The sequence below is a fragment of the Eublepharis macularius genome, chromosome 2 (genome assembly GCF_028583425.1).
Source record: "Eublepharis macularius isolate TG4126 chromosome 2, MPM_Emac_v1.0, whole genome shotgun sequence".
NCBI classification, from domain to species: Eukaryota; Metazoa; Chordata; class Lepidosauria; order Squamata; family Eublepharidae; genus Eublepharis; species Eublepharis macularius.
The window spans coordinates 235,604,327-235,658,071 of record NC_072791.1 but is presented as its reverse complement, the minus strand read 5'-3'; the positions used below and the strand labels follow the sequence as shown (position 1 = coordinate 235,658,071).

The 53,745-nt window shown below is 48.7% G+C and overlaps 2 protein-coding genes across 2 annotated transcripts; one reads left to right on the top strand and one right to left on the bottom strand.

The window, feature by feature from the left end:
- Positions 1 to 15,817: 15,817 nt before the first annotated feature.
- LOC129323630 (CWF19-like protein 1) lies at positions 15,818 to 41,803 on the bottom strand. The gene is given in 15 exon segments (XM_054970152.1): positions 15,818 to 16,446; positions 16,871 to 16,968; positions 17,922 to 18,041; positions 19,189 to 19,398; positions 19,962 to 20,041; positions 22,016 to 22,133; positions 22,955 to 23,095; positions 23,151 to 23,234; positions 27,023 to 27,142; positions 27,882 to 28,096; positions 29,457 to 29,558; positions 29,852 to 29,864; positions 29,866 to 30,221; positions 40,961 to 41,095; positions 41,461 to 41,803. Coding segments are annotated over 15 exon segments (2,280 nt in total). The 3' UTR covers positions 15,818 to 16,301.
- Positions 41,804 to 42,636: 833 nt separating this feature from the next.
- On the top strand, positions 42,637 to 51,994 carry LOC129323629 (uncharacterized). Its single transcript, XM_054970151.1, has 4 exons — positions 42,637 to 42,889; positions 42,998 to 43,072; positions 43,887 to 43,973; positions 51,531 to 51,994. Exons 1-4 carry the CDS (start codon positions 42,637 to 42,639, stop codon positions 51,992 to 51,994), a joined length of 879 nt encoding a protein of 292 aa, XP_054826126.1.
- The last annotated feature ends 1,751 nt before the right edge of the window (positions 51,995 to 53,745 follow it).

Genomic DNA, 53,745 nt, shown 5'->3' with positions numbered 1-53,745 from the left:
GCGTCTGTGCGTGTCACTATGTGGCCAGTGTGGTGTAGTGGTTAGAGACTCAGACTAGGATTTGAGAGGCACAGGTTCGAATCTCCACTCTGCTGTGGAAGCCTGCTGGATGATCTTGGGCCAGTCACACACTCTCAGCCTACTTACCTCACAGGGTTGTTGTGGGGATAAAGTGGAGGGGAGTAGAACAACGTAAGCTGTTTTAGGTTCCCCTCTGGGAAGATAAAGTGGGGTATATACGTCATCTGTCCAGGGTGATCTGTATCCGCTGTAAGGCACTCGGGGGATCCTGGGCCCCTCTTCCGACACACGCGCTTTCATTCTCAGCTCTCGGGCTGGAGCCTAGGAAGCTCTTCCGCTGAGAGTGCAGCCTTCATCCCATGAAAGGCCTCTCCCTCAGGCCGAAGATCTGCAGGCACGCTCCGCCCGAGGCGTCACCTTTTTACACCCCTTTCCGTGAAGGATCTCGGAGCAACATAACAGAGTTCCGGCCTCCTGTACGGAGTACGTGGGCACATAAACCACTCTCATTCTGTATGTGTGCGCCAATCCCCACCACCACCCTTACACAATCACAAGACATACTACAAACAGCTGTTGTCTACAGGGAGTGTTTGCTATCTGCATGCACATTGCCCAACCATGTGCAGAAGACGTCTCCTGTTACAACTGGCAAGAACTAGCACAAGAGGTCAAGGGGCCAAAGAGAAACTGCCAAAGGACAATGAAACAGTATTAGTATCAACAGAGCCACCGTCTGTTTTCTGTAGTCGTTTTGGAAAGGGGCAGTGCCAGTGGCGGCGGCGGCGGCAGCAGGGGGTCCCCAATAAGAAGGACTCCACACACCACGCAAAACTACCAGTGTCAGGTTGTGCCAGGACAGCTCTTACAAAGGAAAACAGATGAAGAAGAGGGTTAAAGGTATCTAAAGTGTATGGAAAAGCTAGAAAACTTTAGTGTTGCGGCCTCTTGAGGTGCCCTTTTGACACCAGGGACCAGATTCTAGTTTTAGGCATGGAAATCAGAGGGGGGGGTTGTGCAAGGCTGCCGAGCAGCTCTCAAGCCACTTCGCTTCAGGAGTAGTTCTTTATTGAGAAGCTGCCAGTATTCTACACCCTTGCGCCATGTTTGCCAGGCGTGACGGTTCCATGCAAACATCAGAAAGATACAGGCTCAAAAGCGCGGGTCACTCCCAAGAGCCCCCTCCCTCCCCCCCCACAGTCAGACATCACCTAGTGGTCAAGTGGGAATGTGCCCAGGCAGGAAAGCAGCAGGAAGGCTGGGTGGGGGGGGTGTTCGAGGCCGGGCCAGTGTCCCTCCCAGGCTACGGAGAAAAGTGCAATGGAGAATGCAGATAACAGCGAGAGCAAACGTTCCCTTGCCTGCTTTCCCACCATTGCGGGTCCGAGATGCAAGGCTAACGGCTTTGGCCATCCAAGCAAAATAGACCTTTAGCATTTAGTCATATCATGAAGCACAGCTGTCACAACTGCAGTCGGGACTGAGCCTGGGCATGACAGGTGACGCCAGGCACCTGACAAATAGACACCACCACCACCACCACCCCGCCGCCAGCATTACAGGAATACCATACTGTGTTTGCAACATTTATTGGCTACCTTTGCTCCATCACAATTTCGATATAATTATCACCTAACCCAGACAACATGCACGTAAGCAACCAGTTTTTCAAGCAGAGGCCATCACTCAGTCCCTGGACGGGGCTTCTTTGCTCTGGCCTGTGACCTGTCCCCAGGCAGTGACCGGCTTAGTGCAGAAATGTAAACAACTCTGGGGAAAGTGGGCTGAGAATGCGGCACTGCTACAGGAACAGGCAGGGAACCTAGGCTTCGAATGGCCTGCAGTCCAGTGACAGACCCCCAATTTGATCTGCTGCCATGAGACCCCAACCCTAATGCCCCCTGAATACCACTCCCCCCAGGCTGTTTCTTAAAAGTCAGAACTGCCAGGGGCAGCCACTGCATCAACCCTAGGGGTGTCCTGGAAGCAGGGAAAGGGGGTTGCTGGTCTCCCACTCGTTCTCTCTGCTGTGTGCACAGCCAGCCCCCTTTCTGTACAGAGTGACGGAGAAGTCATAAACGTGACGACAGCCTGACAGGGTGGGGGGAATCAAGTACCAGGTGCTGTTTATTTATGGAGCTTATTTATAGCTCGTCTTTCACAGTGAGGCTCAAGGTGGATTATAGAGTACAGAGAGAAAAAATTGTAACTGTACAGTACAATGAGTGAATAATGCAATAGGACTAGGACTCCAAAACTGAATGTGATCATACAGGAGAGATAGTGAGTGTGCTGTTAGCCACAGCTTAGAAGCTTGTATTAGCTCTAATAGAAATATGTGTTGCCTCTTTAAGACTTTGAATGATGGGAATTGTAGTTTACACTGCCACCAACAAGACGAGGGATATTTGAATCCTTAATGACCTTGTTCCTGTTTTTAGTGTAATGTTTTACAACCGCTCTTCCTCCCTTTGTCTGTACTGATATTCTCCCATGAGGAAAGGGAAAAGATGACTGCTTTTAACGCGCATCTTAAATAAACTACTGCTATAACACAGGAAGCATCCGTCTCTTGGCTGAACTGTAACTTGGTTCTGGGTCATTTGGAATGGAATCCCTTGGGCCAGCAGGTAGCTAAAGAGGAGTGGTAACCTGGAACTCCAGGATAGTGAATTTATTGCAATTAGCCATTGGCTGCAGCAAATAAAATATATGGTTGATATATACTCCATAAACTCCAAGGACTACAAAGTACAAGTACAGCAATATCCTAAGACCATAAGATGTAGAAATATTTATCCAGATTCCCCTCGTTACCACAGATGCTCTTATCTTTCTTGCTGCAACTGCAAATAGAGAGACTTTATGAGACACTTCCGCATCTATATCAGATAGCAATGTAGAAATTCTCAACCTCTGAGTATTGCTGTATCTCAAATGGCTGCCAGGAAATTGACTCTAAGGGTACAGTACAGTGGACAGGCAAAGATATAGGGGGGCAGATCCTCTATTTCTCTAGCGCTGCATATGCAAACATGCTGCGTGTCAGATAGGCTGTCAGCATATCTGCCATGCTTCATATGTATTTTGAATGTATGTGTTCCTTCAGTGCCTCTGTGTGCAGGCAGAGTAGAGCCAAAGTTGTGTAGGCCTGTTGCTAACTGCTTATCTTCCAGGCAAGGTGTTTTGGTTACAAGTTCCTGCCAGAGCCTGAGAAGATGACCTTGGAGTTACTACAGAGACTGAACTGACCTTTAACCACAGGTGGGTGCAGTCAATGGAATCAAACACAGCAGCCAAATCAATAAATGCAGCATGCAATGTCTTCATAGGTCCGTACACCCCTGCGTAGGCCAGTTGAAAGAGTGTCTGGCAGTTTTCGATATTCCTTTTCTAAATCCTGCCTGGCGGGGGGATAAGATTTGCTTCTCAGCAACCCACTGTTTTGGCTGCAGCATCCAGTAAAGTTATTGACCAATAATTTTGTGGGATTGCTTTGTCTCCTTTTTTGTGTATAGAGACTATAATACTTCCATCCAAGAGGTACTGATCCCGCGTTATTGATTTGTGTGAATAGTCTAGCCAGAACTGGGGACTGTCAGACTGTGGCTAGATAAGGCACTCTCTGCAAGGTTCCCTTTAGAAGCAAGAATAAGTCCAGTGTCTGGCAAAGGAAGCTTTATTGCAGAAAAGGTCCATTATAGTCCACTGTCCTGAATAGGAGACTCAGGATGGTACATGATCATTGTTACCAATGAAGAGCAAGCATAGGACACAGAGTAACAATACCCATCTGGATCAGCCTCCCCCCACAGTTCTCAAAACAACATCTCTCAGTCCTGGGAAGCTGCTCTCCTTCAAGGCCAATGCTTGGTGGAACGGTGTTAGACAAAACAGTCTCCTCCGGTGGGAATGCTGCCTGGGAACTGGTGCACCTGGGAAGAAAGCACTTAAACACTAGAAGCATTAGAAAATGGAGTCAGTACAGTTTAGATATACACTGCCCCCCTTAAAACAGATCCCCCCCTGGCTTATATGGGTAGCGAGTATGAAAAGCTTTGGTTAATCTAGGAGCATGAACATGTGCAGAGTCCACCCATTCATCGTAACCAGAATCAAAGTCCTTCCATCTAATGAGGTAAAAAAGCTGATTTCGCTTGAGTTTAGAGTCCAAAATTTGTTGCACCTCATAGTGTATTTGGTCGTCAATTAAAGTTGGAATGGGTGGAGCTTTGATGTGCCATTTGTTGTCGGTGGGGGCTCTCTTTAAAAGGCTGACATGGAACGTATCATGCACATGGCGCAGGTTCTTGGGCAAAGTTACAGCAACAGTCACTTTATTTATTATCTTGCGCACAGGAAAAGGTCCCAGGAATTTCAGAGCGAGTTTGCGGCTTGTCTGAGCTAGTTTCAGGTTTTTTGTGGAAATATACACATGATCTCCGGGCTGTAATTCCCATTCGGCCACACGATGGCGATCTGCGTATTTTTTATAATCCAGTTTGGCTTTTTCAAGGTGTTTCTTAATAAGAGTCCACTGCTGCGCCGCCTCCCCCCACCATGAAGATACATCTGGCAATTTAGAGGAATGGAGAGGGGGTGCGTCCAACGGGAAGGGATTGAAGTGAGTCCCGTAGACAATTTTGAATGGGGCCTCTCCCGTTGAAGCGTGTACACTGTTGTTATAGGAGAATTCGGCTAGAGGGAGAAGGTCCACCCAATTATCTTGTTGAAAATTGATGTAGCAACGAAGGAACTGTTCCAATATTTGGTTTGTTTTTTCGGATTGCCCGTCGGTTTGTGGGTGGTGGCTTGAACTGATGCCTTGCTCAATATTCAACATTTTCAAAAGCTCCCGCCAGAAGTTGGCAACGAACTGTCCGCCGCGATCCGAAATCACCTTGGACGGAAAAGAATGTAATTTTACGATGTGTTTTAGAAACAGATCCGCTAGTTTTCGAGCGGAGGGTATAGCAGTACAGGGGATAAAATGAGCTTGTTTGGAGAACAGATCTACCACAACTAAAATACAATTATGTCCTTTTGAAATAGGTAGATCAGTGATAAAGTCCATAGATATTATTTCCCAGGGTCTGTTCGGCGTTTCCAATGGTTGCAGGAGACCCGGAGGTTTCCCTTTCCTGGTTTTTGCGCTGAGGCAAACAGGGCAGGAACTAACGTATTGGGAAATGTCTTTGCGCATGCCCGGCCACCAGAATTGCCTTTGAATTAGGTGCAAAGTTTTCAAGTACCCATAATGTCCAGCAGTGGGAGCATCATGACAGCGCTGCAAGACCTCCAGCTTGAGGCTGTCTGGGACATAAAACTTGCTCCCAGCTAGCCAATCCCCGTGTGGGGATTGGGTTAGTTTGTTTCGCGGAGCTTTATCCCCCTCCTTCTCCACTTCAGTTTTAAGTTTCGATTTCCACTCTTGGTTGGCCGGGAGGGGCTGCTTGGCACGGCTGCGAGTAGTCACCACGCCCCCAAGTTGTGTAGGCGAGAAGACCGTGTCGACAGTCTCCTCCCGTTTGCTCTTATGTTGGGGCATGCGCGACAGGGCGTCCGCCAAAAAGTTAGTTTTGCCCGGGAGATAATTTAGAGAGAAGTTGAATTTGGAAAAGAATTCCGCCCATCGCAATTGCTTGGCATTCAGTCTGCGTGGGCTTCGGAGGGCCTCCAAATTTTTATGATCTGTCCAGACCTCGAAAGGGTATCGCGCCCCCTCCAGCCAATGTCTCCAGTTAGTAAGGGCTGCTTTTACTGCAAAGGCCTCCTTCTCCCACACATTCCAATTCCTTTCCGCCTCCGAAAATTTTCTAGACAAGAAAGCACAAGGCCGCAATTTCCCATCCTCCCCCTTCTGTAGCAAACCCCCCCCTATCGCCGTATCGCTGGCGTCGACCTGTACTATGAAGGGGGATTGTTCGTTGGGGTGGGAGAGGATGGGTTCCGTTACAAATTGCTTTTTTAGGCATTCGAAGGCTGTTTGGCAATCGGGGGTCCATTGTAGTTTGGAAGAGGGTCTTTTAGCCTGGTCCCCTTTATCTTTGGTTTTCAGCAACTCTGTTAAGGGGAGTGTGATTTGGGCGAAATTTGCTATGAAGTCTCTATAGAAGTTGGCAAAACCCAGGAAGGATTGTAGTTCTTTACGGGTGGTGGGTGTCTGCCAGTCTTGGATCGCCTGTATTTTGGCTGGATCCATTTTCAGACCCTCTTGGGAGATACAATACCCGAGGTAAGTGAGTTCGGTTTTATGGAATTCGAATTTGGACAACTTGATGGGCAGTTTATTCTTCATCAAGGTGGCTAGGACTTTTTGTACTATTTGAATATGTTCTTCCTCGGTGTCCGAATAAATTAAAACATCATCAAGGTACACCACCACCCCTTTGTACAGAAATTCGTGTAGAACTTCGTTTATCATGGACATGAATACAGACGGGGCTCCCGTCAATCCAAAAGGCATAACTAAGTATTCATATTGTCCGAGGGGCGTATTAAACGCGGTTTTCCACTCATCCCCTGCCTTGATACGAACGTGGAAGTAAGCATCTTTTAGATCTAATTTCGTAAAGATCTTACCTTGGGCCACGACGTTGAGAAGGTCTCGGATGAGCGGTATAGGATAGGCGTTGTTGGTGGATACTGCATTCAGTCCTCGGAAATCCGTGCACAGTCGGAGTCCCCCATCCTTCTTTTTCACGAAGAGGACTGGAGCGGCGTGGGGGCTAGAGGCTGGGCGGATGAACCCTCGTTGGAGGTTGGTGTCGATGAATTTCCGGAGCTCTTCGCGTTCATGGAGACTCATGGGATAGAGTCGTCCTTTGGGCAGTGAGGCTCCGGGTAAAATTTCCACCGCACAGTCCGTTCGTCGGTGTGGGGGTAGAGTATCAGCTTCCTCCTCAGAGAAAGCATTTAGAAAAGGCCAGTACGGTTCGGGTATTTGGTTGACTTCTTCTTGGGTGAGAAGGGCTTTTTCCTTATGAGTTGGATCTTCGCCCCAGTTTTGATTCCAACGGTGATTTTTACAGTTGGCATGACTGAAGGTAATACATCCTTGTGCCCAGTCTATGTAGGGATTGTGATCACATAGCCATTTGCTGCCTAGAATTAATGGGTACTTGGCAGTAGAGCTGATGACAAAGGACCTCTTCTCCCAATGTTGTCCCATGCCTGTGATCACCGGGATGGTTTCAGTTGTGACAGGATTCATGTTGGTACCATCCATTTGTTCAAAGATTACTGGATTTTGTAAATCCCGAGTTGGTAAGACCAGTCCATTGACTAGAGCTGGGGCTATGATGTCTCTCGAGCAGCCCGAGTCAATAAGAGCTTGCACCCGAATGTGCATTTTCCTCTCTGGGTTGATTAGAGTCACTGGCATGAATAAGATGGACCCAGGTGGCCGGTTCCGAGCAGGGACGGGCTTGGGGCGGATCTGTCGTTTGGGCCCTTTTACGACAGATCCATCTCGTTTCCCGACTGGGGACTTTCTGGATTGACTTCTGAAGTTGGGGAAGCGGGATCGTATTCCATAACTTCTTCCGCTTCCAGCCCTCTCTCTGAGGCTGGCCTTTGGGAAGCGCCGCGGCCTCTATTCGCTCGTGGAGCGGGAGTCGGGCGTTGGAGCGTAGGAAACGGAGCAAGGGTTGGACGCCGTAATTGAAGCGGAGGTCTTTGCACAGGCCGGTAGGGGCATTGTGCTGCAAAGTGACCAGCCTGTCCGCATTGCAAACACAGCCCTTGTTGCCATCTAGCATCTCTTGCTCCACGGGTGGCGTAGCCAGCTCCCCGTGCTCCCCTCTGTAAGGTCAATGGTCTTCTTTGTCCCGTTTGTTGTTGTTGTTCAACCAAACGGACTTCCAAAATGCGATTCTCCACTTCGCAAACAAGTTGGATCCAACCTAACAGTGTAGGGGGATTGTCTTGCATGAGGGCTCTGTCCAAAAGTCTCGGGTTAAGTCCTTGTTTGAACAGAATAATCTTGGTGGACTCCTCACACCTAGGGCACTTGGCTGCTAATTGCCGGAATTTTGTGACATAGTCTCTTGCTGACATGCTGCCCTGTTTGATGGCTTGCAATTCTGTTCGGGCCCGGGTTTCTTCTAAGGGGTCTTCATATTGTGCTCGGATAGCATCCACTAACCCCTGGAGAGTATCGAGTTCCGGGGCCCCAACATTGTATAGTCCTACATACCAATCTGCTGCCTTGCCCTGTAAACGAGATCCAAGATGTTCAATTTGGCTAGCCTCACTGCCGAAAAGGTGCCCCCACCGGTTGAAAAACTGTACCACTTGCACCAAGAAAAACCCCAGTTTGGAGGGATCCCCATCGAAAGTGGCTTCCAGCTTCACCCAGCCCATCGGGAATTCTTGTCTCAGAGCAGGCGCTGGGTAGAAGTCCATCGGCAGTCTTAATTGCGCCTGGGGCGCGGGAGGAGGTAACTGGAGCCTCGGTCGGGGCAACGGTGGCGGCTGTACTGGCGGCGGTTGAACCGGCAGTGCCGGCGGAGGTTGGGCCGGCGGTGCGGGCGGAGGTTGCCGTGGTTGAGCTGCCGGGGGTGGTCTCGGTTGGGCCGGAGGCTGCAGTGGCGGGCGAGTAGGTGGCGGCAGTCTTGGCCTGGCTGGTAACACGGGAGGCGTTGGCGGCAGCTGTCGAGGTGGAGGAGGCTGGGGTGGTTGAGTGGAGATCGGCCGCTGAGGAGGGGGTTGGAGGTGCCGTAGTGGTGCAGGCCTTCCCGGTTGATTCGGAGGTGGTAAGGCGGGCTGGTCCTGGGGCTGCTGCAACGGTATGAGCTGCGGTCGAGGTGAGAGGGGCCGCAGCGGCGAGGGTCGAATGGGCGGAAGGCCGCGCGGGCTTGCCCCTCCAGGCGTTGTTATTCTGGGAAGCAACGGCTGGCCTCGTGGCGCTGGTAGACCATCTCCCGAAGGTTGCCCGACGGGCACAATTTCTCGCGGTTGACCAGGGGCTCCCCCCTCGGATGGAGCCGCGTGTGCTCCCGCTTGGTCCGGCCGGACCGTTATAGGAGAAGTATGGGGGGGTATCACCGGTGTATCACTTGGCTTTTCCTCCCCTTCCGTAGGCCTCTCAACGGGAGTCTCGTCTGGCGGCACATCCCCTCCCGCGTTAGGAGGTTCGGTGGGAGTCTCTCCGGGTGGCTCAACCGGGTTATCCCTTCTCGGTGGAACTTCCTGCTGTGTGGGAAGTTCCTTGGGTTGTTCTCCCGATTCGCCAGGATAGGTGCCCCCCTCGCCTGTAGGTGACGACCGCTGCTGAACTTCCTCCACTGGATAGGAGATGACACTTTGGAGGGTAGCTATCTGTATCGCCATCTCTTCAGGAGACAGTCTTTCTCCTGCTCCCATTGAGGAAATTAAATGAATGGCATGAGCCAAACTTTCTTCCATATCCATCAGCTTAGCTTCTAACTGTTGCATTCGACTTGGCCCCGGTTGTTCACTCATGGAACCTTCATTCGTTGTACTCACCGGGGAGAAAGGGCCCCAAGGAGGAGGGTCCCCTTGGACGACTCGCGACCTCGCGGCTAGAATTCCCTTGGCCATACCTGTCACGGCCGAGATGCTGGTATCTACCGCATAGGTGCGACCTTGTATCTGCTCCCAACTTTGTTCAGGGACTTCCGTTGGCTCTTTCCACGGAGCAAGTTCGGAATAATCCCAACTCAGGGCGCCGCGGCGAGACGTGTCCCCCTCCGTCTGCTCAAACGTCCTGTTCCAATATCGCCATGGTTGGCTGCTATCTAGCTCCGGGACGGTTTCTAGGCTTCGGCGCCCGTCCATCGAAACTCGTGGATGGAGTCCACCTGCCCGGCGCTCTCTCGTTTCTCGGGGTCTGGCTCCCCACTCCGACGGGGTGGGTACCGAGATCAAGGGGAGAGCGGTTGCTTTCGGCCTTGCCCCGAGGTCGCCTTTGGTCTCGTCCCGAGTACTGAGGTCGATGAGAGGCGGGGTGGAAGTGGAAGCTCCGGTTCCGTTCCCGGTTGCTCCCAGCTCCTGGGAGTCTTGGGCTTGCACAGGTTGATTGTCGGGAGACGCATACGGATCAAACAAAGGATCCCTGTCCGGGACAACCTTGGATTCCGCTGGGCCCGACTCAGACATGATTGGTAACAAAATGTCAGACTGTGGCTAGATAAGGCACTCTCTGCAAGGTTCCCTTTAGAAGCAAGAATAAGTCCAGTGTCTGGCAAAGGAAGCTTTATTGCAGAAAAGGTCCATTATAGTCCACTGTCCTGAATAGGAGACTCAGGATGGTACATGATCATTGTTACCAATGAAGAGCAAGCATAGGACACAGAGTAACAATACCCATCTGGATCAGCCTCCCCCCACAGTTCTCAAAACAACATCTCTCAGTCCTGGGAAGCTGCTCTCCTTCAAGGCCAATGCTTGGTGGAACGGTGTTAGACAAAACAGTCTCCTCCGGTGGGAATGCTGCCTGGGAACTGGTGCACCTGGGAAGAAAGCACTTAAACACTAGAAGCATTAGAAAATGGAGTCAGTACAGTTTAGATATACACTGGACCTGACAGGGACCACTATTCTGGAAAAGCTTTATATGCCTCTGAAGGGACCAGATCTTCCCCAGGAGATTTCCCCTGAGTTAAGGAGGCTATTAGGCCTTGTATCTCAGAGTCCGAAACGGGAGCCCACTCAGGAAGACTGGAGGCAGTAATAAGAGGAGTAGGAGGATGCGACCCAAATACTGCACTAAAATACGTGGTCCGCTCTTTGCCAGGGCTGAATGCATCAAACTGGAACCTTTTAGTGGAGAGCACGGAGAGAGTGATCATACAGTATATTCACCATCAATGCAATAGGACTAGAACTATCAAATTGAGAACATGAGCGGCAAACTGCCCAGGCCAGGCCATAGGGCAAGCAATGCAGAACAGGGGGGTTTCAAAGGAACAGGGGTGACGCAGTCTTCCTTCCCATGCAAAGGCACCTTTCGGACCGTTCTGTCCCACTGCCATTCTAATTGCATTGAAAGAATGCCCTCCTGAACACTTCTGCTTTGCACCTTCTGCAGATGGATTAGGGGGGAGGGAGCCTTCCTGGCCTCAGCACATCAGGGAATGCACGTGAGCAGGCGGCAGGCTTGGAACAGCTTTTGTTTGGCACGCGGAAGCAACCCTTGCACAAGTGAGTGCTGCTTTTATCCATGCATCCATACGGGGTACTCTAGAAGAACAAGCTATTATTTTAAAAAGTTTTGCGCTGGAGATTGGGCCACCAGAGATATTCCGTATGCCCAAGTGAACTCCTGTCCTCCTGGCCTTGCAAGCAGCTTCCGTAACACGAATTCCAGAGCGGGATTGTTGCAGCAAGAACCACCTCGGGGGCAGCCTAAGGGCCGTCCCACAGACTGCGACAGGAATGTGGCCGGACCAGAGGCCCTGCATCAGCCCTGCACACAGAGAAGCGGCCTTGAGCTCATGGCGGTTTCTGCTCCACTTCTGAGAAGCCTCGAGAGGCCTCAGGGCTCCTTTAGGGGTTCGACCGCCGAGTTCCTCTCCAAAAAGTTCCTGGTTTGCTTACCCAACATGGGCCAACGTCTGGGCCGTTTCCAGCACCACCCCAGAACAAATACTTCCAAGGAGGCGAAAGAGTAATTTGGGCAAGACTTTTTCAAATTGTGATGAAAGATTACTTACATTTTCTTACTGGAAAGGGTTTCACCTTGAGAGCGGAAGAGGAACCCTAGTTTCACACACTTCCTGACACAGCGTACATCTTTCAACACTGCGGGTGTGTTCTGAGTATCTAAGAAAAGCATTATCTGCTCAGGAGTTCCTCAACATCAAGGTTGCAAGAGCCATGCAGGCTGGTGGTCAAAGACCCCCATGGTCCAGTGAGGAATCCTGGACGCTGGCACTGGTGGTTGCAGATGGCGGCAGGCCTCGTTGGCCAGACGGCCACGATGGCCGTTACTGGAAAATGTGCGGCGGGGGCTGGAGATTCTCTCTCCCCCTCTTAAAATATTTATATTTGCCTTTCCCAAGTGTCTCAAAGCAGCTTACAAAATGAACCTGGAAATGTATACCCACACGGCTCACACGTGCGTACCCTCTGGCACAAGGGACATCCCTCTGAGCATGTTTGTAAACCAGCGCAAGAGAGTTAAGTTTCTTGTTGGGATCTATTAATATGTATACAGGGATCCTCGATTTGGGGTGGCAAACATCAGAAATGGGAAATTAGCACATTTTAACTTTAACTTTAATTGAATTTTTATACCGCCCATCTCCCGAAGGACTCAGGGCGGTGTACAGCCAAAATAAAACATACAAATATAAAACAGTAAGGATATAAAATATAAACATATTGGATAATTTAACTCAGAACAGGACAACTCAATTAAAACACATTTAGGCCAGCTCCGCTTGTTGGAATAATAACGTCTTAAGGGCACGGCGAAAGGTGTGTAGGTCAGGGACAGTAGTAGGGGTAGTAGGGACAAAAATCATACTCTAATGAGATTTCATTACTACCAGATAGACAAATGGGAATGGCTACGGCCACACACACCAGAAAATAAATGACAACAAATGTGTGGCCCCTTCTTATGCACCCAGGGTAATGCTGATCATCACTTTCGGGTCCGGAAGGAATCTTCCTCTGGGCCAGGCTGGCCGGGGGACCTGGAGATTTTTTGCCTTCCTCTAGGCATAGAGCCGGGGTGGGGGCGGGGGGCACTGAATGAGCAGCTGTCAACTCCCTGCACTGTGCGTGGGTTTGGGCTGAATGATCCTTCGGATCTCTCCCAGCTCTTACATTTCCGTGTAAAAGAGGGGAGCACTGCCAGACACACAACTGACGGTGGAGTAATGCAGGCCCAGAGAACAGACACAGCGAACATGTACTGTCCTGGATTTGCTGCCATAATCCTGCAGGGTGCGCGTTGAGAGTACAGCCCCCTGTCCCGAAGAGCGCTTTCCTGGGCTGATGCAGGAGGAACGGAGCAGTGGTGGGAAATAACCTCAGAGCGCCTGAACTGATGCTTCTTGAATTGATGCGCAGGGTGACCGCCCACACTCTTGAGGCCTCCAAAAGGCTATACACTAAAGTACGTAGAATGTATGTAAAAGAGGTGGATTACTGGGGGCGCTGTGTTTCAGTCCAGATTGGATTGTTCTGTGTAACCCCCGAGCAGACTGGTAATTTGGCTTACTAGAGATTGGGTGGAAAAGGTTAGGGGGTATAAGACTGGGAGGTCCAGAGGGAGACGGAAATATGAGTAGGGAGAGATTAACGGGAGGCATGGTTCCGTGACGAAGGGGCTGATCCGAAAGGGACAGAACTTGTATAACACCGTTGGTTTGGTGCGGTACCGTAACGAAGAAGGCATTAGAGACAAACTGTTAGCTTTCCCTTAAACTCACCCTTGAGTTTCTCTTAACTCACTGCCTCGCCACTGTGGGGATCCGTGCGACAGCCCTGCAATGGTTGAGCTCCTTTCTCCATGGTCGGGGACAGAGGGTGGCGCTAGGGGAACAGATGTCCGCCCACCATCCTTTGGTGTGCAGCATCCCTCAAGGCGCGATTCTTTCCCCAATGCAATTTAACATCTATATGCGCCCCCTTGCCCAGAGGGGGTCCATAGCTTTGGGCTGGGTTGTCACCAGTATGCTGACGACACCCAGCTCTACCTGTTAATGGGCAACCAGTTAGATGCTGCCCTGGACTCTTTGGCCCGGTGTTTGGACGCTGTGGCGGAGTGGTTGTGTCAGAGTCGGCTGAAGTTGAATCCCCAGAAGACGGAGGTTCTGTATCTGGGTCATGGGGTGACAGAATTGGGAATCCGGCTCCCAGCCCTTGAGAGAGTGCAGTTACAGCCTTTGTTGACGGTGAAGAGCCTGGGCGTGCTCCTGGATGCCAAACTTTCGATGGGAGCCCAGGATGCAGCTGTTGCCAGATCTGCATTTTTTCATCTTCAGCAGGTCAGGCAATTGGTGCCCTCTCTCTCGTCCCAGGACCTAGCTTCAGTAATCCATGCAACGGTCACCTCTAGATTAGACTACTGCAACTCGTTCTACACTGGGTTGCCTGTGGCCTTGACCCAGAAATTACAGCTGGTCCAGAATGCAGCAGCACGCATCCTTACAGGGAGGCCATTTAGGGCTCACATCCGCCCTGTATTACGCCAGCTGCACTGGATCCCAATTGAGTTCTGAGTCCAGTTCAAGGTACTGGTCTGAGTGTTTAAAGCCCTTTATGGACTGGGACCTGTATACCTACAGGGCCGCCTCTCCCATTATGCCCCCATAGGGCCTTGTACTCTGTGGATAAACAGCTTCTGGTGGTCCCCGGACCGAGGGACATTTGGCTGGCCTCAACTAGGGCCAGGGCCTTTTCTGCCCCGGCCCGGTGGAACGCTCTCCCAATGGAGATCCGGGCCCTGCGGGACCTTTTACAGTTCCACGGGGCCTGCAAGACGAAGCTGTTCCACCAGGCCTTTGACTAGGGGCCAGCTTTTTGTCCCCTTTTTTGAACGCCACACTCTCCTTTCGCAGCCGCCCTGGAGGTACATCATGGCGGTACCCGTGGTTGTAGTGACTCTGTAGCGGCCAGACTTGTTTGGTGGCACCTGGATTTTTAGGCTGCTGATATAAAGTTGTGTATCAATATTGGTTTTTATACTATTTATAATGTTTCATTGTGTTTTTAATATCTGTTGGAAGCTGCCCTGAGCCCGCTAGTGAGAAGGGCGGGGTATAAGTCAAATAAAATAAAATAAAATAGGTTAGATATACAAGTATGTCTGGAATGGTATATATACAGAAACCATGATTAAAATACACTTCTCAAGTTAGAGGGACAATCTGTGTTGGACATTGGAATCACAAAGGGGAATAAAACTTAACCAGGATGCTAAATGGGCTAGTATTTTTTTTTAAAGAAAGAAACCAGTTACGACAGTCATGGCTCAGAGCTTAAAACATGACATGGGGCCAGACCTCCCCCCCCCCCCGCCCAATGCACCACATCTATGCTTGTTCCCATTCACAGAGAAAAGAACACGCCTTCCGGTGTCAGGTGAAAACTCTCTTTCAGGAGGAAGGCCTTTTAATCAGAACCGGACACCTGACTTTAAACTGTGGCCTTAATTTTTATGGTGCTAAATTTCCCTGTGAACAACGGTGTCTGTGTCTCCTACTGCGAAGAGCAGCCTTGAAAATAGTTCTTACGGAAGGGCAACCCATACAGTGAAGAGCGTTCCACAGCGAGGAGGAGGAGAACACCTCTGTGGTACTCCCCCACCCCACCCCCACCCCGCTCCAAGCTGCAACAGCCCCTAAAAGGGACACCGAAAAGCCCAGTGATTCTCCCCACCCCTCCCCCTCTCTCTCCAGCCCCCCCCCCCGCCCCCCAGACACTGAGACGGTGGCCTTTTCCCTTCTTCTGTTAGTCGCTTGTGGTTTCATCATCTCTCGTTGCCTAATTCAACGCAAAGAGTTTGGGGAATCTTCTCACTGGGGCTCCTGTTGCTCGGAAGTTTTTCTTCCAGTGGGATTTCACATTCTTTTCATGATTTTTCTCTCTCTGAACTGGGGTTTTTTTAGCTGTTTTAGGCTGTACTGCTGCTTTATAATTTAAGCTTTTTAAAGCCTGTATCTGCCAAATCTTTTGATTTACATTAAATATTTACATTTTTTTTAAAAAAGCCCCGTGTCTCCACTGTCTTTCCCCCAAAGACAAATCCAAGCAGCACAGCACAGCACAGCCAGCCAAGGGACAGCGTGAACGAGTAGGAACAGGCGTAACCCAGGTTTTAAAAACGGTTTTATTTAAAATGGCAAAATAATTTATAGCACACCCATGACTCCATTTCCATTCAATGCTTATTTACAGCCCTCCCCCCCATTAAATTTTACAACCCCCCCCCAGTAATATTTTACAAGCTCCAGACAAAGTCAAGGAGCAGAGAAAGGTGGCCTATGCCTTTCCCTGCCCTGCTGGCCTTTCCGATGAGTCCGATGAGTGCTCCACCTGCTGTTGGTGAGGCCGCCTCCCCCCCCCCCCGCTATGCACTGCAGAGCCCCCCCCCTTTCTCCCTCCTGCTAGCGGCTCCCTTGCTCCCCCAGGTCTCTGCTGTGCCAGCAGCTCAGGAGGTGACCCTGGGGGGGGGGAAGGGGAGCAGCTCCGAATGCTCGTGCCTGGGAAGAGTCCAGGGGCCTGGCGCCATGCCAGTTCTTCCTGCTACGAAGGGCCCAACAGAAAGAGCAGGACACAATCCGGTTGCTCCTGCTCCGCGCTCAGTCCCCCTGGGCAATGTCAAAGGGCGCAAAGGCCTGGCGGAAGGCCTGTGCGGCTGCTGCTTCCTCCTCTTTCCCCGTCTGGCAGCTCCTCCAATCTGCCCGGCCGGGCATGCCGAGGACAGCCTCGCTGGCCAGCACTTCCCTGCGGGAGAGGAAGGGAAAAGGCGGGTTTGGCCCTTCTGTCCATTCAGAGACTGTCAGGCCCACAGAAACACCACCGGGCAGGAGGCCCACGCAGCCCCTCTTGGCTCAAGCCGGCTGCTTGCTCTTGCGGCGTCCACCACCACCAGACTGCCCCCCCCACCTCAGGCCATGCAGCAGCCCAAGCCACCCACACCTGGAAGGAGAAGGATGACAGTAGCGGGGGGGGGGGAGGGAAGGCAGCTGCTTGGTCCCTTAATCACAGGGATGGATGTTCGGGGCAGCAGACGCAGCAAGCAGCTGCCAAGGGCCAGCCACAGGCAGCCGAAAATGGGCATTTCCCTCCCTCCCTCCCGTGCAGACAGGAGCAAACGGTTGTGGGTCCACTGCCTTAGAAGGGCAACTCCAGGACAGCTGAAACAAACCTGCCAAACTGCAAGGGGAAATGTCTCCTAACGCGATGGAAGAGCTTCTCCCCCGTGTCCAGCTCCATGTAAAAATAGGGCGCTCCTGGCTGCACTATCTGGAAGGCGAACGCACGACATGCAGGTCAGCAGGGAAACGTCTGCAGCACTCCTGGGCGCTGAAGGCTCAAGGGTAGGGAGCAGAGCAGCAAACCGGGGCTGGAGGGGAAGGTGCTGGGCCGTCTTTGGAAGACGCGCGTGCTGGAGCCCCCGGGGAAAACCCCCAGGGCAGGAAAGGGGGTCCCGGAGCTGTGGGAGAGCGGAGAGAGCCTTTGTGATTTGACTGCAGCTCAGTTTCCATGTATTTTCTTCATTATTCCACTCTCCTCTTCCCAGTGGGGGCCCAAACCGGTTCGTGCCGTTCTCCTCCCCTGCAGCTTGTGCAGGTAGGATAGGCTGAGTGTGTGTAGCCAGCCCACGGCCACAGAGCCAGCCCCCCAGGGAGAGTGGCGATGCACTTCTGGGTCTCCCGGATCCTGGGCCTCATCTTCTAACCAGAGCACCAAACCAGCTCTCAGTTGAGGTGAGCCCCCCCCCTCTCCTTAAGGTCTACCACCCAAGAAACGTGGCAGCCCCTAATGAAGGCTGGGCTAAGCCACCAAGGGCTTTATAGGTCGAGACTAGCAGGGGGCGCACTGACTGGCAGGAGGCAGAGATCCCGTGCCAGCTGGGGCAGAGGCAGCTTGCCACCCCCCCCCCCAAGTCCCCTGCCCAGGCCGGAGCTCTCTCTGGAAACTGGTTCACGGGGACTCCTCCGGAGTCTCCTGGAAGCGCAGCCTGCACCACCCCCTGCAGCAGGCCCCACGTTGCCCACTGCTGGAGGCTGAGGAGCCTGGCTCCCCCAGGAAGCCTGACAGGCGAGGCTCCCCCCCCCCAGCACCCTGCTCAGTGGTGCACTCTGCCTGTGGATGGGAGGGACGGGCGACAGCACCCATGGGCTCCTGGCACCCTTTGTGACTGCAACGCGACAGTGACGGAAGAGGTGCCCATGAACCACAAGCTTGTCCCGTACTTGCTTGAGAGATGAATGTTCTGGGATTTCGAGCAGTTCCATCTGCTGCTCCTCTGCCTGGACTACGAAGGCCTCCTTAATGTCTTCCGTCGTGCAGCAGTCCTGAGGCACAGGGACCACCTGCAACGGCATTTCCACCACGCTTAGGGCTCCCTGCACTTGCCTCACGGCAAGGAGGCGAAAGCTCCTCCTCTGCAGCAGCAGTGGCAGCAGCTCCATCACTGGGGCCCCGAGGGCGCCCCTCAGCTCCAGCCGTCATCACAGCAGAGGAGGGGCCCACCCCTCCTCCTCTTACAGACTTAAACTTATGAAGAAGACCTGCTTGTAAGGGGGGGGAGGGCGAGAGCTCGGCTCTCTCCACAAGCTCTCAGTTCTCTCTCCCCCTTCGTGCTCTCTGTGGAAGGCTGGCGCCACTCAGATACCGTCTCCTCTGACTAGCCAAGGAGGACCTTCCACAGCACACACCAGAGCTCACAGCTACACACTGCTCAAAGCAGGCGACGCTTTTCAATGGGCCACCTGTCAGGCTGTGGATGACAGGATACAGCAGACAGATCTCTGGACCACTGCAGCAAGACACTAGTTATTGGTCAAAACGGCTTTTATTCAGAAATCAGATCATTTCCATATACAGGTCCATAGGACTACTTAGAAGCAAGGTAGACATCTAAGCAGCAAGAGTAGAAGTTGATAGGAATGGCATCATGTGAGAGAAACTTCTAGTTTACTCCTTTCTCCCCCCATCCCAACCATATCCAATACTTTGGCGCTCTCTTGGAGTGAGAACGTTTCACATATTTGCGATATTGCGTTGAGTTACTAGGAAGCAAGACACAGCACTGCCTGGGAATGAGCACAAGGTCATAAACACTGGAAGCTGTTACAGTCCAACAGATAAACACCTGTGAAAGCCTGAGAAAGAAATAGTTATGACACTAGCAAAGTGATACTGAGCTATAGCAAGATACATTGTGCTCAGCAGAACAGAATCAAAACTGGCATGGATGGGGCTCAGACATGACACCACCCATTTAAGAATGAATGAATCTGAGAGAAGCGGGTGGGAGGGGCCTTGCGAGAAAAGAAGAAATGGGGGGTGGAGGTAGACCTTTTTTTTAAAACCACTAAATTTAAACCTGGTAGAGAGCTTTTAGTCATCACCTGTTTTACTGCAAACAGCCAAGGAAATTCTTGCCTTGCACAGAAATTCCTGCTAAGACGTCTCCATCACCCGGGGCCAGGCCTTCCCCACAGCCATGGCCGCCGCCCTCACCTGCAGCTGCTGACTCCTGTAGTTCCTTTCAAAGACAACGCACCTCTTCCCTCTGCTCTGGAAAAACTCCTTCAGGGATGATTTGTACTGGTCCACTTCTTCCACCACCTCTGAAGCCAGCTCCACCACCGACTGATAGTGCCCAATAGGCAAAACCAGGACATGGTCAGGAGAGAGGCCCCCCTTGGCAAGGGCAAGATAGCACTGGAAGAAGAACGAGGCCCACGTGACTGAGAGACCCGGCCCCACAGCCGGCCCTCCGACCACACGGAGTCAGGGGCCAAGGAAATGCACGCTGCAGGTTATACGGATGAGCTCGGCTGACCTGGCCAGTGCTCGCATTTTCAAACAAATGGGGAGAAAAAGTGGGGGAGAAAAAGTGGCACTAGGGTGGGGAAAGCAGCAACAAAGGACTCCAGAACGTGTGCACAGCTAACGGACATCAGCCCAGCGACTCCACAGGTGCCCTTTCCCTGGGCGCAGGGGAGACATTTCTTGGTAGTCCCTTGCCTAGGCTTCTTCTCCCTTTCCCATATTAAAAGGTAGCAGTTTGTGGCTATTCCTGCTTCTTTGCACTCAGGAGATTCTACGTAGCGCTATGGCGGCACCCACTGGCATAAAACAAGCATTTTGCTTTTAAAGACTAAAGCCTGAAAGATGAAAGAGCTGCCCTGGGAGCCTCGAGCACACACGTCAGTCTGGACGACATGCCTCAAGGCAGGGCAGGGCGTTCTCCTTTTAAGGCACCCTTGACGACAGATACTTACATGTGTCCCGATGCTCACCACCAAATGCTTCTCTACTTCTGGGCTAGCAAGGCAGAACCAGCACGCGGCTGTTGGCAGGGCTTCAGAATTGGAGAGAAAACAAAAGCCGGAGTCAATGGTAGAAGGCAGCAAGATAAGCCAGCCGCTTCGTAAGCCAGGCTTCCAGCAGCAAGACCATTGTCTCTATGGCTGGGAATTCTGGCACTGGACACAGACAGCTGCCCTCTTCTCCCACTGGCAGAGTCTTCAATGAGTGTGTCCGGACAGAAGCTCCTTCAGGGATGCTTCAGGCTGATCCTGCAATGGGCAGGGGCTGGGCGAGATGGTCTGCAAGGCCCCTTCCAACTCCTGGATTCTAGGATTCTTCAGTTACAGGCAAATACCGCATTCTACGTCGCTGGGGACATTCAGCACGGCTCTGCTGGCCACCACCATTCGAGTGGGTCAGAAAGCTACCATGGAAGCCCCTTGGCTTGCTCACTTCCACGGGGAAACCCCATCTAGACAGCAGGGGCTGACCCGCCTCAAGCTCCTGATCAGCGATTACGCTTCCTCCCCTCCAAAGAGACTTCTCTCTTGGGTGACTGGGAGGGTCTCCTCTCATTGGCAGAATGGAGGGCATCTTTGCAAGGCCATTTTATTTACCAGGGCCTTTTAACAGGGTATAAAGGGCAGATAACTTGCACCGGGGGTGGGGGTGGGGGTATTCAGGACCTTACGTTGTTGGGTTTAAAGCTGAGCTCTGAAACATCAGCAGGACGTGGCCTGGGCTGCAATTCCCCTGGAACGAGGAAGACGCGACCTGATCTGAGTAACCTTGCTGAGGTGGGAATGGGAGGAGTGTCGTGTTGTCCCCCTTCGGGAGAGTCTCCTGCCCTCCTTTTGCAGCAGCCACTGAGGCTACAGAAGGATCGGGGAAGGAGAAACTCTGCATCTTATGGGTGGGGGGAAGAGAACCTTCCCGACCTCTTCCCAGGTCTGCCAAGTGAGATGCCTTTTTTCTAGAACGGGGGCTGCTGCAAAGCTGGACAGAACTTGTGTTGCTCGACTCCACTGTAGTGATGTGAAGCGAGGTCCTGGCAGGGCTGATGGAGAAGAGGAGGTTGAGGGGGGGGGCATGATTGCTCTCTTTAAATATTTGAAAGGCTGTCATTTGGAGAACAAGGAGCTGTTCCAGTTGGCAGCAGAGGGTAGGACCCGAAGTAATGGGCTTAAATTACATGCACAAAGGTACCGGCTGGATATTAGGAAGAACTTTTTCACGGTCAGAGTAGTTCAAGAGTGGCATCAGCTGCCTAGGGAGGTGGTGGTGAGCTCCCCTTCACTGGCAGTTTTCAAGAAGAGGCTGGGTGAATACTTGTCAGAGATGCTTTAGGCTGATCCTGCACTGGGCAGGGGGTTGGACTAGAAGGTCTGTATGGCCCCTTCCAGCTCTGTGATTCTGGGATTCCGACAGCCCACGTCAACGTTTGGGTCAAGTGGCTCTGAGCCACATTGCAACTGTTTATTCTACATTGCGAGGCTGCTGCAACTTCAGTTCTGGTGCAGTTGTCTGATCTAATCTCGTTTCTGAAATTGCCACTGTTATATCACTTTTATGTTTTTCACCTTTACAAAATACTCCATGTGGCAAAGTGCAACAGAGCACAGAGGAAGCAGACTCGCAATCAAAACAGACACCAGAAGTACACAAAGGCACGTCAGTGGCGAGTCTCAGATCAAAGAGCGTCTCTTCCTGAAAGGGAGAAGCACCTGCTGTGTACTGCAGCCGGTGACCTCAGGCCCTCCTTCTTCCTCTGCTTCGTGAATATTGGCAGGGGCGTCTGTTTTTCAGTTAGCGTCAGTCAGCACTATTCCACCATTCCACCAGCCATGGTATCGAATGGTAGAAATAAGGCACGGCAAGAGCCTGACAGAGGTGGCGTTGCCCTGGTTTTCCCGGGAGCCTCCTGCCCGAGGACTAACGAGAGCCGATCCTCTTCAGCCTCCGAGATCACACTGGCCCGGCCCTCCAGGGCTGAGAACCCTCACCCTGCCAGACACGGAGTACTCACAAGGCTTGCAAGGGAGGCGCTGGGGCTGGGGCTGCTGTCCAGTTCTGCCTTCAGAGGGCCGCTTCTTTCCTTTTGGTTTGCTACTTAGATCAAAGAAAAACTGGCCCACAGGTTCCTCCTGCAGAGACACAAAAAGGGACTCGTTTGGGGTCGTTATCTTGAGCAGACACAAATAACTGGGGAGAGAGGTTTACTCATAAAGATATTTAAGATGAAGACACCCCTTTTAAAGATGTCAGGAAAACTGTGTGAAACTGCTGGAGTGAACAGCTTTGTTTTGGTCGGGCCACACACGTTGCCTTGGGCGTCGCTTTTTGAAGGATCTGGAAAACTGCCCAAGTCTGACGTTGGTGGTCTGGGGAGCAGAATGGATATTCTCAGGGCACAGAAACGCATCTGAGCTGCTCCGTCACCGGCCCAGCCACGTTTCCAAGCCTTAAGCAGAAACTGCTAAGACCTGCCAAGGGGGAGGGGAGGACAGGCTGCCTGTGTTAACGATAAATGCCACTTCTCACCCACCTATGGAGTACCGGAGGAAGGTTGCACAAAGAGCACCATGCTCAGCATTCCGTAGGGCACTGGAGAGCGTGCCTCCAGGGACCACAGGAAGGCACCGCAAGCACGTTTCCTAAAGCAGGGGGGACTGGCTGCCTGACACCACATCATCATCATCATCACAACAACAGCAACATTCAATTCATATACCACCCTTCAGGACAACTTAATGCCCACTCAGAGCAGTTTACAAAGTATGTCATTATTATCCCCACAACAAAACACCCTGTGAGGTGGGTGGAGCTGAGAGAGCTCTGGAAGATCTACGACTAGCCCAAGGTCACCCAGCTGGCTTCAAGTGGGGGAGTGGGGAATCAAGCCCGGCTCTCCAGGTTAGAGTCCTGCCGCCCTTAACCACTGCACCAAACACAGCAAGCACCATACCTCTGCTCCTGACAGCTGCTGGGTGCCACGCTCCCATCCTCCAGGCCCTCGGTATGGGTTCTCAGTGACATCCTGTGGCTGTTTGACTAACTCTGCTGGATCCATGGAACTCATTGGAAGGATGCTGAATGCATAGAGGTACTAGAGGGAAGAAACAGAGCCAGAAACATGGGGAGGGCAGGCTGTGGGCCTTTACCTTCCTCTTCTCTGCATTGCCAACATTTGCTAGGGCTATGAATCTGCTCACATGCTGTGCTGACTCCTGAAGAACAGCGTGCATGAAAGAGCAGAAGACACAGGCGTTTCACACGGACTGCAGGAAGCCTCTGAGCCCAAGGGAAAACGCTGCGTGAAATAACACACTGCAGGGCTGGCTCCCTCGGACAGCCGTGTTTCCAAACCTGCCAGGAAAGAAGATCTTGTAACTGCAGACTTCATTCCACTCCCACTCACAGTTTATGGGAGAATATTGCAAGAACAGTACCAAGGGGAACTGTTAATACCGTGTAAACTTGGGAATCTGGTACAATTCAAACAGAAGTTATCTCCTAGCAGAATGCAATAAAGACGGATGCAGACTCCAGAGTTTCTGTGGAATTCAAGGACGAGCAGTGCTCTCTTAACACAATGAACCCCCTGGGAAAAGATCCACAAGGGCTTAAAAAAATCTTTAAAAATTATCCTATGTGAGTTGGGCACCTTGCTCTTAATCGAAGGGACTACAACATAAAGACAAATACACCTGCTTTGTCGGATGAGCTGCCACTTTTTAAAAGGGACGCTGGGAACGCCCTGAGGAGTGCTATTAGGCAGGGCCCCGTTCCCGGAAACTGAGGCGTGTGATGGCAAAAAAGCATTCATTCATCATAATGTATCAGGCTCGTAAACTCTCCCCGTTCCAGAAGGCTGACTTGGCCCTGATGGTCAAGGCACCAGCAGTACCCTCGAGCCTCGATTACTGTAACACCCTTTACACGGGGCGAACGGTTCTGACACGATAACCTGCGCAGAACGGGCCAGCACAGTTAACAGCAGGGCAAGTCGCAGGGAACAGATAACTTCCATCTCACGATCATTGCTACAGTCGTCTGCCTGTTTCCGGATCCAATTCAGGGGGCTGCTGCTCCCCACCCCTCCATGATCCGGGCGCCACATACCTGAAGGACTGGCTCTCCCAGTACGAACTGGTGCAGCACTGGCATTCTGCACAACCTCATTTCTTAGCTGTGCAGGCTCGTTCTGCTGCCCCCCGTCCATGAGATTATCGGGTGGCCGCTCCAACCCTATCACACAGTCTCCTGGCATAATTCAGACAGGCCTTAACTTTGTTATGATGTGAATAAGAATCTTTGCATAAATGTATTTATCTCATAAACTGCCTTTCTCTTCAATGTTCATGGCAGATTACAAAATATTTTAAAAATTCAGACACAAAACATTCAATAGACGGTATGACAGGACGGTAGAATTGGAAAACAATGGAAGCCAAAACCATCCAAGGCCGAATGCATCGTAACGCAGGAAGTGGGTTGCAAAGACAGAGGACGACGCAGTGAGAGCAGACTGCCACCCTATCCCCTGGGACAGGGACCCCTGGAGTCGAGCGGTTTCATTATTCTGCATTTCTAATAGCATTAAAAAAAAATGGGGTTGCACGTTCTGTGAAACGACAGAGAAGCACAGGGGGGGGGCTTCCTGATCTCTCCCAGCCCTCACCCAAAAGCTGTATGAAGGGGCAGCTGCTGATCTTACCCATTTACAGGGTGGCACCTTTAGAAGGCTTGACTCACAACTGTTTCAGCAGAGCGTAACAGGAAAGGCCATCCTGCAGATATGAAGGTCCAAGGACCACAAGGGGCCTGTTGTGGATAATGGTTTGGTAAGCAACAGGGTAATCGCAGAATGGGTGTGATGCCTAATGCCAGATAAAAACCTGGCTGCAGCATTCTGTACCTGCCGGAGTCTCTGAGTCGTCTTTAGGGACAGACCCATGTAAAGCACATTACAGTAGTCTAGCCTCAAGGCAACCACCATGACAGCTGGTCACGACATTGCAGAGTGGGGAGGCTTTGGAATGGCGCCATTCTTCCCGTTTGTCAATGCTTGGTTTCATGCGACTCCTCTGTGATAGCCCCCCCCCACCATCAACAGCCTTCCTTAGCTGCCTGACAGTCACAGGCCAAAGGCTCTGAAGAGGGGTTTTTTCCAGCCCAAAGAACTGTCAACAACGACATTCCTGCGTCAGGTGGGTTGGATGGCAACTACTGCACCCGAACAACCGAGTAAGAGCCGAATGTTTTCTGGCATACAGAAGCAGAGAGCTCTTTCCGTGTCTTTTCTTTTTTTTTTATTAAACTTTTATTACAGTTAAACCATTACAACATAGTAACATACACATATAATTTGAAACATTAACCAGTACAAAACTATTGTGATACAGGAGAGAGTTAAGTATATACAGTTAAAAGCTATATAGTTCAACAAAACTTATAATCTATAATGTAAAGCTTCTAGAGAGAGTAATTGTTTGGAGTATCTTTGATCTAGGCTGGATATTATTTTTATCAACATATTCAAAAAATGGAAGCCATTTTTCCATGAACTTAGAAACTGCAGGAAACTGTTCAGCTATATAGAGATCGTTATGGGTTTTTTCCATTATGAAATGATTCCATACTTTTTCAAACCATGAATCTACAGAGGGTGCATGATCTTTCTTCCAGACCAATGCTATCTCATTTTTTGCGATTACAAAAAGAGTTGCAATCAATTCTCTTCTAATCTTAGGTATTGCTAAGTCTTCCCACTGGTCTAAAAAAATGATTTTGGGATCTAAAGGGACTTCATATCCTGTAATTGTTCTGATTGATTCAATCACTTTTCCCCAATAACTTTTTATAGAAGGGCAACCCCACCAACAATGGGCAAATGTACCCGTCTCTCCACAATTTTTCCAGCATTGTGGGGAAGCAGATGGGTATATATAGGATAATCTCTTAGGCGTAAGATACCACCTATGAATAATCTTGAATGTTTGCAGCTTAGTTAGAGTGATATTTGATTTAAATATGGCTGAAGTCCAAATCTTATTCCATGTTTCAAGAGATCGATCTACATTGCAATCTTTAGCCCAGCTGGATTGACAAAGGATTTGCTTTTTGTTCAGTGTGTTCAGTAATGTAGTGTAAAGTATGGAGATCATTCCTTTTTTTTGAGCTGTATAAGATCGTAATATCATTTCAAACTCCGTCAGGGGAGTTTTCATTATTGATTTTATGCCGATTTGTTCCATCATATTTTTAATCTGTAAGTATCTAAACCATGACATTTTTTGCTTTAATTTGTTTTCTATTTCTGATTTCTCCATCAGGCCTGAATTTGTAGCGATGTCAGTTAATTTTGTCATCTTAGCTTGTTGAAATATATTTATGAAATCTGATTCTTGACCTGGAGGAAACCAAGACTGATTAACAAATGAAGAAAATCTGGATTTTTCTGGAATTAGTTTAGCTTTAAGTTTGTCCCATATCTGCAAAATTGCTAATAAAAACGTATTTTTGTTAATGCTTTTGGGTCTGTTTATTTGTTTGTTCCATATTAAATCATTGAAGGAGAATTTGTCCAATTGAGTATTGGAAAGGGTGATCCATTCTGCTGTAAATTCCACGGAGATGAGTTGAAGTAAGTTTAGAAGTCTGATTGCTGCTTGATATAGGTTAAGATCTGGATAATTAAAACCTCCATCTCTAGATTTTCGTCTCAACGTGGTTTCCGTGTCTTTTCTGACAAAGAATCGTAACTTTTTACACTACCCTTTAACAAGGAGCAACGTGCTTGAAATGTGTTGGGTAATGTAAAAAAAATCTACTCTAACAGTGAACGTTCCCCTATTTTCCTCATCTAGTCCTGCTCTTTTCTTTCTGCTGCACCTCTTTTATTTTCAGGCCTCTGTGCTGAAAGACCCTTTGTTTCCCAAAGTTTATCAAGACAAGCAATTGTACTGCACAATACTCCCTTAAAAACCCATCACTTACAATTCACCCTAAATAACTTGCAGGATTTCACATACCTGTAAGGAAGTCTTTCATAACAAATCTTCTGCAGGCCTCTGAAATGGTATCTTGGTTTTAGACTGCTGGCTAGCACAGAGACGAGCCTCGAGCCACATTTCTTAGTGTCCACGTCGCCCTGTTTTAAAAAAAACACACACACTCAAATAATTCACCTTTTTATTCTATGGATTAAAAGGACTTGGGGGAAAAGTTACCCCATCAAACTCTGAACTGGGAAGAGTCTACTAAAAAAAGAACATATATATCTAGCCAGAGGCTTCTGTCTAGAAAATACTCTCTCCTCTGGGGTCCCCCAAACTATTCTGACCCATCACAGTACTGCACCCTGGTTCCCAGTCCCATACCGCTACTGGGAGATCTCAAGAACCGCTCATGTAGTATGGTGGCATAGAGCCAAAATGCAGAGGGGGGGGGGAGGCTAAAATCTGCTACCACCTGCCCCACGAGCATTCTCACAACTTCTGAAAGCCTGCACACTTACAAAATGTATACAGAGGCTCTATATGTGTGTTGGCTGTTCCACAAGTTACAGAGAATGCAAATAAGTGATGCACAAGGGGGGGCACAGGAAGGTAAGCAGGCCCAACCCCACGCTGACTGCATATACACCAATGTACTGTGTGCACAGTGCTACCAAAGGCAACCATAGGAAGGCCAACCACTTAATGAAGTGTACTTCATTAATCTGACAGAGAGATTAAACGGAGCCTGAAGTCAGTCATTTAAATTCAAGCTTCGTGTCACCCGCTACCAGAAAATAAAAAGGGCAAGCAAGGGAACAAGAGACCCCCATGGGCAACAAAATACACAAGCCCCGTTCTACCACTCCGTTCAAGACCAAATGGAATACTCACGGGAGTGTTTCCAAATCTCTCTACCCCTCTGGGCCAACAGGAAGTTATCAAGATGTCAACAGCTTTGAACTTTGGAGTAGACAGCAACGATGTTTTGAGATCAGTCACATCCTTGGAGCTAAAACAGTGTGCTGGGACGGGCTCCTCCAAGCACTCAGTCCCACTGAGGTACGTAATCTGAAGGCCAGAGGCTTCATTGAAGACACCTTTGCGCCCTTCGTACAACACAGAATGTAAAGATTAAGCCGGAGCTCATCAAAAAGCTGATGTGAACAGGGCTGTCCCCCCTTTCCTCCTCCCTACACGAGGACCCCAGTATTTGCACACCCCAAGGGACCCTTTGACTCAACCAGAAAGGACTGGATAAAACGATCCAGCTGAATATCAAAGATGCCCCCCCTCCCCAGAACAAGTAGGGATTTCCTTTGGATGTCTTCAGCCTCCAGAGGTTTCCGCACACCCAGGAGCGACTGATTCCAAGTTCGCTAGCCTACAACCTGAGGCTATAGACTCCTCCTCCTCGCCCAGAGCACCCATCCCAGTAAGTCAACCCCAGATCCAGGGAAATGCCACTAAACTGCTGCTCAGCCTTTGCTGGGCCAGCCCAGCCAGTCCACTGTCCTAGTGACTCCGCCACTTCCTCTGAACGTGAACCCCTCGTGCACCTCACCCTTCCAAACATACGGAGGACACCCTGAGCTTTACAATGTGGCAGTTGGTTCTGCGCCTGGACCTCAACTTTGTGGTTGGCTTGCCGAACCCCTAAATCCTTCCCTCTCACTCCTGAGCCTCTGTCCTTCACCTGGATCAACAACGTCATTGGTGGTTTGGGTTTTTTCTTCCTTCACCTGGACCAGCTTCTTTCTTCTCTTCAGGACAGACAACGTATGATTTTCTTCTCTTCTTTATCATCTTCCCTTAGGTCCCCTACTTGCATCCTGATTAGTCAACAACCAAGGGGGGGGTAGCATTTTTAGGACCAAGTGGCCGTGCTAAAAAGCTGCTCCAGGCTTATAGTTTTGCTTTCCCTTACTTTTTAAAAAGAATTGTAGCTTGAGAGGGGAATAAATATTTTCTCACCTAAAATTTTCTGCTATGTTACCAAGTTTATTGTTCTGGAAAGGGGTATCGGTATACAATTGACAGGAACAATCCCAAGCAATTACCCCAGAACATGAGTGAGATTTTGTACATGTAGAATGCACCTGCCTGTGACAGGCCTGATGTGAGCACTGAGCTGGGTAGCAAGCCTGCAGGGCACACAGCACCCTGAGCCAATAACGCCTGTCTACGTTGGACTGCTATACACTCTGCCTCGAGGGATAACTGGAAAAACACAAAGATCCAAACTGGGAAGGTCCATTGGCACTCCTTTATGCCTCCTGGCACCATTCTGCCAAATGCACTTAACCCCATTTGTAAAGCCAAAGCGTAAAGCAACGTCATCAATAAAACAGTGGGATTTTCTCAGGAAACTGAACAGATTGCATCCAAGGTACACCCATCAACATAACAAGTTCACAGTTGCACCCTATGTTACAATGACAAAAATCACAATTCAACTTCCAAAATTACCTAGATAAGTGATGTTCTCAGCTAGTTCACATCCACTGACATCAAGAAAGCAGCCAACGGTTTCTTCATTGTTGGCTCCCAAGACGTAGGTCTGAATAGGGGCTGAGAAACAGAAGGCAGTGAGCTGCTAAAGCACAAAGGGGCCGTCCCCCCCCCCCGGTGGTGAGGGGGGCACGGACCCCAGCCCTGTTCCGACGAGGTGGGAGTGGGGGGGCGTTTACAGGCAGGGAATCTGGGCAAGGAGCCAGTGGAGGGGCGGGTCAGCAGGCCCAGGAGGCTCAGCGGCAGCCCGGCCCCCCTGACCGCTTGGCTTTCTACGCGCGGGGAGGGGGCGCGTCTCCCCCCGGGGCCCGGCGCCGAGCAGCTCAGCAGGCGGGAGGGGGGGCAGCCCCTACCTTTCTTGGCCCCCCTTCCGGTACTCCTCCCAGTCCGCGTCCCCAGGGGAGCCGAAGAAGCCCCCGACGCACAAGAGCAGCGGCGAGGGAGGGGGGGGGCGGGCGAGCGGGCGCCGGGAGACCCAGGGCGGCCCTGCCGGCCGCGGCCCCCCGGCCAGGATCCCGCAGCCCCAGCCCGGCCGTGGGGCTCGCCCGGCGCTCCGGCTCCCTCGCCCTCGCCCGGCCGGCTCCGCAGGGCGGTGGGGGGGGAGAGCGCGGAGAAGCGCGGCCCGCGGGAGGGCGAGGGGAGCCTCCCGGGCCTCGGAGGGCGGCCGGCGGAGAGCGGCCAGGCGACCCTGCTCCCCCCGGGGGGGGGGGGCCCGGCCGGAGGCTCACGTCGAAGGCGCCGCCCGAAGAGCGCGCCCAGCCGCCCCTCCCCGTCGCCGGACACCAGCCTGGAAGGGGGGGAGGGGGAGGGGAGGGGCTTAGCCGGGGAGGGAGGGAGGGGCTGCCCGGCCTGAGAGCCGCCTCCGCCGCAACCCCCCCCCCCCCGCCCGGGAGACGCGCCTCCCCCCGCCCCCGCTCACACGCGCAGCGGCCGCCTCCCGCCCGGCGCCGCCATCTTCTCCTTCCGGGCGGGCGCTTCCGCCTTCCGCCAGTCCCCGCCCCCCGCTCCCGGAAGGGGCGGGGCTGCCGCCGCCGCTGGGCGCTCCTTATCTGAGGTATCACGAGATCAGATCAAAATCATTTCTGCGGTAGTTGCGTTTATTTTCGAACCACATCAGTCCAACCTCAGCCTCAGCTGCTCTGTTCCAATTGATTTTAATCAGACTTGCGCACACACTCGAGAAAGTATTTGCACATTTTTGCCAAGGTAAATACAACGAACCATTGAATGGTGCCATTTGCCCAGGAATGATTACAACAATCTGACTGCAAAGCACTCTTTAACAAGTCCCGTGATTCTAGAAAAAAATATGATTAATTTGCAGGTATTCCTGTAAGGGATAACCCCTACAGTATGTGATGGGCTTTCTTTGTGTATATGTGTTTTTTTTCTCACCAGTTCTTTCAAATTAGAAATGGAACGTATGTAGACAGCCACTCTAATCCTCCTAATTAGAGGATTAGGGGCTGATAGCTGCCACTCCAGCAATCCAGATGTGCTTCCCATTTATTTTATGAGCCCCAGGGCTCCACCTTCCCCAAGGCGTTGGCTTTCCAGTCTCCAGGTTCGTTCTGGGACATACCCACATCCAAGTCATGAACTCCAGACTCAGCTTAATTAAAGTATATTTTATTAGCTTAAGGAGTGTTGCAAAGCACAAAGCACTCACAGGCAACAGACATAAATCAAGAAAACCTTAAATTCTTCCTAGCTCAAAACACCTGAGCTAGCTACCTAAGCATCACTGACTGGCACCCATTGGTTGCTTGTTTCATCGGTTAGCATGCCAGCCTTCTTCCTTCCCTGGCTGATCTGGCATGGAGACAGGTTGTGCTTTCAGCTTCTCTTTGGGGTACTTGCATGACGGTCCCTCCGAGAGAAAAGGGATGGTAAAGGGAATTGAGTGAGGTGAGAAGCCATCTTTTCTTAGGTCTCAGCCATTAATTTTATTTATGTCATTTATATTCCACCTTTCTCTCTGAGACTCAAGGCGGGTTACATAGTGTGAGATTAGTACAATCAGTGGCAAGGACAAGGGCAGGCGTCTCCACACAGTATCAAGAACATTTCCATAAACAATGTCATAGGGTAAATGAATACAAGTTTACAAAGACATAGCATTAGCAAGGATCCAATATGGGGTTGTGCTAATTCCCTTATGCAAGCCCCTAGTGTGGCTTCATCTGAAATAATGCTTACTCATTGCCACGTCTCAAAAAGAATATGAAGAGCTGGATAAAAACCAGGAAGGAACAATCAAACAATCACAAGGTTGGCATGCCTGCACTATAGGGCAAGGCAAAAGCATTTGGGGCCTTTTAGATAAGAAAAAAGGCAACTAAGGGTTTACATTATAGAGATCTTCAAAATTACACAGGGTGTTCAGAAAATGCGTGGTGATAAACTTTCCCCCTCTCCCATAGTGTTAGAACACGGGATTGTCCTTTGAAATGGTTTGGTAATAGATTCAAGACAGAGAAAAGGACATATCGCTTCACACAATGGGTAGCTGACTTGTAGAACTAACCCCCAAAAGATGTGATGATGGCCCCTTGTCAAGTCCTGCCAGGCTCTTCCCCAAACATTTCACTGCATCACTCCGCTGTATGAGTTAAAGATGTTTTTATTAAAGAAAGATACCAGTTTCAAGGTATTGGAACATGGTCATTGACCGGAATGCCTAAAGGCGGGAAAGTCAGATCAAAGGTTAGTGTCCCCTCCCCCGGCAGGGGAAAAGTCAGTTAGAAGTTTAGGTGCACGTTGCCTGGGAAGAAGGGGGGGGGGAGGAGCACAACTCAGTCTCTAGAGTAACTTCAAGGTCACCTTCCCAGGCTTCCGCAGGAACTAGTAATCAAAACACCTTGCCTGAAAGATAAACAGTTAGCAACAGGTCTACACAACTCTGGTTCCCTCTGCACTCCCTCAGAGGTACTGAAAGAAAACACATAGAGCGTGAAACATGGCAGATATGTTGGAAGCCAATCTGACACCCCTGGCTTAGATGGATTTTAAAAAATCAGACATATTTATGGAGCATTAGCTACAGTAGCCCAATGGGGCCCCTGAATTGAGCGGCAGACAGTGCAATCCTATGAAGAGTTACTCCAGTCTAAGCCCATTGAAGTCAATGGGCTTAGACTGGAGTAACTCTCCATAGGATTGCACTGTTAGTGTCTCTGATGGGCAAATTCTGGGGAGCAGCCATGGGGCAAAGGCTGTTGTTTGCAGGCCCTGCTTGTGGGCTTCCCTGGGGCATCTGACTTGCCCCTGACGGAAACGGGATGCTGGACTAGGTGGACCATCAGGCTGATCCAGCATGGAGGCTCTCATGTTGTTGTGTAGCTGAATATATTCTAATTAGTGCACATTTTATCCTTGCCACATTTGTATTCCTCAAGAAACCAATCTGACTGCCCCATTTCAGGACGTTCTTGTTTGTGGCTTGGCCCACAGGATGTTGTCCATGTTGTGGTTAGGAGTGGCCCGCTTCTGTTCTGAGGGAGGAAACGTATGAATTTATCGAATTATTGTATTTATTTATTTAAACTAATTATATCCTGCCTCTTCTCAGTGAGCTCCAGTTGGCTCACAATAAAGTCAAACACAAAGATGCCATAAAAAAACCAGTTCTCAGCAGAGAACATCCAACACAGTAAAAACTGAGAGGAGACACAAAATACCCAGCCAAATGGATGAACATCAAGGACTCCTCTGGTCTTCCAACACACGGATGCACCTGCTCTCAACGGGAGGGCAGAACTGAAGAATCGACTCTCTCTCTCTCCTCCTCCTTCTCATGATGACCTTCGTCACTTCACTCATCTGATTAGCGCTTGTAATAACAAACTCAGAGCCAAGCTACAAGTGACGCCTGACACAGGTTGGACACTTGTCAGCTTCCCTCAATTTTTGATGGGAAACGTAGGCATCCTGGTCTTGCAGCTGTAATGGAGAGCCAAGCTGTAAAACCAGGATGCCTACATTTCCCATCAAAACTTGAGGGAAGCTGACAAGTGTCCAACCTGTGTAAGGCGTCACTTGTAGCTTGGCTCTCAGTGGCTAGGCAGGGAGGAGGAAGCCCTTTAACGACAGTAATACTTTTTTTAACAACATGGTGATATTCCTGAAAAGAGAGTGCTAAGTGAAACACTTGTATAAGAGAAGTGTTCGCCGTGTCACCATATCTTATGTATATGAGTAGGCTTCCCATTTGCCATTTATGGCATGCAATTTCCCAGGGATTGGGAACACTGCCCGCCGATCCTCAGCTGATCTGCAGGCAGAAGCAGGCCTTCCCAAAGTGGGGGAGGGGATAGTTCTGCCATCACCCCCAAAAGTATCAGCCTCATGCTGGGGGCAACTCTTTAGCGCTCGGCTAAAACATACAGTTTTTGCCCAAAACGTTTATGTTTTTGGCTAATTACTAGAGTGTTGCCTCCAGCATAACACTGTCACTTCTGGGTCGTGTTAAAAATTGTACTTTCACACAGAGGCAATGATTGCTCCCCTGGTAAGCCCTAGCCCCTCCCCATCTCCTGCCAGTTGCTGGGGGGAGCTGGCAGTTGTTGGGATTTAGCAAGTGTTTTCATTTCAGTCATGAAAGAGTTAAACTGTTTGTGTTACTTAGTTAGTAAACTTATTTGCATGTAACCACTTAGGCCTCTGGTAAGGATTCCCACCAGAGAAAGGGGTGTCTCTAAGCTTAATGAAGTAGAATTAGGATTCTCTTTTGGGCAACCTGATTATTGGGGGGGGGGAGAAATTAACAGCGCAATCCTATGGCCGGCCCCAACGCCGACGCGGCTGCACTGGTGGTGTGGCGGCGCCGCCGGGCCGGATCCTGTGCCAGCAAAGTGTGGCCGCAGCGGCGCCCGCAGCGGCGCAGAGATGCAATTTTGGAGAACCAGAAAGTGTTGTGGGCGGGTCTGATCCACGGCCGCCGCCAGGCGCAGCCAAAGGGCGCTGTTCCTGACAAGCGTCAGGGGGAGGGGCCAGGAAAGGCGCAGCCTATGGGCAGCACGTGATCCCGGCCAGGCCCCAGAGCAGCAGGCAAACCGCGCCCATGCCGGCAGACTGCCTCGGCTCGTGTGTCGGGCGGGGCTCGCAGTCGGGAAGGAGAGGGGTGGGCGTAGTCTGAGAAGCCTTTCCCCCGTTTGCCCAATGTAGCACCAAGTCCCTGGCGGCCGCGTCCAGAGAGGTTGGCATGGGACTGGCAGGCGCCCTGCCATGAGGAATCCAGGGCAGCAGCCAGTCTCTGGCAGCAGGGGACAGCCCCCAAGTGGTGCCGAAGGGGAGGGCTGGCCTGAGGCCGCCACCAAGAGGCAGACACAGCGGGCCTGCCCCCTCGTCCCCATCCCAAGGCAAAGAACACAGGCACCCATTGCACAGAAATCAGCCTTTATTATTATATCATCCCACCTCCCCCAGCAGACGTGAGGAAGGGGAGGCGTGTAGGAGAGCCGCCTGTGCAGCAAAACACCCCACCCCACCCCCAAGGCGGCAGCGGCGGTCACCGGCGAGGCCGGCGGCCGGACCCCCTTGGCCGTCCACGGGCCCGGCCTCTCGCACGCAACTGGGCCCGAGGGAGGGGTGCCTCTGGGGCGGGTGGAGCTGCTGCAGCGGGTGGGGCCGGAGGGTCGAGGATGGCGACGAGCCGCCCGAGCAGGGCTTCGGCACGGACTTGAGAGGCACACCCCACCCCTCCCAACAACCATGGCCTGTTGGCGTGGGAGGCTGGCAACTGCTCCACGGGATTGGATGCGAGGCAGGACGCCCTGGGGTGGAAGGTGTTGGAATGACCAATGGGGCTGCTGCAGACGCCCGAGGGGCTGGACCCACTCTGGGAGGCGGCCGCTCATGGGACTGTGTTGCTGGGGCTGCGGCTGCGATGGGGGCGACCCTCCCCAGGCGCGCGAGACCTCCTGCCCGGGATATGGCATCCACCTGCCACCACCCTGGATTCTCCATTGGTGGGGGCTAGGGTTCCAGCGAGCGGACCGTTTGCCCTGCCATCTCCCGCCCCCTTGCAGCTGCAGCTCGCACCACCCTCTCCCTTGCTTATCGTGTGCCAGCTACTCTCCCCACCGGGGATCCCCGCTCACATGCCCCGCCCCAACCCTCTACCTGGCCATAGATACAGGGGGGTTAGCCGTGTTAGCCTGTGGTAGCGAATTCAAAAAGGGTCCCGTAGCACCTTTACAACTATCCAATTTTATTGTGGCACAGGCTTCTGAGAATCAAGTTCTCTTCGGCAGATGGGTGGTACAGACACTGGTCAAATACAGAGGAGGAGGGGGGGAGGGGGCGGGGAGGCAAGACGGGGTGTGTCGGATACATTTGTGGCAATGTGCAGGTGGGGAGATGTGACGGGAGTGTTGGGGGAGGGGCGGAGGACGAAGTCAGACTCGCAGACACAGAAAACAGTTGTTGTACATCTCGTTTTATTGCACTGGAAAGAGCGGGCTTGCGTTTAGGCTGGCGAGGGAGCCGGAGCATTCCACACAGTCCTCCTTCCCGCTCGGAGGGGCGGGGCTGGGATGCAGGCCGCGGCGCGACGGTGCTTCCTGGGCTGCAGCCAACCGTCCGTCAGAGATGTTTGGGGAGGGCGGGGCGCGGGGGAGCAGCCATGCCCTGGACGTGCCTGTGGGGGAAAAAGACAAATGATATAAACAAACATAGATGTAGAAGTGCATTTGCCCAGCCATCACTTCTGGTCCAGCCATATTTACTTCCGTCTGGGCTGATCGTGCCAGAGAGCCCCTGCCCTGCCCCTGTCCTCCACATTTTATTTTTAAAAAGTGAAACCCATGACAAAGAGTGCTATAATGAAACAGCTTTATCAGAGGCGTTCCTAGTTCCAGATCATATAGTGTGTAAATTGACAGTCTAGCTGCCATTGAGAGATCTCTGCCTTTTTGGTGCTACACCTCTGAAGATGCCAGTCACAGCGGCGGGTGAAACGTCCGGAACTACAATGCCAGGACCACGGCGATACAGCCCGGAAAACCCACAACAACCACTGCCATTGATCTCATTGTGGGTATAACTGCACTGTCTGGCTTTGCCAGGTTGGAATAGATCCCTTTCTTTCTGCCTTGTTTGTATCCCTCTCTTCCTCAGTGGATAAAGCTGAACTTGGGTTCCCAACACTGACTCAGGAAATGTCAGGAAAGTCTAGGGTGGTTCTGGGATGGGCAAAATTTGGGGAGGGTGATATTAACTTCTGGGTTATACTCTAAGATGTGTGACACTCTAGGCTGCCATAACTATGTGCAAGCTATTTTTCTCCCTCAGTTCTTTGTGGGTGGGAAATTGGGTCTGAGGGCAAGTAATTCACTGCCCCCCAGGTGGGCAAATGCACTTCTACATCTATGTTTGTTTATATCATTTGTACTCTCCTTTTCTCACTGAGACTCAAGGCGGATTACACAGTCTAAGTCACTACAATGAACGGAAGGGACCGTCAGTAAACAATGCAATAGTATATGGAAATGCAAAATTTGCAGAGATGTGAAAACAAGCATGTCATGATTTTAAGTTTGTGTGTGTGTCTTTCTTTAAATGCTTGGTGTGTTACAGAAGAAGAATGGGGGGTGAGAGAGAGGGATGAGTGAGTGAGGTGATTGGTTGATGACTGAGAGTGTGGGCGGAGTTGAGAAGAGCAAGTGGAGTGAAATCTGATTGGACAGTAGCAGTGCTCTAGGGGCGGAGTGAACTGTATTTTTTTCAGTTACTGAGTGGAGAGAAACTTATTCATTCTGAGCAAAGCAGGCAGCCTGTGTGGAAGCCTGAGGGGATTCTTGTAGGCCTGGAGTTGGCATGCCACACCGTCTGCATTAGCTGACTCTTTACATTTCTACATTCCTGATTCCTGGTCAGTTGGCACACCACACAGGAATCAGGGGGTAGTCTTAATATGTATCATTTCATTCTCTCATCCTTCACAGAGCACAATACTCCCATACACTCTAAGCAACATTCTCACACGCCTTACAGCTCACTCTGTGCTTTTCACTGCCACACAGATAAGACAGCATACTTGCCCATCTGCCTGAGACTGGTTTAGAATATGCTCCTGTTGTTGTAACTGTTGCTGTAGACATATCTGGGCATTGCTCTTTTACGGGACTTCCTGAAAGCTTCTTAATAAAGCCCTCGCCTCCATGGTTGAATCCACATTACCTCTTTTTTCCCGGTTGTTCTCCACATGAAATCCGCATTTCAGAGTGCCGGTCACATTACCCAATCCTCGACACGCATCTCTCTCGGATTTCCATCGAATTACTAGTAGCGGTTTTCTTGCGGGAGTTTCACGATGGACGTGAACGCTTGCGAGCGCAATTTTCGCGCTCCTTTTTTAAACAGCCGTCAATCAAGTCTCCCCTTCCTTTCCTTGCGTTCCCATTGGCCGATTCCACCAGAGATGGCTCGTGAGCGATTTCTCCAATATTTCCCCTTTATTTGCTTTCGTTGCTTGGTTCAGCAACATTCGATTTCTCAAAAGCCAAACTTTTTTCTCATTAACATCTTTTTAGTGGCCCGACCACCCGAATATCCTGTTCCCCCCCCTCCTCTTTTAATTTTTTTTTTTAAATCGATCTGTCATAGCGAAATTTCGTAGTGTTTTCCAGCGCAACAAAGATCACATTTAACTACCGTCCTAACGCCTCCTGCCTCGGCCCATGTATACGGTGCTCTAGAATGATACCACAAACAAGGTTTTAAAATCAGCTGTGTTTCTTGTTCCTTGAGAAATGTCTCTTTTAATGTTTTTGCCTTTTTTAAAACTTAAGTCATCGTGGCGCAGTGACGATTTATCAAAATTAAAAGCTTTGGAAGTCCAACCCGGAATTATTTTGTTGGAATGTTATTAAATCGTTTGGTCAGGGTGCGTCTCGTGGCTGGCGCATGTCACGACCGAAGGTTGAGCACCACGGGGACACTTGGCTGGGGTGCCTTTTCTGGGCACAATACTTGTTTTATTCCCACATAACAAAATATCGCTATTCCAAAGATTCCTTAAAAAAAAAATTAAAAAAAAAAAAGAACAGAGAATCGAGGGAAGATTTACGTGCCGCAGAGACAGAATAGGAATCAATTGTGTTCCTGGCAAAAATATTAGTGGATAAAGAAAGTTTGTCAATCTTGGATTAACGTGGGAAATGCTGTCCAAAAACATGCAGAAAACATTTTGAAAATCGAACACCTTTATGTTGCTCTTAAAGAAACGCTTCTTATTTCTGCTGACCCAATTTTTTAGTTCCACATTGACATCCATGAACTTAAAATACATTCCCTTGAAATCTTATCTGTATTTCCATTCCTGTTTTGCTGTAAAATTTGGTGTTATGCCTGGGGACACAATGGAGAAAGCATTCTGAAGATACAGTGAATACAGACAGAATGCTAAATTTAAAGTTGTGATGTGGCGTTCTGTGGGTTCTTTCTTGTTCTTCGTGTTTGGAACCCATCTCAAACCTGTGTGCCAACCAGGCTGGAGACTACGACGCTTGGTCCCCCGATTGGAGTGATGAATGGGAAACCCAGGATATCAGCAGAATCATTCTGGACATAATATTCTAAGTGTCGTTCGGCATCCTCCACTTTTAAACAGCTCCTTTTGTTCCACGCCAGTAAAAGAAAAAAAACATCTGGAGATCCAGCACAGATGGGGGCCCGCCTGTAAATTCTGTTACTTGGCGTCACGTGTGGTTCATTTCCATCACACCCAATCTAAAACACTGGGGACTGATTGATTCAGCACTCCATTCAGAAAATCATGCATTCAATGCCAGTTTCACCCATTGATTTCATCTCCCACATTAATGGACTGTGCTTTTGAGAGGGAAGAACGGGTAACACCAGGAGCGGCACATTCCAGAAGAATCAGAATTGGTATTTTTGTATTACGCTGTGCCAACAAATTTCATCGTGATGTCTCCACGTGATGTGGTGGAACAACCAGTTTCTTGGGCCATTTAAAGCACAGGTCATATCACATTATTTCTCAACATCAGCAATTTAGAACCCAATTATGCCATTGGGGTGATGCTCCTTAAATTGTCAGTGCTTCCCTCGTCTGGAAAACTGAGTCTGGTGACATGGTGACAGGGGGGATGCTTGTGAGGTGCTTGTGGAACAGTGTGATCCACCATTTGCCACTTATATACCATGTCCCAAAAAACCTACAATTGTGTCAAGTCAACTGTGGCAATCAGAATGTGACACATGAGACTAAACTTTGGGAGGTAAGGCTAATGAAGTTCGAGGTCACAATAAATACAAACACTTCACGTGTTTGCCGGGGATGCGGGAAATTAGAAAAGAGGGGGAGCAGAGAACACCTATGATGATGTGGGACATTGCTCCAACAGGGGGTGGGCATTGATTGTTATTTGGGAAATCTAGAGGACAGTCCAGAAAGCCATTAGACCTATCTTTTTGATGCATAGACATGGACCACGTACAGAGAAAATATCAATGTGACGTCATGGAAAATATTTTTTAATTTAAGGAAAAAATTAAGCAAAAGAGAACCACCAAAAAAAAATTTTTTTTTAAATGAACAGCACAACAATAAACTGTGGGGGAAGGGGAAGAAAACTTGGTCAACTATATACAGTGGTGAAAACAATCAGGGTGCATCCCCAGAGGCAGAGGGACGATGTCTCCTTCTCTCACGGCGCTCCATCACATTGACTCGCCGCCCCAGGCGTGCTAGTCTGTCCTCCACGCTGCTCAACCTCTCTTGCACATTTGAGACTGAATTTGGGAAAGAAAAGTGTCTTTGAGAGACGGCACCAGAAAAAAGGGTGACAGCACCATTCAGAGCAAAAACTTACTGGATGATCCTAGCCTCTCCTCCATCCTCTCCATGGCCGTGAACAGATCTCCTATCCCTCTGCGTTGGGCTCTTCCTGGGGGAGCAGACCTTCTGCTGGTTGAGGGACCCTCCTCCGACCGTTCGGGTTGGCTTTCCTGTGCACTAGCTTCAGAAATGAAAGGAAGAAATCAAAATCTTGTAAAACGGTTTGGCCACAGCAGTCATAACATCCTGGCTGATCCACTGTGGCATCAACCTCCAGATTCTCTGATTTCATTTCAATGATTACAGAAAAATGGGAACTCTGTTATAGCACCAGCAAATAAAACATCGGAAAGCAATAATTTTTTTTTCTTGCTGTTACAAAGGAGATAAAAAAAGGCCGGCAATTATTTTTTTTCACAGCACACTTTTGAAATCGAGGAAAAGCCTGGTGGGTGGTGATGCTCCGTGCTTGGGGCACCACTGTCATATACAACTTCCCCTCCATCCATGGAAGTGTGGAAGCGAATGTGGTTCCACTCATCCATGGACACATTCTATGAAGGTTGATGGTCAAGTGCACGGTGTGGGAAAGCATCAGTTGCTGGTCTGCCTGATTTTAGGTGGGGAAGAATATATTAGGCAAATACATGCTTACCAGGGGGTGCCTGTTGTGATCCCTGAGCAGGGTCCTCAGAGGAAGCTTGCTCCCCAGCCACCTCAAGCGCCTCCTGCTCCTCGTCTGCTCTTGCCTCCCCCACGGCAGCGGTGGGAGCTCTACCGCGGAGAAGGGCTGCAAAGTGAAGAAGAAATGTTGGCACACTCCATCAAACCATTGCAATCGGAACATTCATGACAAAAAGGTGCAACAAAGATAACACCAGCAACTGTGCACCGTGATGAACACAGCGGCTCGACACATGCCACTGTCCCAAACTTGGGGTCCCTCACGCCGAGCATAAAAAAAAAAAAGGTTTCTTTGTAGGAGAAAAAAAAACCGTTATTGCAATAAAACGGCGTTGTGCTACGATTACGGGGGGTGGGAATGGAATCTCAGCTCTCCCCCAAAACATCTAACTTTTTGGCTAGTCTCTCCACATTGACGTGCACTTAACAGCGTTGTTAATTTAAAATTAAATGCTTTTAAGAGGTTCTTACCAGCATGATGACGGGATTGCCAGCTTGGCCTTCCGGCGAGATCCCAGAGGTTCATCATGGACGCAAAGTACGGGGGCTTTCCACTCTGGCGAGGGATCCCCTGCCAGGCTTCCAGCGCCCCGTAGAAGTCCCCCTTCACCCTCTTGAACTTCGATCTGCACTGTTCGGGGGTCCTGCTGTGACCACGGGCACACATCTGCCTCGACAGCTTGTGAAATATAAGCTTCGTGGGCAGATGTGTGCTCCTCATTACACGCGCCGCTTTTCTGGAGCGTGCAACGAGGTCCAGCAGGGTCTCCACCTCTTCATCCCGCCAGAAGACTCCTTTTGCCGCTGCTGCCATACTTGTTCCTAAACGAAATACCGAAAATGTGCTGTTACATAAATTAGCATGCCCTCATAACGGCTCCCTAAAGGCGCGGAAAAAAAGGCTGCTGATTGGACGCGCTTGAACAGGATGACCAATCGGTGTTGAGGATTTGATTTCGGCGCCAAATGCTGTTGAATGAACACTATGTTCTCCCACACTCATGGGAAGGCCCTTTCAGGCCAATAATTTTTATTTCTGCTACTTGAGTTCCAGTGAAGCATGAGAAAGCATTGTTAACAAGAACAGGGGTTGATTTCCTATCAACAGATTGGTTCACTTTTCACATCGCATTGCAGTCCTTTTAACGAAACATCTTCCTGGCGTGCCAATGCATCTACGAAAATTCGTCATAGCGTTATTTTGTCACATTAAAATTAATTAGGCAAAGGAACGGGTGGTGGCTGCAGCGCATGCGCAATTAACGGCTTGGATTTCCGGCGGGAGAACAGTGCTTGGTCGACGGATCACGGTGCAGTGGACTGCCCTCCATTTGCTTTCTTGCAGACGTGGGGAGAGAAGAGCGACCGACACTCTGATCTGCGGACACCATCAAAAACAATTGTTTTTTGAAAATGTCGGCCACTGCCCCTGTGGCTCCACGATCAGCGACATGGAGGGAAAAAGAGGTATTGGACCTCCTTTCTTTCTGGGGGGAGGACAAGATACAGGAAGCCCTTAGAAGCTCCCACAGGAACTTAGACAACTTTGAAAAAATTTCCAAAATGATGTCCTCGCGTGGTCATCGGCGCACTGCACTGGAATGCAGGAACAAAACAAAAAGTATGCGGTTGGAGTACAAGCGCGTCATGGCACACAATTCCACTTCTGGAAACGGCCCCATTACATGTCCTTTTTTTCGTGAGCTGGACAGTATTCTAAGAGGGGACGCAAGTGTTAAACCTAAACGGATAGCGCGAAGCATTTCTTTTGCCCAAGGACCCCCGCAGATAAGCGCCCCCAGGGAAGTGATGGAGGGATCGGAGGAACTCTTCTCGCACGACATGCAGACGATAGATGCTGCACCACTGTGGTGCTCTTCTCCAAATCCCATGGCAGCACGTGAGTGATGGAGCATTGATTATTCTAGTTCAGAGCTATGATTTTTCTTCCTTTTCAAATTTCCCTGTCTATGAAATCGTAACACCTTTATTGATTTCCCGTTTATAGCGCAGAACTCGTCATCATCCACCGATGCCAGTGAAGAGGATCTTGACCGCACCATAGATGGACTTGCTGACAAGGGTGAGTTTTTTTTTGACAGATTGCTCCAATGCTGGCCCACCCAAAAACAGTCCCCGGAAAGGCTGAAGACATCTCGAGAGTGGGAACGCCAAGATGAGAGTGCCTGGTCTAGGGGAAAAGAGGGGCACGACCTCAGGTTTGCAAGATGTGGGAAAGTCTGTCAGTGATGGGATGTTTTGGAGGTCTGTCAGTTATGGGGATGATGTTACATCATTGGCCACACCGTGGAGGTTGTCTTAGACTTATGGTTTCAAATGTTCAACTGTTCACTCCTGCCCAGCCCATCCATGCAAGCAACACCAGGGTTTATCCGTTCTATATTCACCAAATTGCATGGATGGAGTTGGCTCTGGATTCAAATATATTTTTGATCAGTCTCCTTTTCATTAAAGGATGCCTGACTTGAACTCCAATCTCTACACTCGAAGCATATAAACCCAGTGCCCAGCTTCAGGGACAGATGAACACAGGAATATGAGACCGTGGATGGGTGCATGGACTGGTGCAATTTTCTGTGTGAGACATTCCGGCCCACTAAAAGGCTGAATAAGGGGTAGATGACAGAGGGCACATTCAAAATCTGTTTCAGGTTTTCAAGGCCACCTCTTAGTCATTATAGTGGTGCATAAAAAAACCAGACGTCCCATTACAGCTCCTATCATCTCTTATATATTGATAGTGGCACAGATACAAATAAGAAAAGAGGACAACGCAGAAGACAGTGCCTGCGAAGTGAATGTTTGAATTGTATTTATCTATATCACTTCCCTGTGTTTTTCAAACCAATCACATTTTAATCCTATAAAATTTTCAGAAAACGACACTACAGGTGCAAACGCAATGGAGGACGACGACAGTGATTCAGACCTTCCCCTGGGGCATCGTTCACGCTATAACACGGGTAAGCTTAGTTGATCTGCAGAATCTAAAAGAGTCCAGTTGCACCTATGAGAAGAGACAATTGCGTAGTGGCATAAGCTCTCCTGAATCACGTTATCTTTGTCTGACATATGAAACAGAGCATGGTCAAATATAGAGGGGGGGAGAGAAGTGGAGGAGAGAGCAGAGTCATCTTGGGAGGCCGGAGGGTGCCTCACAATCGTTCCTTTTATGTCACATGTCCAAAATCTCCATTCTTTGTGTGCGACTGTTGGCCTCCAAGGCAGTTGCCCTGCAAGTTTCTGTAAGCCCAACAGCAAGACCTTAATATCCCCTTGGCGTGTGACCCTCCTATGGACACAGACCCACCTGCAAGATGAATAAAAAAAACAAATATTTTGTTCCCTGAAGCCCACGCCAGGTGTCACCGAGCTCACCCAGACCCCACCTGGTGCAATAAAATCTGTCACCTGTTTCACTGTGAACAGCATGCATAGTCTCCATTCTGAACCAAATGGAACGTATGACATTTTCATGTGTGTTGCAATTCATCGGCCACGCAGGGTGCATAGGTTAGAAAAAAAAAATTTTGGGACAATCTACGGCTACCTTACAGTCTGCATTGGAATTTCCCAGAACAGTGTAGTGTTCTCCCACTGTTAGCTGAAATTTCCCATTTATCATGTGAGATTTTTGTCAATGAAATTTTTATTGCATTTGTTGGCTTGTTTCAAAGATCTGCAGCGCACATTGAACCGCACCTTGCACCCCTCAATTGGTAATGACAACACTGTTTATGTGATCTGCACTGACATGAATCACGGTTCCAAAAATCAATTCTGAGGGACACCCAGACACCGTCTTGGACCACCTATCCTCTTTAATGGTTGCTCCCACCACATATGTTCTGATGTTGTCAGGATTTCATGGAAATTCTTGATTTAGCATAACATTGAAAATGGTCAGAATGTGCTCACTGTGGAACATTGCAAGAGCAACGTTGGTCAGCATTGGTGTAAAAGGCAGATCCGGACAAAGCACATCTCCTCGCTATCTAAAGCAGATAAATTGGTCTCTCTCACTAACGCCGTTTTAAACATAATAGCTTTGACTGCTGCCAGTATGTCCTCCATGTTATTTCTGCACAACCCATATGGCAAGTGGCATTGTTTTTTTTTTTTTTTTGAAAAATTTTTTATTGGGTTAGAACATTTTTATTTTTACATTACAATCAATTTTCCCCTAATTTTTCGTTTCTAACCCCCTCCCTTTCCCCCCCTTTTGTTGACTTCCAACAGCTTTCCCACCCTCTGTCCCTTTTCCCTTACTTCTATTAAATTCCTCTGTCTAAAACAGATATACATTCTCCATTATATTAAGCAGTGCATCATTAACTCCTTTAATTATTATACACCCAAACTATACGTCTTTAGATAAACAATTTATCCCATTTTCCAGTTTTGAATAATTCTATATAAACCTATAAAAATATATAAACCATAAAAATTTCCCACATTTAAATCAAACAATTTGATTTATTCTCTATATATTACTCATTTCAACTTTTTATGGTAATTCTATATAACTCCTCAGATACTCAATCAATTTAACTCTTCTATACATTCAGTTTGGTGCATATAAATCTTGTCAAAGAAAGAAAATATTGTTAGTTAGTCAATCCTCATGTTTAAACCTTATCATTAATTATTCTCTATCAGTTGACCTATACATATCTATATATATCTCAATCAATTAATCTAACTGCTTATAAATTCACATTTCTCTTCCTCCCCCGGTAAAGTCACCCCTCTCTTTTATACTTTTATTATATTTCAGTAGTTCTCAAACTGCCACAGTTTTCCTCCCACCTCCCATTTCTTCTCCAGGTATTGTTTCAGCTTCTCCCAGTCTGTGTTGAACTGCCCTGAGTCCAGATCTCTCAGTTTTCTTGTCATCTTGTCCATTTCAGCCATATACAGCAATTTGTAGATCCAATCTTCAATAGTTGGTACTTCTTGTACTTTCCATTTCTGCGCATACAAAAGTCTAGCTGCTGCAGTCATATAAAAAATCAACGTCCTATGATGGGCTGGAATTCCCTCCATTCCCAAGTTTAGCAGCAGGAGTTCTGGGTTCTTATTTATTTGAAACTGTAAAATTTCACTCATTTCTCTTATTATTTCCCCCCAGAACTGCCTAGCTACCTCACACGACCACCACATATGATAGAGGGAGCCCTCATGTTTCTTACATTTCCAGCATTTATTAGAAGTATTCAAATTCCCTAGCGCAATCTTCTTTGGTGTCATGTACCAACGATAGATCATTTTGAAAATGTTCTCTTTAATATTGATACATGTCGTTGTCTTCATTGTAGTTTTCCACAAGTATTCCCATGCCTCCATTGTTATTTCTTTATTGAAATTTATAGCCCATTTCACCATCTGTGTTTTAACTATCTCATCCTCAGTATACCATTTCAGCAATACTTGGTATACCTTGGATATTCTTTTCTTGTCTTCTTTAAGAAGGGTCTGCTCTAGTTCCGAGTTCTCTGTTCGTATGCCCCCTTTTGCAAAGTCTGAGTTGTATAAATCTCTAATCTGTCTATACTGAAACCAATCATAGTTAGGTGATAGTTCCTCTTGCGTCTTTATTCTAAGTTTAGATACTTCAATCTTAGTTATTTCTTTGTACGTTAAACATTGTTGTTCATTATCCACAGCTCTCGGATCTATCACCTCATATGGAACCACCCACAAGGGGGTTCCTTCTTGTAGGTAAGTTCTATACTTCTTCCAGATTGTAAATAAACTTCTCCTTACAAAATGATGCAGGAACATCGAGTTGACCTTTACTTTGTCATGCCATAGGTATGCGTGCCATCCAAAAATTTTTTTATATCCCTCTAGGGCTAATAGTTTCTTATTCTTTAATGTCATCCACTCTTTTAGCCAAACTAGGCAGATTGCATCATGGTAAAGTCTCAGATTGGGCAGTTGCATTCCGCCTCTCTCCTTTGCATCTTGTAAAACTTTTACTTTCACTCGAGGCTTCTTGCCTGCCCAAACAAAATCTGATATTTTCCTCTGCCATTTTTCAAATTGTTTAGAGTCTCTGATGATTGGTATTGTCTGTAACAAAAACATTACTCTTGGTAACACATTCATCTTAACTGCTGCAATCCTGCCCAACCATGACAGGTTCAATCTATTCCATTTGATCAAGTCTCTCTCTATCTGAGTCCATAATTTTTCATAATTATTCTTGAACAAATCTATATTTTTTGCAGTCAGCTCAACTCCCAAGTATTTCACCTTACTAGTTACTTCACAATCCGTTGTTTCCATTAACAATTGTTGTTTCTGCTTAGTCATGTTTTTGCATAATATCTTTGACTTCTTTTTGTTAATGAAGAAACCTGCCAAATCTCCAAACTCCTTGATCTTGTCTATCACTTTTGGCATGTTCTCCAGTGGGTCTTCTACAATTAACATTATGTCGTCTGCAAATGCTCTGACCTTATATGAATAGTCCTTTATTTTTATTCCTCGTATTTCCTCATCTTGTCGAATTTGTATCATCAGAATCTCCAATACTAAAATGAACAACAATGGAGATAACGGGCAACCTTGTCTTGTTCCTTTACTAATCGTCAATTTTTTGGTCAATTCATCATTCACTACAATTGCTGCAGTCTGGTCTCTATAGATTTCCTTGATTGCTCTGACGAATCTTTCTCCCAGTTGTAGCTTTTCCATAGTGGCAAACATAAAGTCCCAGTTTAAATTGTCAAACGCTTTTTCAGCGTCTACAAAGAAGAAACCAACCTCTTTGTCACAACGCTTGTCGTAGTATTCAATAGCATTGATCACTGTCCTTAAGTTGTCTCTTATTTGTCTGTCTGGCAAAAAGCCTGCTTGTTCCTCCTCTATGACTTCCGAGAGCCACCCCTTCAATCTCTCCGCCAATATCTTCGCAAAAATTTTATAGTCATTATTGAGTAGTGATATAGGCCTATAATTTTTCACGCTAGTCAGATCTTGGCCCTCTTTTGGGATCAATGATATATTCGCTTCGCTCCAAGTGTCTGGAATTCTTTGATCCCTAAAAACTCCGTTCATCACCTCTTTTAGGAATGGTGCCAGTTCATTGGCCATTGTCTTATAAAATTTAGCCGTAAGTCCATCTGGCCCTGGCGCCTTTCCTAGATTTGCGGATTGTATTGCCATATTTATTTCCTCATCAGTTACTTCACTGTTCAGCTTATTTCTCCAAGCTTCCGAGATCTCTGGAAGTTTGGTTTTCTCCAAATATGATGCTATTGATTCTTTGTTTACTTCTTTTTTATTATACAGCTTAGCGTAAAATTTATAAAAGGCTCTGCTAATGGTAGTCTGCTCCAAATACGTTTTGTTTTCTTCACAAATTTTATTTATTATTTTCTTTTCCCTTTTCTTCTTTAATTGCCATGCCAAATATTTCCCAGGTTTATTAGCACCCTCAAAAGCTTTTTGATTCAGTCTTTTAAGGTTCCACTCCAATTCTTTGTTACTCATTGCTGTTAACTGTTCTTGAAGAATTTTGATTTCCTGATGTATTTTCTTTTTCCCTGGTCTCTTTTTTAACTGTACTTCTTTGGCCTTTATTTTCTCCTCAATCTCTTGTCTTTTCTCCTCTTTCTTTTTCCTTGCTCTACCATTTAAGTCCATTAGTATGCCCCTTACAACCGCCTTGTACGCGTCCCAAACTTTACTGGTTGGTACTTCTTTATTCACGTTGTATTGTATAAAAAACTTAGTCTCTCTTCTCAGTGTTTCCATATTCTCACTTTCCTGTAACAGGTCCTCATTTATTCTCCAGGCTTTCCTTTTTCTCCTTTTTCCAAATTTCCACATAATTGGGTTGTGATCTGAGCCTACCATCGGCATTATTTCTACCTCCTTAGTCCATAGCGCTAAGTCCTTTGAGGCCCAGATCATATCGATTCTTGATAATGTAAGATGCCTTGCAGAATAAAAAGTAAACTGTTTGGTTTTAGGATATTCTCTCCTCCATACGTCTTCGAGAGTCTCTTGTTGAATCAACTCAAAAAAAAGCTTTGGCAATAGTCCTCTTTTCTTTTGTGCTTTTGTAGTCTTTTTGTCTAATTCCAAATCTGTCACTCCATTGAAATCTCCAGCAAGAATTATCTGGTCATATACAAGATCGTCTAGGTGCTTCCTTAAGTCCTCAAAGAAGCTTTCCTTTGCACCGTTAGGTGCATAAAGTCCGACTACCAACACTCTCTTTAAGTTCCAATTACATTCCACTGCTACAAATCTAGCTTCCACATCTCTCATAACAAATTTTGGCTGCAGCTCCTCTTTTATATACAACACCACTCCTCTTTTTTTCTTGTTGGAAGCCGCTACAAATTCTTTGCCCAATTTTCCAGATTTTAAATATTTTACATCCTGTTTTCTAATGTGGGTCTCCTGCAAACAAACAATATCACATTTTTGTTTTAGTAGCCAATGAAAAATATTTTTTCTCTTATTCGGTGAGTTTAGTCCATTTACATTCCAAGATAATACTTTACACTCCATATTCATGGTTTTGTTGGTAAGTCTTTTTCATTGTCCTTGATAAATCTCTCCATCTCCCGCTCAGATCTGATGCGTTTTTTTGCCCCTCCAAACTCAAAGGACACTCCTTCCGGTAACTCCCATCTGTATCTGATATTCATGTCCTTCAAAGTCTGAATTAGCACTCTATATTTTTTCCTGTCCAATAACACTGACCTGGGCAGTTCCTTCATTATAATAATCGTCTTGCCATCAATCTCCAATGGATCTTGAAATTGTTTGGTCACAATCCTCTCTTTCATATTTCTAGTTGTAAACTGCACAATCACATCCCTTGGTAGTTTCCTCTGGGTTGCAATTCTCGAGTTCACACGATACGCCACATCTAGGATAGCCACAATTTCCTCCTCCTCCTTCCCCAGGTAATCAGCCAACACCTCAGTCATCTGTTCTTGCGCTGACTTCCCTTCCACTTCTGGCAGACCGCGAAAACGAAGCTGCTTCTCCATGTGTTTAGTTTCTGCAACTGACATCCTCCCCTTCACCAGCCTCATCTCTGTTTGTTGCGTGTCTATTAAATTCTCCATCGCGTCTTCTACTGTTTTAACTCTCTGCTGCGTTCCTTGTAATTCACTGCTAATCGTTTCCACACCTTTTTTCACTTCTGACAGCTCCGACTTTACTGTCTGTGTAACTTCCTTGACCTCTTTAATAAGCTCCAATTTCGTGTCCTTAAGTTCTTTCATCATGTCTATAAGTTTTTTATCCAAGTTTTCTATTGCCGATTGCCACTCTTTTTTCGACATCGTGGGGCTTGCTTTAGCTCGCTCCCACGAATCTGCTCTCTTCCTCAGCTCCGTGGCGTATAATTAAACGTTTTCCTTTTTTTTAAATGTCCCAATCTTTGCCAAAATTAATTTTTTATATCCAAAATGTCGGGCGTCTTTTCTCTATGGTTTCTCTATGTTATTATAATCCAAGATGGCCTACTTCCTCTTCCGCTGAAGCCACGACCCTTCCACTTTCAAAGATGGCGATTCCCCACTTCCTGTCCTTTTGCAAGGGCCGCTTCCCTCCAGCCACTCTATTGTTGTTACGCACTTCCTGTCTCCCGTCTTCCCACAGCAGGTCTCGCGATGGTGTCTTTTTCCCACAGCTCCAAAACCACAGGTATTCAAAACAATAGTCCGATTTTTGTAATAACTTCTTTAAACTTAGTCTCTTTTAAAATACAACTCCTGCCGAGTCTTCACCTCCTTTTCGCTAGTCTGTTGCAGTTTAAAAGTCTACTTTCTTTCCTCTCTGTTTTTGTCAATCTGTCCCGTTTCAAGAGATAGCGATCTTTACCTTCTCTCCAGCTTTCTCGGGTTGTAATCGCTGTTTCGATCTTAAATTCTCCTCTCGACTTCCCTCCCCGATCGAAGCTTGGGTATGTAGGTCTTATGCCAGCCGAATTGGCCCCAAAATTGCCGCAGAGATTGTAGCCGACCCGTCGCAAGGTGGGACCTCAAGGATCGGGGGGGAGACTCCTTGTGTAGAGCCCCCCCTCGTCCGAGATCTAACTCACCCTAGGGTCTTGAGCGTTCTTTGCCTGCTCCCCGCCTGAGAGCAGTCGGCCGCGGGTTATTTTCACCCCTCCGGCCGGTTAAAACGGCAATCCGGTCAGCTCCAGAAATGGAGCTGCGTTAGACCTCCATGAATCCCAAACCGGAAGTCCCGGCAAGTGGCAAGTGGCATTGTAAAAGACTTCCCGTTATGGAAAAACCTTGATGCTTGTGCATGCATGGTTATCAAAAAATGTGCAACCCATTGGCCTCGGCGGGGGCGACGGGATGAACTAGGCCAAAATCTGTTATGTGGGTTTTGGAAGTCTTGGGGAAGAGCCCAAACTATGAAGCCTGCTGCTGGCCAACCAAAAAACATGTTGCATCCTTTTCTTCAGGATAAGATTTATGAATAATGCATGAGATGTTAACAATTTATTGATCTGTTGCTCTGACTTACATCCACAGCAGACGGGGCAGATAACAGATGCCTAGCAGAAGTTTCACCGGGAACAAGACTATTCCAACTAAGAAACAGGAGACGCAGAAACGCAGCACTCTATGGAGTAGCCGATGATATGATGCGCCGTTCTCGAGAGGAGCACAATGCCCAGGTTTCCCAATGGCGAACGGACAGAGAGATGCTGTGCAGTTGGAAGGCTGATGAGAACAAGATTCAGAGGGAATTCTTGGATCACACTAAAATGGAGAGTGAGAAGTTTGCCGAGGCCTGGAAACAGAACATTTCGGTGATGTCTGATGCTGTGAACACTTTGAAGTCATTGGGACAGATGCTCGCCCAACAGCGTCAAAACATCCCCCCAACACACGATTATGGGCAAACCGCCCTACCTGCCTCACAGGCAACCCCGAAGAAGGCAGCAGCGAGGCGTTCCTGTGTTGGCAAAGCCAGGGAGAGGCTGACGCTTTGAGGAGCTATGTTCTGCGTTGCCCTCCTTATTTGCCACATATCATGGTTTTTGGCAGCAAAGTTCATTTGACAGATTCCATTGCACTGGTGACCCCTTAATGGTCTTTATCTATTGTATTTGAAATAAATGTGTGTTCAGGAGTTGTCGCCCCAGTCATGTATGTCTGTTTTAAAATTCTTAACTTTCTGGGAGCAAATGGAATCATCAGGGTATAAGATGATGGCCAATCGTTTCCAATGTTGACTCCCTTTTTTTTTTTCAACGCAATCCCCAAAGTTTAGGAATGTTTAACATCAGACAATACAATGGAATCACAGTAAGAATCACATTTGTGTTTCTTTGTGTAAGTGGCATCACTCATGTAGTGACAATTCTAAACAGCCTTCCTGCAAAAAGTGAAACGCAGCAGTTACCAATAAAGTGGCGCTTCCCCCCCCCCTGATTGCAACATGCGGCTAAGTTGTATCTTTGGGAGGAGCACTTGCAGTCCAAATTGGAAATTTGGGGGGGGGGCGGATTCCAGACTTGGCCAAAAATACCCTGACTAACTGTGAACGATGTATGCGGGGGACCACTCAGCTGTGTGGGAATGTATTGTCTGCATGTGCCAGGACTTGATTTCACATCCACCGCTTGTCTGACAGCACCCCAATAATCAATAGTCTTTTGAGTTCAGTTAACCAAATTTTTTTTTTATTTACACAGATTAGAGTTGCTGGTTGAGACCATTTATGTTCCCCTTGGTTTAGCAGCTTTTCGAAGCAGGTTAGCCGATGTCCATCACTTGCCGCACCGAGGGAGGCAACATCAACTTGTGGAATCTAGGCCCATATACTTGGCCAGGGCATCCCTAACCACCTTTCCTTCGGCAAGATGCCTGTGATGGGTGGTCAACTCTTGTCCCTCTCCATGTGAAACAAGCATTGTCTCTGGGGCTGCTCCGCGGCCAGTGATGGGATGTCCCCGGCTTTCACAGAGGTTGTGCAAAACAACACATGCTGTCACCACAGCTATGACGTTGTGCTCCCTAACTTGGAGGCGGTGTGACAGACACCTCCACCTGGCCTTCAGTCTTCCAAAACAACATTCCACCACGTTCCTGGCTCGCGATAGGCGGGTGTCAAACATTTTCTGAGCTTGTGTGGTTGCCGTTCTCCCGTAGGGCTTCATAAGCCACCTACGCATAGGGTAGGCTCCATCGGCGATGACCACCGGGGGTATTCTTACACCGTCCACCACCATGAAAGGGTTTCCCGGAATTAGTGAGCCACTATCCATGGCAACACAGAAGGCGGAGTGGGCGAACACGAAGGCATCGTGGTTCTTCCCACTCCACCCCACCTCGGCGTCCACAAATCTTCCGCGGTGATCAACTGTGCCTTGGAGCAGAATCGAGGAATAGTTCTTGCGGTTGCCGTACTGATCTGGGCGGCCTCCAGGAGCGCAGATCGGGATATGCGTTCCATCAATAGCTCCCACACAGTGCGGGAAACCCAATCTACGGAAACCATCCATTATCTGGGAGAAAGAAAAAAGAAAGGAAAAAAAAGTCATAGTGCTATCAGGCAAACTGTGCATCAAATAATCATCATCACTCAGCGATGTCTAGTTCTTAAACACCCTGAAAGGGTTATTTCTGTAAATTGAATTTAGGATTTTTTTGCATTCTGAAATGTTGGGTGGAGGTTCTCTTATGTTTGGTGTAATTTAAATTGAATGATCCACATATCCACACAAGTCTCTCTCTTCTC

What these genes read in the sequence shown, in the direction of transcription:
- LOC129323629 (XM_054970151.1), top strand. Translation starts at nt 42,637, where the DNA reads ATGGCACACAATTCCACTTCTGGAAACGGCCCCATTACATGTCCTTTT. An exon ending in TCCAAATCCCATGGCAGCAC is followed by an intron (nt 42,890 to 42,997) that starts GTGAGTGATGGA and finishes TCCCGTTTATAG; the next exon opens with CGCAGAACTCGTCATCATCC. An exon ending in TCGTTCACGCTATAACACGG is followed by an intron (nt 43,974 to 51,530) that starts GTAAGCTTAGTT and finishes TTACATCCACAG; the next exon opens with CAGACGGGGCAGATAACAGA.